The 67,636-nt window shown below is 33.5% G+C and overlaps 6 protein-coding genes and 8 long non-coding RNA genes across 20 annotated transcripts; 8 read left to right on the plus strand and 6 right to left on the minus strand.

Annotated features, from left to right (window-relative positions):
- Positions 1–11,007: 11,007 nt before the first annotated feature.
- Positions 11,008–14,172, plus strand: LOC141702082 (transmembrane E3 ubiquitin-protein ligase FLY2-like). The gene is made up of 6 exons (XM_074505781.1): positions 11,008–11,243; positions 11,389–11,437; positions 11,953–12,071; positions 13,666–13,781; positions 13,865–13,925; positions 14,115–14,172. The coding sequence occupies exons 1-6, from the start codon at positions 11,100–11,102 to the stop codon at positions 14,136–14,138; spliced, it is 513 nt and encodes a 170-aa protein (XP_074361882.1). The 5' UTR covers positions 11,008–11,099; the 3' UTR covers positions 14,139–14,172.
- A 588-nt stretch (positions 14,173–14,760) lies between these two features.
- Positions 14,761–15,993, plus strand: LOC141702083 (uncharacterized). The gene is made up of 3 exons (XR_012567004.1): positions 14,761–15,152; positions 15,659–15,787; positions 15,916–15,993. It is a non-coding gene; the product is annotated as an uncharacterized LOC141702083 (long non-coding RNA).
- A 3-nt stretch (positions 15,994–15,996) lies between these two features.
- LOC141702084 (uncharacterized) lies at positions 15,997–17,079 on the plus strand. 2 transcript variants are annotated; one of them, XR_012567006.1, is made up of 4 exons: positions 15,997–16,118; positions 16,555–16,626; positions 16,706–16,764; positions 16,841–17,079. It is a non-coding gene; the product is annotated as an uncharacterized LOC141702084 (long non-coding RNA). The 2 variants fall into 2 exon arrangements; XR_012567005.1 differs by lacking the exon at positions 15,997–16,118 and having other exon boundaries at positions 16,463–16,626.
- A 264-nt stretch (positions 17,080–17,343) lies between these two features.
- LOC141702077 (uncharacterized) lies at positions 17,344–17,785 on the plus strand. Its single transcript, XR_012567003.1, has 3 exons — positions 17,344–17,463; positions 17,567–17,652; positions 17,731–17,785. It is a non-coding gene; the product is annotated as an uncharacterized LOC141702077 (long non-coding RNA).
- A 4,019-nt stretch (positions 17,786–21,804) lies between these two features.
- On the minus strand, positions 21,805–22,980 carry LOC141702087 (uncharacterized). The gene is made up of 5 exons (XM_074505783.1): positions 22,917–22,980; positions 22,768–22,849; positions 22,581–22,689; positions 22,337–22,491; positions 21,805–22,250 (listed from the first exon to the last, which is right to left on the minus strand). The coding sequence occupies exons 1-5, from the start codon at positions 22,951–22,953 to the stop codon at positions 22,127–22,129; spliced, it is 507 nt and encodes a 168-aa protein (XP_074361884.1). The 5' UTR covers positions 22,954–22,980; the 3' UTR covers positions 21,805–22,126.
- Positions 22,981–24,508: 1,528 nt separating this feature from the next.
- On the minus strand, positions 24,509–24,899 carry LOC141702074 (uncharacterized). The gene is made up of 2 exons (XR_012567000.1): positions 24,739–24,899; positions 24,509–24,645 (listed from the first exon to the last, which is right to left on the minus strand). It is a non-coding gene; the product is annotated as an uncharacterized LOC141702074 (long non-coding RNA).
- A 2,471-nt stretch (positions 24,900–27,370) lies between these two features.
- Positions 27,371–31,563, minus strand: LOC141702078 (uncharacterized). Its single transcript, XM_074505778.1, has 8 exons — positions 31,428–31,563; positions 31,195–31,340; positions 30,620–30,910; positions 30,174–30,379; positions 29,580–29,730; positions 28,420–28,710; positions 27,974–28,179; positions 27,371–27,530 (listed from the first exon to the last, which is right to left on the minus strand). Exons 1-8 carry the CDS (start codon positions 31,561–31,563, stop codon positions 27,371–27,373), a joined length of 1,587 nt encoding a protein of 528 aa, XP_074361879.1.
- Positions 30,891–33,512, minus strand: LOC141702073 (uncharacterized). Of its 6 annotated transcripts, none has more exons than XM_074505774.1 (7): positions 33,231–33,512; positions 33,109–33,157; positions 32,583–32,790; positions 32,407–32,484; positions 32,074–32,102; positions 31,428–31,884; positions 30,891–31,340 (listed from the first exon to the last, which is right to left on the minus strand). In XM_074505774.1, the coding sequence occupies exons 3-6, from the start codon at positions 32,613–32,615 to the stop codon at positions 31,671–31,673; spliced, it is 354 nt and encodes a 117-aa protein (XP_074361875.1). In that variant the 5' UTR covers positions 32,616–32,790; positions 33,109–33,157; positions 33,231–33,512; the 3' UTR covers positions 30,891–31,340; positions 31,428–31,670. The 6 variants fall into 6 exon arrangements, with proteins under 6 accessions (XP_074361875.1, XP_074361877.1, XP_074361874.1 ...); XM_074505776.1 differs by having other exon boundaries at positions 33,222–33,512; XM_074505773.1 differs by having other exon boundaries at positions 32,583–32,732; positions 33,222–33,511.
- Positions 33,513–52,765: 19,253 nt separating this feature from the next.
- On the plus strand, positions 52,766–55,931 carry LOC141702081 (transmembrane E3 ubiquitin-protein ligase FLY2-like). The gene is made up of 6 exons (XM_074505780.1): positions 52,766–53,001; positions 53,147–53,195; positions 53,710–53,828; positions 55,424–55,539; positions 55,623–55,683; positions 55,873–55,931. Exons 1-6 carry the CDS (start codon positions 52,858–52,860, stop codon positions 55,894–55,896), a joined length of 513 nt encoding a protein of 170 aa, XP_074361881.1. The 5' UTR covers positions 52,766–52,857; the 3' UTR covers positions 55,897–55,931.
- A 587-nt stretch (positions 55,932–56,518) lies between these two features.
- Positions 56,519–57,751, plus strand: LOC141702085 (uncharacterized). Its single transcript, XR_012567007.1, has 3 exons — positions 56,519–56,910; positions 57,417–57,545; positions 57,674–57,751. It is a non-coding gene; the product is annotated as an uncharacterized LOC141702085 (long non-coding RNA).
- A 3-nt stretch (positions 57,752–57,754) lies between these two features.
- On the plus strand, positions 57,755–58,523 carry LOC141702086 (uncharacterized). The gene is made up of 3 exons (XR_012567008.1): positions 57,755–57,876; positions 58,313–58,384; positions 58,464–58,523. It is a non-coding gene; the product is annotated as an uncharacterized LOC141702086 (long non-coding RNA).
- A 578-nt stretch (positions 58,524–59,101) lies between these two features.
- Positions 59,102–59,559, plus strand: LOC141702076 (uncharacterized). The gene is made up of 3 exons (XR_012567002.1): positions 59,102–59,221; positions 59,325–59,410; positions 59,490–59,559. It is a non-coding gene; the product is annotated as an uncharacterized LOC141702076 (long non-coding RNA).
- Positions 59,560–63,486: 3,927 nt separating this feature from the next.
- On the minus strand, positions 63,487–64,737 carry LOC141702079 (uncharacterized). Its single transcript, XM_074505779.1, has 6 exons — positions 64,665–64,737; positions 64,516–64,597; positions 64,329–64,437; positions 64,085–64,239; positions 63,887–63,998; positions 63,487–63,798 (listed from the first exon to the last, which is right to left on the minus strand). Exons 1-6 carry the CDS (start codon positions 64,735–64,737, stop codon positions 63,487–63,489), a joined length of 843 nt encoding a protein of 280 aa, XP_074361880.1.
- Positions 64,738–66,252: 1,515 nt separating this feature from the next.
- LOC141702075 (uncharacterized) lies at positions 66,253–66,642 on the minus strand. Its single transcript, XR_012567001.1, has 2 exons — positions 66,482–66,642; positions 66,253–66,388 (listed from the first exon to the last, which is right to left on the minus strand). It is a non-coding gene; the product is annotated as an uncharacterized LOC141702075 (long non-coding RNA).
- Between the last annotated feature and the right edge of the window lie 994 nt (positions 66,643–67,636).

The following is a 67,636-nucleotide window of genomic DNA, read 5'->3' on the forward strand; positions in this document are numbered from 1 at the left end:
TTCATGGAGTTTCCAGGATTACAGTATGAAGAACAATGAAGAACTGAAAGTGATTCTTGGTGAGAACTTTATCGGTACCTCTCTTAAGCCCATGGTACATGATCTTACTCCACTTGCTTTATTGCTTTTTAAATTGTTTCATACAAATCTTTTGCCTCGTAAGAGCGTTCGTGACCGTGTCACTTATCAAGATGTTGTTTTAATTTCGGTTTTCATGACTAAAACTCCTTGTGATATTGCTTCGTTGATTATCAAATACATGAGTCATTGTGCGTCTCATGAGTCTATGAACTTGTCCTTTCCTGCTTTGTTGACAAAGATCTTTAGACATTTTTCTATTATTTCTGATGATGATAGCACTGAGCCAGTGTCTACTATGTTTGATCTGTCTGTCCTGTCTGCTAATAATATTGAGATTATTGAGTCTGGTGTTCTTATTTTTGGTGAGGGTCATAAGTCGTTTGGTTCGTTTCCAGAGTCTCCTCACTATATGTCTGATCCTGATCAAGAGGACTCTGTTTTATTGAAATCGTTGTTGTCAAAAGTTTCTGAAAACAACCATCTTTTGGAGTCTCTTAAAACTCAGTTTGCTTCTATCGAGTCCTTGGCATCCCTGACTTCACAAGTCAGTATGATGCGTGCCTCCTATGAGATGTTTAATAAATCTGTTACTGCTTCTCTTGAATCAATAAATGCTAAGTTGGAGATTTTACATGTCCATGATAAGAAGGTGAGTAGGGCTATAGATTTTGAATTTGGTGTGCTTCATGAGGGGATGGTTACCACTGCCAAGGCGTGGGAGGAAGAATTTGTCAAGCTCTTCTATAAACTTGGTACAGAAACCAAGTACATATCTCAGCAGGTCTCTACCCGTAGCATGCCATGGCACCAGAAAAAGGACTGACTTGGTGATATGACTCTGGCCGAGATTACTTCCCCTTTGCCCCTGCCTGCAGTTCCTCCACCTGAAGCTTTTGGAATGACTCGTGCTGAATATCGTTCGTATATTCTAGAATGGCTTCGCAAGATGGGAAAGCTCCAGATGAAGGCAAGTTAGACAAACTGTTCTCCGAGTATGGTGCTTCTCCAGTTTACCACAACAAGGGAAAGCGAAAGACTCGAGAATCTGCTCCTGTCGATGTTGATGATTCTGACTAGTTTCTTTACGCGCCTTTTATGATGTTGAGGGGGAGAATTTTTAATGTGTTGTTTTTTAATTTAAGACGATTGCTTCTTGGTTTATTTATCTGGATGATTGGATGATTTTGGTTGGATAGCACTGGTTTATGTGCTGGATTAAATATTTAAGGTTTTATAACTTTAAGTACTGTTGAGTGCTTGGTTTTTAATCTTGGTTTTTAATCTTATTTGCTGTCCCAATTGTTTACCTGTCTCATTTGATAAGTCTTATGTTTCATTTGCATATTCTCATGATTATCAACTGATTGTTGCATATATACACTGTTACTATCTAACATATTGCAACAGGAGATTAAAGTGTTTTTGATAGGGGGAGCATAACACTTCTTTACCCTTGGCATCATCATAAAAGGGGGAGAATGTTAATCCGTGATTTCTGATGATGCATTGAAGAAGTCTACAGCAAATCAGATTGTTAGTTAGTTAGATAAGTATTAGAGTTTTGTTTAATATTAACTTAGTTAACTGGATAACCTTTGACTTATCTTTTCAAAACAAACTCTTTCTTAGATAAACCTAACATATTTCAAATTCATTATCTCTCTCAGGTTTATCTCTTTCAAGAAACATACTAACGGATTACTTGTTTTATACATTCAAATATTTCAAACCTAATCTTATCTTTTATTATCTTTAAAAGAGTTTGAAATACATTATATCCGTTACATGTTTTCTATTTAAACCGACTTGATGTTTTTCAGAAACATACAACTCTCTGCACTTTCCATCTTATATCTTTCTGAGAAAAACATCCTCTTAATTACATTCATTGATTATCCAGTTAATTAAGTTTATAGTCGAGTTGTAATCTTTCACATTATTATCTTTGTATTTGAAAGAAAGGTGTATTGTATCACTTGTCCCGGGTTGTGGGAATATTGATTACAAGATCAAGGCCAAGTAGCTGTGTGCTAGGTAGCTGTGTGCTAGGGAAATGGTTCTTTCATTCAGGGCCAAGATTGTAATCAAGAAAAGTTTGTAAGTACTTTATTTAAGTGGATATAATACATTCTCTATGCTAGTTGGCATGGGGACTTGGATGTAGGCCATAGACTAGGTATAGGGGCCGAACCAAGTGAAAAGATTTGGTGTTCTTGCATTAACATATTTCCAGCATTGCATGTTTATATTTCTGCAACTTACATTCTACTGAATATATAGTATCTGTCTCATTCAGTTACAGCCTGTCTCATTTGCTAAGATAAAAGAGACTGTCTCATTTGTAACAGTTGCACTTTAACTAATTCTGTTGAGCCTACGAATTTAAAAAAGCAGTTGCAAACACTTGTATCCATAATTATTTTGTTGTTTCTGTACATTTTTAGCTGTTCAATTTAGCATACTAAATCAGCAGTACCTAAATTTCTCCTATTAAATCAGCATACTAACTAAATCAGCATTCTCCTTGCTGAAGTGAATTCTTATAAAACAATCCACATTTCCACGTTTCAGATCCAACATAGAGTGTATGTAGGAAGTAAAGTTTGTCAACCACTTTAAAATTTAAAGGCCATGGCAGCCAAGGATCTTCAAGATTAACTTTGACATCGTTTCCATCTCCAATCCTCCACGGATAATCCCTAATAATATTTCTCCTGTCCCACTGAATTCTTTACATACTTTTTCGTCATGCTAAGCATTTTAAGGCTACTATAAAATATAGTTCTATATTTTATTTTTAGAATTTTCTTTTTCTGTATAAAAGTTTAAACATTATATTTTTATTTAAAAAAAAAATATTTAAAATTATTTAGAAAATCATGTTATACGGGAATCTAAAAATACATACCGATTCCTGGTTTTCCCAATATAAAAACCCACCGGAAATGGGAAATGAGGGAGTAATTTCTCTTCCCCATCGAATGCTTCTCTAACTAAGAGAAGATTTGGAAACTTTTTTAGCTTCAGTATACACTACATCAATATTAAAATAAATTATGAATTCATGTTGTACTTGGGGACATTTTTTTCTTGCGTAAAAAAAGGCTTCATAATTTTTTTGTCCTTGGCATAATTAAATTAAAATGACATGAAAGACATTATACGCGATAAATGGTTGTAATATCATTAGAAGAATATATATGAATGAAATGAAATGACAGCGATGACATTCTCAAACAAATTAAAAATTTTCTCAACACATTTGACATTAAACTATTCAATATTGGTGAATGAAATCAAACTACAATAGTTGACTAAAGTAGAAAGATCTATACAAAATTGTGGCGAGTGGAACAGGATATCACCGAGAAGCTACAAAAACTCAAGGTACATTTGCTATCCGTTAAGCAACCGGTCGCTCTAAAATTTCAATGTATTAGAAGAAGACCCTTTCTAGCATCTTAATTAATTATTTTCTTAATTTTGGTTTAGTAGTTGAAGTAGTATGCACAAAGTTTGTCATGCATCATGCGTGATTGTCTTTCAAGACTCAGCTAATTGTATGATTATATACAAACAAATTACTAGATGAATGTTAAAATTTACAAGTACAGATTGGTTGGAGCCCGGAGGTGATGAATATTGAAAAAAAATTATTCTTTCATACACTCTTTAAATTTAAATTTCAAATTCGTCCAACTGCAATTGAATTTGTAACTAAAAGCATAACCAACATTTAGATTGAATGCTTCGGAGATGGTATGATGAATGCTGAAATACAGACAGGCTTGTCTAATTGTGAATATAAAGACGAAAAACCTGTCAGAATGTATTATCAAGCAATAGAAAAGAAGAGTAATAATTTCAAGATTCCGGAAAGTCCAGAGGCATTTAGAAAACTGTGGCAGGAGGAACTGGAGATCATCCAGAAGCTACATATGCTGAAGGTACAAGCCTACTTTGAACAAAATTGTAACAGTCTCTCTAAAACCTTAAGGTGGTAGAGGAAGGCCCCAACATGATCTTATACTCTTTAACGACTCTCATAGTATAGATTTTGTTTGATTGGATATATCTTTTTCTGCATTCCTGACAGCTAAATCTAGTCAAGCTAGACCATAAAAAGAAATGCTTCTCCACATATACTGAAGCAGCATATACACGGTTCAACACAAGACAAAAGATTGAGTGGAAAGTGAAGGAAATCGAGGAATTAAAACAATCTCTCTATGAACTATACATTTCCAAACGAGCACGCCAGAGAAAAGATAGTGACTTGATGCATGAACAAGTAATCTCTGTATTACTTCATTGCAATTTGAATTTAAGTTCAATATCTAAAACGCTATTCGTCTCATGTATGTAAAATTAGGTTTTGAGTTGCACAAAGGAAGACAACATGGATGTAAGAACTTGGTAAAGGAAAACAGCTTCATAAGAAAATCAACCAAGCCAGGGAAGAAGTAAAAAGATCAGTGGCAATAGTCCTTCAGAACCAGTGACTCGAATCTGTTACCTTGGGAGGGCATATTCTCGACACAAAAGAAGCTATAACGGATTATATAAAGGTTGTTGCATCTAACATAAATGGGAAGCCATAATATTCTTGGTATATTACTACTTACTACTATTTCAAATCACCACTACAAATTCTAGGTTGCAACCAAGGAAGTTAAAGACTTGAGGATGAAACAAATCACATACAGGGCTTATGATGGTCGTGCAGCACTTGAGAAAGCGGTTACAGAGGAGATCAGAATTTTTAGAGAGAAGAGCTGGAGAATATCAAGCAAAAAAAGGTCCAAGTTTCGAAACAACAGCTTATATGTGGCAGAGCTGCAAACGGGTTAAAGTGATCTATAGCCAGCACTAGAAACTACCGGAAGGAGATAAATGTGGAGGGTTGTAGCCATTTGTTGCATCTTCTTATTTTCTTACGTGTGAAGCTACTAGTACTTTCTTCCAGGCTCAAGGCTCATCAACTAGACGGAGAGATCTAATTAAAAAAAGTTAAATGAAATAAATAAATACTCCCTTCGTCCCTCTCAAATGTTTACATTTGGGTTGAGCGCGGAGTTTAAGAACATGATAAAGTAGTGGAGAAAAGTTGAAAAAAATGAGTAAAGTAGTGGGACCGATATATATTATTATAAGTGGATAAGTGGAGAGAAGTAGTGGATGTAGTTATTTTAAAATTATAAAAACTTTACTATTTTTCGAAAATTTTGAAATTAAACAATTGGAAAGGGACATCCAAAACAAGAAAGTGTAAACAAATGGGAGGGACAGAGGGATTATTTATATATGTTGGTTTTGCGGGGTCTATTAATTAAATCCATGAAAATAGATTATTCAGATTCAGATTAGTTTATAAATTAGTCTACTTTTCAGATTTGGACTAGAATTTTGATTTAGGCCTAATTTCTTTTCTTATAAATACTCATGTAATTATAAAATCATAATACAACAAATTGTGATAGATCAATACAAAATTAGTGCAGCTTGTGGAGTAGGAATTTCCGAACCACGTAAATTTTTGTCTTGTGTGATTGTCGTTTATTTTCTCGTTCTTATTCATTCGCTTTGGGTTTTGCTTTCGTTGTTGAATACTCAACAACTGGTATAAGAGCCTAGGTTTTCAGGCGAGTGGGAGCGATGACAGAAGACGAGAAGGTAAAGATTGACAAATTTGATGGCAAAGATTATGGGTTTTGGAAGATGCAAATTTAGGATTGTATCAGAAAAACTACACGAACCGCTGCAAGAGAAGAAACCAACTTCAATGAAGGATGAAGACTGGAAGCTTTTGGACATGCAGACTCTGGGGTTGTCAGGCTGACTTGGCGAAGAACGTTGCTTACAATATCGTCAAGAAAACGACAACTTATGGTTTGATCAAGGTTTTTTCCAACATGTATGAGAAGCCGTCTGCTTCAAATAAGGTGTATTTGATTCGCTTGTTAGTTGCCACTAGATTGAATGAAGGCGATTGTGTTGCTGATCGTGTGAATGAATTTAATTCTATCCTAGCAAGATTGACATCGATGGATATTAAATTCGATGTTGAAGTACAGGCCTTGCTGTTGGCATCCTCATTATCAGACAGTTGGTCGGGATTTGTCACTACTATAAATAATTCATCTGGGAGCGGTAAGATGACTTTTGATGGAGTTTCGAGATTCAATTATTGGAAAATATATTCGTAGGAGAAACTCAGGAGAGTCGTTAGGTTCCTTATTGAGTGCTGAGAGTAGAGGCAGAAAGTTCAAAAAGGGGCAGAATAAGTGGCGTAGCAGATCGAAGTCACAGAAGAGAGGACAATCCAAAGATCGCAAGGATATTGTTCGTTGAAATTGTCAGAAGAAGGGCCACTTCAGGAATCAGTGCACGGCTCCCGTGGCCCCTAAAGGAAAAAGTAAAAAGGATAATTCAGCTAACGTAGTTGAAGAAGTGGTGGATGACGATACTTTGATTTGTTGTGTTGATTGTTCGGTTGAATCATGGGTTATGGATTCTGGTGCATCATTCCATGCTACCTTTGCAAGGATTTAACGTTAATTTCAGAGTTGAAAATTTTGGTAAAGTTCGTCTTGCTGATGATGAGACTTTGGATATTGCGGGCATGGGAGATATTAATCTCAGAACCTCTTTGGGAACTAGATGGATGTTGAAAGATGTAAGGTACATTCCTGGACTGAAGAAGATGTTGTTATTTGTGGGTTAGTTAGATAACGAAGGGTATCGAGTTACTTTCGGAAACGAACAGTGGGAGGTATAAGGGGAATCTAGTTATTGCTCGTGGAGAGAAAACGGGGACTTTATACATTGTTGAACAATTTAGCTATGAAGCAAATGCAGTTGCTGATGAGATTGAGGTCTTCAACTTTGTGGCATCAAAGGCTTGGTCATATGAGTGAAAATGTATGAAGTTGTTAACTTCGAAGGGGAAGATTCCAGAGTTGAAGAATGTGGAAGTTGGATTCTGTGAGCCATGTGTTCTTGGAAAGCAGAAACATGTTACTTTTGCAAAATCAGGGAGGACCCCCAAGGCTAAGAAGTTAGAGTTAGTTCATACAGATGTATATGGTCCAACAGATGTGTCATTGGGCGGATCTCGATACTATGTCATTTTCATTGATGATTCCACTAGAAAGGTATGAGTTTATTTTTGAAGAATAAATCAGAAGCGTTTCTACTTTCAAGAAATGGAAGACTGAAGTTGAAAATCAGACCGGTTTTGAAGGTGAAGAGTTTGATGTCAGATAATGGTGGTGAATACAGTAGTGATGCGTTTAAAAGTTATTGCGCGAAATTTGGGATTAGAATGATTACAACTATTGCATAGACACCACATCAGAATGGTGGTTGCAGAGCCATGAATAGAACTTGAATGAGAGTGCCAAGAGTATGAGATTACATGCAGGGTTGCCAAAGATGTTTTGGGCAGATGCAGTTAGCACAAAAACGTATCTCATAAATAGAGGACTTTCAAGTCCTTTGGGGTTCAAGATTCCTAAAGAAGAGTGGCAGGAAAAAGAGGTAAATCTTTCACACTTGCGAATTTTGGTTTGTGTTTTTTATGTGCGTGTTAAATATTCTGACATGGACAAGCTTGATCCGAAAGCAAAGAAGTGTATCTTCATTGGTTATCCAGATGATATGGGTTACCGTTTCTAGGATGAACTGACTAAGAAGGTCGTTAGAAGTAGAGATGTTACTTATATTGAGAATACAATGTATAAGGATAAGCTTGTAGTCGATTCCGAGTGTACAAAGGAAACAATCTGAGAAGAGGAAGCACTGCTTGAAGATATTACAGAAACAGATCTTGCAGGAAATAATGGGAGTTCAGAGAATATTGATGACAGGGTTCCAGTAACTCCATATGCTGTGGTAAGTAAATCTAGCAGAAGTGTGAGGCCACCACAAAGATATTCTCCTTCAGCATATTATATGTTATTGACCGAGGACGGGAGCCTCAGTATTATTCAGAGGCAGTGCAAGTGGATGATTCAGTTCAGTAGAAACCAGCCTTGGATGAGGAGATGAGTTCTCTTGAGAAGAATGAGAACTTGATCTTTAACATAGTTACAGCAGGAAAGAAGGCTTTATAGAATAAGTGGGTGTTCAGGATCAAAGAAGAACATGATGGCAGTAAGAGATACAAGGCAAGGTTAGTAGTCAAAGGTTATCAACAAAAAAGGGTATTGACTATACCGATATATTTTCTCCCGTTGTTAAGATGTTTACAGTTAGAATTGTGCTAAGTATTATGGCTGCATAGGAGTTACATCTAGAGCAACTAGATGTTAAGACTGCATTCTTACATGGTAATTTTGAGGGAAGATATCTACATGGTTCAGCTAGAGGGATTTCAGGTAGCTGGGAAAGAAAACCTTATCTGCAAGCTTATAGAAAGCTTGTATGGTTTAAAGCAAGCACCAAGACAATGATACTTGAAGTTTGACAGCTTTATGATGAAGAATGGATACAGCTATGGATCATTGTTGTTACTTTAAACAGTTTAATTTATCTTATATCATATTATTGTTTATGTTGATGACATGTTGATAGCATGATCAAACATGAAGGAAATCAATACGTTAAAGAGACAGATGTCTGAGGAGTTTGAGATAAATGATATGGGTGCAGCAAAATAGATACTTTATGAGTATTATAAGGGATAGAGCTGAAGGTACTTTAAAATTATCTCAAGAAAAGTATGTTGAGAAACTATTGCAGAAATTCAGTGTCCAGGATGCGAAAGACCAGAAGTACACCATTGGCGAGTCACTTTAATCTCACAAGAAGCAATCACCTAAAACGGATGAAGGCAAGAAATATATGGCTAAAGTTCCTTATGCATCTGCAATTGGCAGTTTAATGTATGCTAGGACGTGTACAAGGCTAAACATTGCTCATTCAGTGGGATTTGTTAGCTGATTTATGTCTAATCCAGGAAGAGAGCATTGGGAAGCAGTCAAGTGGTTGTTACGCTACTTGAAAGGCACATCCAAGGTTGTACTATGTTTCAGTAATAAAGATGTTATCTTGGAAGGGTTCTCTGATGCAGATTTGGGTGGATGTTTGGATACAAGAAAAAGTACAAGGGGTTATATGTTCATTTTGGGTTACACCGCAGTTAGTTGGATGTCTCGACTTCAAAGAGTGTTGCTCTTTCAACCACATAAGCAGAATATATGGATATCTCTGAAGCTAGCAAGGAGATGATTTGGTTGAAGAATTTTCTTGAGGAGTTGGGCAAGAAACAGGCGGACAGTGCTTTGTATAGCGATAGTCAGAGTGCTATTCATCTTGCGAAGAATCCCGCGTTTCATGCTAGGACGAGGCATATTCAACTGAAATATCACTTTACAAGAGAGTTGATAAGCAATGATACATTTTTCTTGATGAAAATTCTTTGTTCAAAGAATCCTGCAGATATGTTGACTAAGGTGGTTATGAATGAAAAGTTGAAGCTTTGCGTAACTTTAACTGACCTTCAGAATTGATTGATGAGAAGGCGCTGCACTAGTTAGAGTTATTGATTGAATAATTAATTTTACTAGACTTTACAAGAGTGAAGTGAAGATTGGCCAGACTCCAAGTGGGAGATTGTTGGGTTTGTGGAGACTATTAATTAAACCCATGAAAATAAAACTATTCAGATTAGTTTATGGATTAGTCTACTTTCAGATTTGGACTATAATTTTGATTTAGAACTAATTTCTTCTCTTATAAATACTCATGTTATTGTAAAATCATAACACAACAAATTGTGAGAGATCAATACATAATTAGTGCGGCTTGTGAACTATGAATTTGTGAACCACGTAAATCTTTGTCTTGTGTTATGTCGTTTATTTTTCTTATTCTTGTTTATTCGCTTTGAATTTTGCTTTCGTTGTTGGATACTCAACAATATAATGTGTCTGCAGCCAATCTAATACTATTGCAATTAAGTAAGGTGAGTCAATATCAAATGTTACCGTTTGTATGTTGTATTATTGTGTTCCATCAAAGTGTTTTTAGATTTTAAAATATAAAAAATTTGACAAATATACCAACTTTTGGATATTTATTTGCAACTTTACTACCTTACTTAAAATCTTGCAAATTTACTATCTTTTTAAACACACAAACAATTAAATTGCAAAATATCATTTTCATCTTCCCATTCCATTTTTTTTAACTTCTCTCCCTCTCACCGCCTCTCTGTCCTTCCCCCTATCTTTCTCGTTCTCCCTCGATCTATAACTATTTTCAAACATTTATAAATAGAGAGAGTATTTTAAATATATTTATACTAACTTATTATAACTTTGATTAAATTTTAGAGATACTTTAAAAGATAACAATTTAGAATTTATTTATGAAGGGAAAAAAATCAAATTAATAAAAAAGTTCAATTTTTTCAGTTACATTATTTTAAACCTCTAATCTAATATTCAAAAAATATGTGAAAATATAAAAGAAAGGCTATATAATTTACATATCAATATTATATAATATTTGATTTGTAAATGATTACAAATTTATTTAACAATATTTTCAAAACTATAATTTTGAATAAAATAAAAATGAAACAAGTTAAAGAAATTATTAATATATATGTAGGAGCAAAAATAACCAAACCTTTTATGTACACATTAAGATTTAAAAAATTAAGATTTAAAAAATTTTACTTTGGTGGGGTGGCTTATTTTTTTGATTTTTTCCCTTTCATAAGTATAAAATCTAAACAAAACATTCTCCAACAAAGAACACACAAATTTTAAGTCGGTAACTCCATAAACCGTAGAACAACTACCACTATTTCTTAAAGATAGACATGCACCTCTGTATGCGTAAGCTTTTTTAGCTATGTCTATACGTGTCAAGAAACTGCATGCTTATAATGTTACACTAGCTAGTAAAGGGGTTATGTTGTTGAAACATTTCTTACTCTTTATCTACTGCTACTACAATCTAGCACACACCTGATAAGAACCACATTTCATTTCAATTCACTTTACAAAATGGACTCTGTGATCACAAATTTACATTTCACAACTGTCTTGATTAGAGTTTTCCTAAGTTTATCTGTTGTTTTAGTTCTCTTTGCCCCTCTTGCCACTGCGGTGCAATCAATAAGAAATACTACTCATTCAACCGACGATCAGGTTAGTTTATGTTTTAATTTGTTAGTAAAGATTGTGTTTTTGATGATCTTTGATGTTGCTTGACAATTTAAGTTTTATTTGATGAGGCTTGATTAGGGGCCGTATGTTGTGGTTTAGTAATTATTGGCTTGATGTTTTTTTGCAGTGGCAACCAACATCACCTTTTGATTGGAACATTACCGGAAAGTATGCAGGTTGGCTGGTTTTTTGCACTTGTTTTTTTTTGGATTATGTAGTTATCGTTTTCTGACTATATATTGATCAGCTGCTGTTTAAAATGAATGTTCAGTTGAAGGTTTATTACAGCTACTTCATGATATTTTTTGTCAATTTTGTGTGTTTGAGTGCTTATTTTTGAATAATTTCTTTGTAGTTGTATTGCATTTGTGGAGGACTGTGGTAATAGTGGAGATTGTAGGACTTAATAACAAAAAAAAATGGTGGTTTTTTGTTAGGTCAATTAGGCGTTAAGCAGAGAATTGGAGTGCACAAATTTGAGGATGTTCCCCAAGTCTTTAGCATTTCAGTTCTTTCTGTGTTGTATTAAGTGCTATACTACTATAGTCTATACGTTGTATGCATGTCTGCACACAGTAATTGCACGTCATCACACAAGGTCTCGAGTTACCGTATGTTCATATTAACTCTTTTGGAAACTTTGGTTTTAGATCTCAATGTATAGTTGTTTTTAATGGCATCTTATATGCAGGATCTTGGCGCTTAATGAATCCCACAGAAAGCAATCCTATAATAAGAAAGTCCAGCAGTGACTCTGTCCTCGAATTGATCAGTACCCCAACAACAAGTAAAGGGGTATATCATGTTAAGGTAATATGTTTGATTCGTCTGAATCTTTATGATTCTTAAAATGGATGCATGTTGTCTGATGCAATAATGTCATGCGAAATCCAATGTGAAAGTAAACGGAACCCTGACAACGTCATCAGTGACGTTCTGAAAAGGAATTGTTGCGATAATAGAAGTCCAAAAGTTTGTGCATGAATTTAAATTTATTATGCATCCACGTGTTTTACCCCGCGTGGGGGCTTTGAACATAAACAACTACGGCTGAATTAACTAGGAAATTAGTCCAATTTAAGTTTCAGTAGTATCCTATAAGGGGTATTTTGGAGTTGTGTATGACGTCTTTATTCTTTCTTTGAACTAATTTCAGCGCGAACCGTGCTGAATTTTGGAACCTTTTTTAAACTGAATGAAGGGGGTGAAAAAATCTGAAATTTGATTTTAAGCTCATGATTATGAATTTATGATATTCCTTTTGCTTGCCAAATATTTGCGTTGTGAATGCAGCCCACCTAGAGAAAGAGCTTGCATTCCACTTCCTCTGTTCCAGTTCAAAACTTGGTATCTTGTATGGTGGCTAAAAGAAGACTAGTTACTGTTGCAATTTAAACAAACCCGGCTTGTGGTCTGTAGATTCATTTTTCCACTTTCAATCCTAAGTTAACGTTGTTTTCAGATTTGTCATTCTTAGTTGCTGCAAAAAACCCTGTTGGTCCCTGTATGGAAGTATATTAATAGGCTGCTGTTTCTCTTTACAAGATCAAGCCAGGTTCATGGTGTTACAAGATAGAGATGGTTTTGCAATAGAGGAGCAGACTTATTGACCTTTGCAAACCAAGCTACCACTTTCAACAAGGATTGTTACTTCTGAAAATCTTCAACAGATCTACGTTGCTTTGAATTGGCTAGATCGCCTAGTGGATTGGTTTCTGCTGATTGGAAGGCAGAACCGAGGACTACTATGATTTGAATATATTGCACAAAACTTTAGGTTCTTTAAGTTAGAATATTTAGATCCTTACTTGGGCCTCACCTGTTAAGTGGAAATATAAGAGCCTCTCCTTTTTTCTTCTTGTTTTCTGATCACTATTAATTACTGCTCCGCTGTTTGCCTCTTTATGTTGAGTTTCCGTAAAAGCCTGCATCAACTCCTATACCTTGTGATTCAGTTTGTCAAACTTTGTGTGTTTTGTTTACTGGATTAGATGTCAAGCTTTTCTTGTTATGATTTTATGGCTCTTCCATGTTGAAAGGCTTTGGTACAAAATATTATGGGCCCAAGTCCATGATCTTATCAATGGACGACCAATCGGAAGTAATTCTATTATTCGTTCTCCCCTCTCTCTGTGATAAAACCTTTTCATTTAATTAGGGGATACCAACTGACTGAGGAGTAACAACTGTCTGATTGATTTGGTTAAAAATGAGATCCTAGCTTGATTTCTGTGGCTGAAGTTTTTGCCTAGTGATTTCATCTGTAACTGTTTAATTTTTTATAGTTTTCTTCTATTGGGTAGGCACCATACTTGTTTACTTCAGTTTACATTATCATCTTGCATGTTTAGCCTAACTAGGATGTTTGCATTACGCTATTGTTGATTTAATCTTGATGTAGCAGGGGATGGTTATATTCTATAAGGTGTTTGAAGATGAACATAAAGTCTGGGGTGCAACAATCAAAATAGAAGGGGATTATATATGGCCCTTACGACTACTTCGAGCAGTAGCCTACACGTACTGATATGATTTGCACCCGTGACTCCAGTTATAAATCTTATAGCATGCTCAGTACTGATATATGTATAATTATATTGCAGAGAAAAAGCAGGAGAATCTGGATACAAAGATGATTACAATATCTCCAATCCACATTACTCGGTAATTATCATAACAATTTGAATTGAATGTTGTTTTTGGCCATATGATACTTGATAGTAAATTGTTGATTAAAGTATCTCACATCACTAATTGTTATCACAAATTAATAGTAATGTTATTTGCCATTGTATAGTTCCTTATCACCTAATTTACCCTGTTACTTGTGGCACACTGGCATATCATATGCAGCAGCAGGACCGTGATAAGCTGTAGAACTTGGGACTATATCAATGAGATTTAGCAACTACGGGACTTCAGTTACTCATTGTTAACCTTTCTTTTAGTTAAACTAGTCATCTAATAATTGTTAAATTTCTCTAAAAACTAACTTTAATGCATGTGTTTGACTGGAGTTTTGAAATTCATAACTTGAGATTCACATTGAACATTTATCACTATGAATGCACTTATACCTGAATCTCGGGCCACTCTGCATAGGAAGATACCTTTTTCAATTTTAAATTTTGAATTGCTTCACCAATCTAACATGTATCTCTGTTACTTGGATTACGTGTTCTGATATTCGTACATGCAATGCTAAGATTATGATCATTTTATTGAATGAGCTTGTGCAACGTTGTGCTGTTGTAGTGTTTGGCAGTATATGTAAGGTTCATTCTAGTAACAGAAGATATTATTATACCAGAAAACATAATCATGATTCTTTTGAGAGGATATATACGGTTGCCAGTTCTGCTCCAGAACAGTTGCAATCCTAAGCTATACTCTTCTTCTGCATTTGAAAGAAAAGCATTTGTGTACTTGTAAAATAAGATTTCTGATAAAAACATTTGATGGCGTATAACTTTTTTGTGGAATAAAAGTTATGGATATTTATTCTTAGTAGGGAAGTAGTGCTACTTCACACTCACACATCTTTATGGTTTACGTTTTGCAGGTGGTATCCTTTTGGGAGTTATTCTGTGCACGTATGAGTTCCCTAAATTCCTTCCAGTTATTACTCTGGTTGTGCACTCCTACTGGATACCTCAGATCGCCACAAATGTTTTTCGTGACCCAAGAAAGCCACTACAGCCTAGTTACATTATTGGAATGAGTGTAACTCGGCTTGCAATTCCTTTATATATCTTTGGATGTCCCCGCAACTTCATGCACATTAAGCCTGACAGGAGTTGGTGCATCTATTTGGTGGGTTTTGCTGGGTTGCAAGCAAACATTCTTCTTCTGCAGCACTATCTTGGATGTCGATTCTTCATTTTTTGGCAGGTTTGATGTAACTTTTCACCATATATTAGTTCGTGCAACCCTTCTCTATTTTGTTAATTAGTTTATGTAACTCTTCCCTGTTATTTTTATATAAAATCAAGGTAGAGAATGCCTAATCCCTGTATATTGTTGTAAAGAGAGTGCCAACCAATATTCTGAGGAGCTGCAATAACTATAATGCTTAAGGATTCTTAAATAAATGAGGAACCACAATCAATTTCATACTTAGGATTTCTCATATCGATGTGATAAGACATCACTCTAAATCGCTTGTGTTTTTCAAAAAACCTTGATGTAAATTATAATATGTTGTTTAACATTTAGGCAGGGAATCGTGATATGTTTTTTAGAGTGTAGTATTGTGTCAATTTATTCATGAGTCCTGTCTGTATAATGTTCTTTTTCATTGTTGCTTGCAACTTTTGTCTTCTGTAAACCATGGCTTCGTAATTTTTTTCATCAAATTATGAAAATCATATCCTAACTTTGATCTTTTTCTTTCATAGATCCTCATGCAGATGTTTCCACTAAAATATAATTACCATAAACGGCCGGATCAGGATGTAAATCATGCCAGTGACTGTGTCATTTGCATGACGCCCATTGATTTCACTCAACATCCAGATTTTTGCATGGTACTTTTGGACAGCTTTCAGCTTGAAGTTTAAGGCTATGTAAAATTTAGCGAATTAAAAATGTTTAAGGCTAAAAGGTAGCTAGGCACTCCCTGTGTAACTAACGTTGTCCGAACCTATATGTGCAGGTAACGCCATGTGAACATGTCTTCCATTCACATTGCTTACTTAAGTGGATGGATATAAAGATGGATTGCCCAACCTGCACGCGGCGACTTCCACCAGTGTAGTTATAGGGGAACCAGAAATTTTTTTTGGAAGGCCAAAATATAGAACATTAGGATTTTTGCCCGCATTGCTGCGGCGTTTATAACATTAATACTATCCAGGAGTAAATATATTCTTTGAACCTTTATTTTGTTTCGAATTGTTTATTTGACATTAAATTATATATTATATTTTTAACTTTAAATTCATTACCTTAATGTTGTTAATTAACTCGGTTTTGTAACCCCAACTAATTCATTTATGTAAATTAAAGATGTTACTTATTTTGCATTTTTTAATTCCTCAACCACCTAATTAATTACTCAAAATTTCAACTGAGATATAATCTAAACTCACGGTTTATTACTCTCATTCAACCTTCATACTCCAATCTTCTTATACACAGATCTTAAATTATTGTGTCTTAATCGAATTTGTGTTCCTTTTTCTCGATTCCTTTTCTCATATTATAGTTACAATGCTTGTAGCACAATTGTTTCAACTTATAACATATCTAGGGTTTCAGGCACAGACTTATTGTTCCAATTTGTTCTTTGCAGATGGAAAGTCAAGATAGGGAAATAAACTTCATATGTCTCAATTATCCATCACACTTCGAGCAAGGCAAACTTGTAAGTAAAATTATTGCAAAAAAATGTCTGCATGTGTTGTACACTGAGGTATTATGATTTTTTGTAATTTATTATGTAGGAACTTCCTCTACCATTTTATTGATAAAGCAACTTTAGGTGCAACAGGATCAAGTTTAGGTATATTGACCTTAATTGCATTTAACTTTCTTCCAATTACCAAAATATTTGAGTTCTGAAATTTCGTATACAACAGATGTGTCTTTACAGAACTCAAGATCAAATTTTTTCAAATTTATCAGCCATTATGTCCTTGAAGAAGCTGAATTGGTAATACCTTGTACATTTACCAATGAGATATATGAATGATTATATGTTAATTGCATTTTTTACTCATTCAGGAACTTCCGAAAATGTTCTCAGATGTTCACGGTGATACCATTAGTGATGTTATAAACATTGAACTTGGAGGTGGATATCGTTCAAAATTCAAGTACTGTCCTAGAACGTGTAAAATTTATGGGCTTCGTCGATTCTTTGGGAAGTATGATATCGATGAGAACTTTGTAATTTTCTTTAAGTACTTGGGAAACTCTACATTTGCCATCACAGTATTTGATTACCAGTGCATGAACCACTTCCGCGATATAGAAAAATATTTCCGCTTTGAGGATTTCATGTATCCTCCTGTAAATGATGTTGTTATTATCATATCAGATGATGAAAATATTCTTCAAGGTATATATACTTTTACTTTGGAACATATAGCATAATCTATGTTTCCTGATTCATTTAATTTTACATAGTGCATCTGTTCTTCAGAAAATAATGAAATGGAAATGATGATTCAAGCGGAAGGAGATGATGATGTAGAAGAAGGTTAGTATAAAAGTTGTACCATCAGTTCTGCAGTTTCTCAATAAAATGATACTCTGTCTTCTTCAAATTATTTTAACAATTACCTAACAATCTTAAATTTCAGACCATGATGCCTTAGTTCCTGATCAAGACAATACTTTCAGAGTTCGATTGTTACTTTCTCTTGTTGATCAGCGTGGTCATGGAGTGGTATACTTTATATCATATAAAATTTTTAAATACCAAATCTTATCTATTTACTCAAATCGAATTTTTCCATTTATGCAGTATATTCCAAGGTGGATGAGAACTTTTTATGCAAAATGGGGTAGACGTACTACAGTTTCTTATCCGTAGGTGAAACACTTTGGAATGTTGATGTTCGGAAAATGAAGAAATGTTGCAGGTTTGCAAAGGGCTGGGATAAATTCACAAGGGATAACAATCTCACTGTTGGTCAGATTCTAACCTTTCAGTATATTGGCAATTTCACCTTCGTAGTATTTGTTTAGAGTAATTTCAAAGCATGCATTTGATTACATGTCTAGTTTCTATCTGAATGCAACGAAGAGACATCTTTCGATTTCTTCATATTTTCCAGTAAAATTGATATATTTCTAAGAATTTGAAATTGTAACGGATGTTGATTATTATTTTAAGTCACCTGTTTGAAGTTATCATTCTACTTACAGTTTTATGTTTGTGGTAATCAAATTCTCAACTTTGATAAAATAATATTGGTCTAAGTAACTATAAATTCATAAAAACATATTAGTAGACTGATTAAACATGTTTCACAAAGCATGATTTTGATAAATTTCTCATTACATCATTTGTAAACCATGATAGTAGAGCGATTAAACAAAATGTTCCACTTATGGGATAAGTATTACATAATTATACCTATTTCTTCATTACATGCCAACAAAATACAGGAGTAGCCTGCCAACAAATATTGGCATCTCCAACATTATTTGATTGCTCATCCTCCATGCAATTCCCAAAATCTTGTACAAAACAAACAGTACTTGTTTAATATTGCAATACTGCTTATTGAAGAACTAAAGAATTACTATCTTAAGAAAGTAAAATACATTCTCCTTAGTGTAGCTGCAATTTCTGTATTTGGATTTGTGTTAATCCTTGTAGCTTGAGTGTTGCACATAAATATTTCGTTCAATTGTTTGGCAAACATAATTTTGCAGCTAGTCATTGCAAGTACAACGGGTTGTTCTATTGCTTCAATTAGTGCAACATCAAGTAATGGAGCCAATTTACCCTTGAATGTAACATTTACTTTTGTGCTGCCAAGAAGCATAATCCAGTTCTATAATGAAATATAAGCATATGTGTCAATGTTAGGAGGATAAATGAGAAATAGTAGAGCAAATTATGCTTACATTGAATCAGTTATACAGAAGTTTATTCGCGAAACATTAGTTTTTCCTGGAATTGCTATTTTCTCTACGGGTTCAACCGAGTAAACAATTCCAACAACATCTACAAATTATTTACGTAACATTCTTAATTAACTAAATTAAATTTTTAATCTTAAAAAATTATTTAAAGAGATACGTGTAATAGTTATACCAATGCAATGAAGAACATTTTCCTGGAATTCACTAATCGCCGCGAGTTCCGTAAATTACCAGACATTAGTTGGAATATTTGCATGTACATTGTGCAACGCTGTAGCTTTTGTTAAGTTAGACAGTAGTATAAACTTGTCATCCTTGAAACATCTTGCTGCCTCTGTTGGTTCATAATATTTGACAACAAAATTTCTAATCTCATACGCATGACCTTCAATGAATTTTTTATCAAAATAATGCAACACTGTCTCACCAACGAATGCACGAATTCGATTATGCTGCTAAAAAAAACGAATGTAGATGCATTAAAATGAACAATATGGAAAATTATCAAAGTAAAGATTTATAATTTTTTTAAATAATTGAACTTACTTCTTCATCCACCAGGATCAGGTTTAATGCATTGCGATGTCCGGTGGAAAAATTCCTATCACACCACTTACTTGAAACTCGTACTCTGATTCTCCAATTGGATGTTCGCTTTGGCCTTAGATCCCCTATAACATGGGTTGCCATTTTGTACAATTAAGTAGTTTACTTTTACAAATAACAATCAGTTAGAAGTATTGAAAGTTGAGCTTATATAGGCATATTAAAATTAATATTGTACAATAAATGAAGTCAACTGAAGAACCATACATGCATCAACCACTTTACATTATTTAATGTCAAAGTTAACTTCTACTGTCAAGTTTTGAGTTGATGTATAACTGTCTATCATAAAACGGCTGGTAAATAGTAATGTTATTGCTGGTAAGAAGAAATGATATTTTGAAGATTTGTTAAAAGTATTCTTCTTCCAACTTTATTCAACAATCAACTTGACGTTTGCTTCTCTTCTGAGGCTAACGTGTGTGATGTAGTTCTTAATATGAGAATGACATAGCTTTTTCCATAAAGTAATCATAGTTTTGCCGCAGGTCTTACCTACTACTATGTATTTTATATGCTTAACTACTGCAGATATTTGAAATTTCTTTAAGTTCTTTACTTGTATAATGATATTACAGTTTTCCGGAACTAATTAGTTGATGCATATTTCGACAACTACTGGTGCAGTTCAAATTATTGCACTAAATTTAACTTTATATTTTTTTTTAAATTTTTTATGTATTCAAACTCTTTGGAAGTTTATTATCTTTTCTTTTTCAACAAAATTACTTAAAAAATGGTTTGCTTTATTATAAATATTTTACCCACAATATACTACATATTTTCTACCACTTCATTTTCCCTAATTAGAATGACTACTGAGAAAATATAAGTAAAGCAACATTACTATCGACAATACTATATACATATATATACAATACGCTCAATGTCAAGACTTCGAGCTATATCCGGTATAATTTTTTTAATAATTTAATATTTATTAGCGGTGTCACAAAAATTCAATACTGGGATAGAATTTGGCCAATTCTTCATATATCCGGTATACCTAGACTCCTAATTATTACAAGGTTAATCTGATTATCCTTTATTGGAAATTATATATTAATGTGATTATTTTAACAACATTATTTAGAGAAAACAGTTCTAAATAAATACTGATACTTTACACTTTATTTATTTATTTTTTCCAGTAAACGATGCTAATCACTTTTTCGTCGTTGCAACTATTCTGATAATTAGAGATTTTCTCGTCCCTAAAGTTATAAATTTTCAACTTTAATTTGTAGTAAGTACTGTCTTTATTTAAAGACAAAATTTTACTTCTACCATTTTTTCTAAAGATTATGACTGTCCAAAAAAATATTGTAAGAAGCCATAATTTATCTCGCAAGTCAACGTCTTATCAATATGTGTTCATAACATACTATAATATAATATAGAAATATTGTAAAATTGATACAAAAAATTATTACTTTATTATTTCCTTCGAGGAAGTAGAAAAGCAATTGTAATTTTACATTAATTTGGTACTTTAGATCTGTTGATGGAGTTACAACTTTAAATTGCGCCAAACTCTAGATGACAGTTAAACTAATAAATAATTTATAATTATTTTAAAAATTCTTCAAGATTTATAATTATTTTAATCATGTATTGTAGAAAGGGTCAATTATAATTGGAAATGGTGTAACATTCTAAACAATACATTTTCGTCATCCAGAGAACATAAAATTCTTATTTAATATTCTACTTATATGTGTAACAATGTGAGTTTTTAAATTTTTACAACCTATAACATTTGAAGAATTACAAATATCATTTAGCATTAGGTCATGCCAAGAAATTGAAGAAAACATAACTCTCTCATTGACGAATTGTGAAAACTACACTGCAAAGTTCAACTGTTCAAAAAATTCAATTTCTGGGCTGATATTATATTTTCCATAGCTTAATATTCTTCCATCGCAACAATTTTTTTTCCAATATATTGGACTATCACACTTTTCAACATCATTGAATTACCTAGTTCATTCATATTTTTTTATATAAAAAATATATCAAAATACATTAATAACATAAGTCCAACATGAAGCATATAAATTAGCAGTCCAATGTAGAACACACCTACGTAGAAGATTCTACAATTTAAGGTAATAATAATTTGAACTCTGGATGTTCATTCACCATCCCAAATACATAGCATAAAAAAAGAAAATTAATTAATATACTTCTTAGTCTTTGAAATTTTTTCCGAAGTCCTTTTGCTCTTTGTTGACGTTTCGGGGGTCTTGAACTTGAGTTGCGACAAACTATCCAAATGATACTTTCATGTAGATGGCTACAATAAGGATAATTATAATCTTTGTAACAATAAGAAATAAAATTAAATCAAACAGATACATGTTAAAAATTACCTCAAGTGGAGAGTCTTGATATTTGTCAATTTCACAACTAAGATTGATCTCTTCAGATTCACATAATAGGGTCATTTCATAAATATCTGTAGCTAGGTAAGACTTGCATGATTTTTCAATGTTAGCCTGTTTAATCAATAGCTTCACACTATATTCCTTGTCTGCAATTTGTTTTAACATCTCCGGAAATATCTTCTCATTACATTCCTATATTATCAAGTATTTGGCATTCAATCGGATTTAATACATGATTAAATTTAAAGGAATAAAAGGTCTACTTTTAAATTAGAATGACACCTCATCAATAAAGTCATAAACAGTTTTTCCTATCAATGAACGAACTTCCCGATCTTCCAGTATTATGCCAATTTCACCAGTGGAATCCAATGTCTCCGCATATATCCTGAATCTGCATTAACAACTTCAATTAGAAAGAGTCTAGGGTGCAAATAAAATGTTTAAAATATAATTAAAATTAATAATTATTGAAGTTACTTTTTCAGGGGATGTGGAATGTCAGAGTTACACATAACACATTTGAACAACTCATCCACATTTTCATTTTCACGGTAGTATGATGTACACGTACGAAAGAACCATCCCATTCCTGTTGCTACTTTCCAGATTTTGACATTACAGATAACCTCTTTCTACAAATGTTGTCATATTTTATAACACATCAGTTACTGAGCATCATATATCAACATAATTCTGCAACTTTCTATAGTATGAATCTTGCCTTTGTAAATTCAGGACCAAGATTCAATATTTCTTCCAAGTTAAATTGTCGGACTTTCTCTACCTTAACACTTGAAAAATCTTCTTCAGAAAAATCACCACTATTGTACCTGATGATCATTTCTATTAATCATATGTTTTGAACATAAAAAATTAAGATGAAACTAATGCAAGTACTATTGAAGTACCTTTGACGAAGTTGAGCAACACTGTGGTGATGATAATTGAGGAAAAACTTTGTAGACCATACATGTCCAACCTGGACTTTTTCTAAAATAGATCGAATGTTTGTTAATCAAAAGTCAAGGATTAAAATATATGCTATGTTCACATGTACCTTCATAAAGATATATCTTTGCGCTAGCAATTATCATGATTATAGGTTCCTCTAGATCATCCTGTAAGATCATCCTGTAAGTTCTCATCTAACTCCTCAGCAAACTTGTCCCAAAATATAACATCAATAGTGGATCTACATAATAAATCAAATATTTATCAACCATTTTTTAGTGTTCATACAATACCATTTATTACCTAATTTCAGTTTTCATTTGAAAGTTTATTAATCAACATGTTTTCAACCTTCCATCGGTTAATCGAAACTTTTGTTGAACCTGGGCTTCTCCATTGCAGTTAATAAGGTGTTTCAAAGGGAGATCATTTTTAACCAATCCAACAATGTCTGATGAATACAATTTACAATAAAATCAGTTGAATCGTCATACATGGAAAATAGGCTGCAATAGAATTTGTGTAATAGATTGTACCTGTAAGATAAACATTTTGCTTTGCCACCTGTCCTAAATCGCCAAGATCAAAGAATCAAATACGTTCTCCTATATTAAAGTCTGATTCTCAGCAATTTCTTCAATTTTGGTATAAGCAGTAAAAATGATTTGTTTATCCGCACGGATGCATCTAAACTTATCAGCAGGTCTATATTCTTTGACAGTGAAGTTAGATATGATATAAATTCTTCCTATGACAATTTCTTCCAGTTTTTCATCAGAAATACTTCCGAGAACAAAAGCATGCATCCTATAATTCTGCATAAAAAAAGTTGATTACGTATGATTCACAATATCCATTACATGTAATTGATAGATGACTACATGCTCGATAAATAACAAACCTTATCATCAAGTAACAGCAAGTTGAAGCCTTTAAAAATTTCTCCTTTCAAAGATACTCCACGCCAAAATCTTATAACTCGGACTTTAATTTTCCATTTGTAACTTCCAGGAGAAACAATTCTCAAATCATGAAATATAGTAGACATTGTTGGCGCAAAATATGTATTACAGCTGATGAGTATGGATAGGCTAGTACTACTTTGACATTTATAGTAGAATGGAACATAAGTATTTCATATTTAAGAATTGAACAACTGGTTGTTGGACAAAGTTAATGTTCATGCAGTGTCTTTTTATAATACACTTGATTCCATTTAACATTTTTATTAAAAAACTAAAACCTGTAAAGTACGATATACTCTATAGAATTACAGGAAATATTTTAATAAAGCGATTTCAACGATCATAAATATAATAAACTTTACTTTCTATGAATTAACTATGAAACTGCAATAGAGATTTAAAAAACACAACAATTTCGACACGATGATTAAATCAAAGTTTTCGGAGATAGCAAAATAGCAAAATAAAAATTTCTCATAGTACCGAAAATAAACATATTACATATTACAAAATATGGCCTTCAATATTTCAAAAGCGTCCTTCATCGAGAATGATTTTAACAAAAATATAAAAATATATCTCCATAACATCGATTTCACCAAAACGCAACAACATCATCACTGCAAAATTAAACACATGAGCCTAATTCAGAATACAAAAAAATTTGTCTTCATTTATGAAAAAGAATTTTTGTACCATAGTATATACCTTCTCCAGCTTAATGCTCCTATACTTTGTCAAAGGAACATTTTCATCATCAATAAGAGATAATGTATGAGGCTTCTTGCGCGCTTTAGATTTCTTTCCCGGTTCATGTACATTTTTCTTCTGATTCTTAGGAACATGTTCCACCACAAAACAATCCATTTCCTGAAAAACAATCTATGTTATTTTAAATAAAGATTCCTGCAATTTAACATTAGTTGGGCACAATATATGGTCATATTCTGTAAAGTTTCTTACACTTGAATTCACATTCTCTTCAGTATAAGCCTTTGGATCAACATTATTATTGTTCTCATCAACCATTTCAAAACCTTCAAAAATAGAACATGCCTCATACAGTTTGCTAGCACCTTTCAGATTTTCTTCCTTAATGCATAACGTGACAGTGTAGTCTTTTCCCTCAAGCAGTTTTATACATGGAGGTAACTTTGATATAGAACAATCATCCTTAAAAGGTAAAGCAAAACATGTTCGTCATTTAATTAAAAAAATTATAAAAATTGTGGAACTCCCAAATAATAAACACAGTGGATTCCAATGTTAAAAATAAGAAATGCTCATGCAAATAACAAATAGCTGGAAATTGAACGTACTTCTGCTTCATCCAACATTACTTCGAAGACAGTTTTGCCGGTCAACTTCTTCAACTCAGCATCTTTGAGTACAACAGGAAGTACTCCAGTTGAATCGGAGAATAACCCACAAATTCTAAACCTGATTTAATATTAAATGTTCACGATTAGTTCAGTAAATTTTAAGTTTCAAATAAAATGAAAAGTCAATTGCTTCAGAGTATACTCAGCAGATACCTTTTCTCAGGGTATGGGTAATATCTCATGCATGCAACATTAGGACATGTATATCTTTTATCTTCCAAGACCAAATCAAGATCACATTTCCAACATACGTAAACAAACCAGTTTGATTCATATTCTACCTTTTTTAAGGTAAGGTGGCAATTGACAATACACTACAAAACATAATTTGTTATAGGATGGAAATTTGATAGTGCGCTTCTAATAACAATATTTCAGTAATGCTTCATGAAATAATATATTTAAACAAATTACCCCTTTGAAATTTTCGTCAAGCTTACAAATCTGTTCTACATTCTTTAAGAGAACAATGTCATTTTCATCAACATCATCTGGAGTTCTTCGGAAAGTAGGATCCATCATTCTGTTTTTAATATCAGAACTAATATTAGAAGTACTAAATTAACATATTCATAATATGGTATAAATGAAGCAATCCTAATGTATAAGCAAATATTATTATACTACAATTGTAATTACTTTTTCTGCAAATCCTTTACACTATAGTTGTTGATGTTAATATAAAATCTCGTTGCCGGGTAGTTCGTGAGATAAAGTTCACCTAAATATCAAAGTACAAAATGAAATTAGAAGTTCATTCTCAGGTACAACTATGAATTATAATTTTAAGATTAAGGTTTGATAGAGTTCCCAGAATGTACCTTCGTACTTATTAACTTTAGCACTTGCTATAATAACTACAAAAGAATCATCAGATTGAGCATTCAATTCAGCATCCACCCGTTCAACAAACTTGTCAAAAAATGTCACTTTCCTCACATAGCTTGTAACGCCCCCAAATCCGGGGTCAGAGGATTTGGTCGTCACTATGAAACCTCAATCCAAATTAACCTGTTTAATCAATAAACAAATGGCAGCGGAAGATATTTATCATCTATGACCCCAAACTAATCCAAGATCTTTTAAGGTTACAGTTCTAGAAACAAGATATCCAAATTCCACAAATAAATTTTTTTCACTTCCTTTTAAAACTCTTTTCAATAATTCTCAATCTCCAAACTTAACCCTCTAGTATAACTTCGAAATGAAGTATACTAGGCCCAAATAAAATACACAACTATAATATAATATAATATAAATAACTTTATACAATAAAACTTACACTAGTCCGCAAACCCTGGACCAACCACCTTCCCAAGAGCTTCTTCTTTGCTTCCTCGAATTACGCAGCTAAACAACGCAAGCTAATCCTCACTGGAGGTTAGATTTGAAAACAGGCAAGTATGAGCGAAAGAAATGCTCAGCAAGATCATTATAACATATATAGGGTCATTTTGATATAAAACCGACATCTGCATTAGAGCAGAACATTTAGAATCATAGTTGCTGAATCATAAAATTTTAGTTGAGGAATCCTAGATTTAATTCCTTAATTATATTGAAAACCATTTTGATATTTTTGAGCGAAATGCTTCATCAATACTTTGAATCTTGACGAGAATAAAACTCGTAAAACAGTGTTTACAGAAATATTGTAAACCACAATAACATGAAACAATGATCATGGAATGAATCATAAACTTTACTCAACCGAACTCTTGAAATTAATACTTACTTTATTGTCATATCAAATTAGATATCAATACAAACTTTGATGCTCACAACACCCATACTGAAGTCAACATCAATCATCTATACTATACCACCTTTGATATTTAACAACAACGTAAGTATCAGCATAAATCAAAATCTAAATCAAAACTGCATTTCACCATTATTCCAAAACAGAAACAGTTGATAAATCATTTATGCTATGATTATCAAAACAATAAAGAATTTTAGATATCTATTTAGATTGGAACCAATTATGCACTATGTTGTTCCTGATGATCAGTCACGAAACAGCACCGGTATCCCGCAGCCATACCGTAAATATAGGTACTACCCGTATCCCGAAGACATACGGTACCTATAGGGCGCCATAAAAGGCATAACTAGCCTTGAATGATATTACAGCTGGACCAATATCTCGATCACCTACGCTGTAACCAATAACCAGTAACTATCTACTTACAATTACATTCCTAACCTATCTAGCTCACTAAAGGCGCATTCCCCAAGCAATTCTCCCCAGATGGAAATGCTGCGAAACCATAAATAGTATCAACTGAAGCAAAGTTCGTAGCATCACGTACAACTTCCACAAAAGCTCTAGCTTTGTCAATGACTTCATAGATCTTGCCTTTGTGTTCTCTAGTCGCAGAGCAATATGAGTTAATAATCAGTCTAAAAGCAATACAACCGAATATTTAGCACAAAGCTGAAATTAAAAAGTTATCTCTAGCCGCTATTGCTTTAAAACTTTTACAGTTGAATAAATTCTCTCTCATAATTTGCTCAACAGCTCGGATAATGACTAAAGTAGGGTGTCCTGGACCTTGATTAGGAACCATTGCTCTCAGCTCAACTAAATCAATAATTCGAAATAGGGTAATTCAAAGAGCTTTCAAGATAAGAAAAAAATCACTGATTAAGGCTTGGTTGTAGCTGCTAGAGTGAGAAGAAGAGAATCTATCTAAAACAACTTTACCAAATTAGCCAGGGTCGTGTCACATCAGAATATGTTTGTAGAGCCTTTCATCTCAATTACAAAAATATATAAATAATAGTGTAGCGAAGCAATATATGAAACTTACCTTATTATGAACACTAAAAAATCCGGTAATTTGGAATGTGGCTCCTGACAAAACAAATAATCAATAACACTTCTGGATAGTCCTGCTAGAGTAGAAAGGGGTATCACCAGTAGCCGATTCAGGAATTTATCAAACATACAATTTGTTGTGAAAAATCCCATCCGAACAAAAGTCATCCCAATGGATGCTTCCTGCTGTAGTAGCAGCTATAAGTAAGAAATTTGGTGACACTCTTGACCAGAAAAAATACACTTATAAGCTTAAATTTGGACAAAAAAAATGATTAGAGCAGCTCCTAATTTATTCTACATCATCTGGATTCAAAGAGATGCAAAAAAGAGTAACCGTGAGAAAGATGAATTAAATATGTACATATCCACACACATGAGATAAGAAATCAGACCAGCCAAGTATGAAATAATTTCTAACAGTAACCACCTACTCACCTCTTCCAGTATAATACGATCCCATTTCACGGAGTGTAAAGTAGATTTGCCGTTACAGGATCCATATTCAACTCCTTCCGACTTGTTGGTAGAAGAACCAGCTCCAAAAGTCTTATCCTTGTTGTAATGCTTCCCTTTCTTTGAAGACTCCTCCTTTCCTTCATCCACCGACTCAACACCCTTGCCTTTCTCTGATCTGTTTAGTTCAGGATTCTTACCCTTCTTCTGTTTCGACTGCTTATTAGTTCTAATAGCATTTAGACCCCCAAAATATTTCAGGTGAATAGATATCTTATGTTCATAAAATAATAACTTTCCACACCAAATGCACTTATGTTTAGCTGGCATAACATTTTTCCTCTACTCAGCTTCAACAATAGAATATGTAGTAATAACAAAATCATAATCTGAGAATTCATGAAGGGTTTTGCCTCTGTTGCCTCCATGACACACTAGCACCTTGTTGCTACCTCTTAAGTTAAATCGATCAATCTCATTTAACTTAAAACTCTTAAGTATTGATGAAATGCTTCATCAATACTTTGAATCTTGACGAGAATAAAACTCGTAAAACAGTGTTTACAGAAATATTGTAAACCACAATAACATGAAACAATGATCATGGAATGAATCATAAACTTTACTCAACCGAACTCTTGAAATTAATACTTACTTTATTGTCATATCAAATTAGATATCAATACAAACTTTGATGCTCACAACACCCATACTGAAGTCAACATCAATCATCTATACTATACCACCTTTGATATTTAACAACAACGTAAGTATCAGCATAAATCAAAATCTAAATCAAAACTGCATTTCACCATTATTCCAAAACAGAAACAGTTGATAAATCATTTATGCTATGATTATCAAAACAATAAAGAATTTTAGATATCTATTTAGATTGGAACCAATTATGCACTATGTTGTTCCTGATGATCAGTCACGAAACAGCACCGGTATCCCGCAGCCATATCGTAAATATAGGTACTACCCGTATCCCGAAGACATACGGTACCTATAGGGCGCCATAAAAGGCATAACTAGCCTTGAATGATATTACAGCTGGACCAATATCTCGATCACCTACGCTGTAACCAATAACCAGTAACTATCTACTTACAATTACATTCCTAACCTATCTAGCTCACTAAAGGCGCATTCCCCAAGCAATTCTCCCCAGATGGAAATGCTGCGAAACCATAAATAGTATCAACTGAAGCAAAGTTCGTAGCATCACGTACAACTTCCACAAAAGCTCTAGCTTTGTCAATGACTTCATAGATCTTGCCTTTGTGTTCTCTAGTCGCAGAGCAATATGAGTTAATAATCAGTCTAAAAGCAATACAACCGAATATTTAGCACAAAGCTGAAATTAAAAAGTTATCTCTAGCCGCTATTGCTTTAAAACTTTTACAGTTGAATAAATTCTCTCTCATAATTTGCTCAACAGCTCGGATAATGACTAAAGTAGGGTGTCCTGGACCTTGATTAGGAACCATTGCTCTCAGCTCAACTAAATCAATAATTCGAAATAGGGTAATTCAAAGAGCTTTCAAGATAAGAAAAAAATCACTGATTAAGGCTTGGTTGTAGCTGCTAGAGTGAGAAGAAGAGAATCTATCTAAAACAACTTTACCAAATTAGCCAGGGTCGTGTCACATCAGAATATGTTTGTAGAGCCTTTCATCTCAATTACAAAAATATATAAATAATAGTGTAGCGAAGCAATATATGAAACTTACCTTATTATGAACACTAAAAAATCCGGTAATTTGGAATGTGGCTCCTGACAAAACAAATAATCAATAACACTTCTGGATAGTCCTGCTAGAGTAGAAAGGGGTATCACCAGTAGCCGATTCAGGAATTTATCAAACATACAATTTGTTGTGAAAAATCCCATCCGAACAAAAGTCATCCCAATGGATGCTTCCTGCTGTAGTAGCAGCTATAAGTAAGAAATTTGGTGACACTCTTGACCAGAAAAAATACACTTATAAGCTTAAATTTGGACAAAAAAAATGATTAGAGCAGCTCCTAATTTATTCTACATCATCTGGATTCAAAGAGATGCAAAAAAGAGTAACCGTGAGAAAGATGAATTAAATATGTACATATCCACACACATGAGATAAGAAATCAGACCAGCCAAGTATGAAATAATTTCTAACAGTAACCACCTACTCACCTCTTCCAGTATAATACGATCCCATTTCACGGAGTGTAAAGTAGATTTGCCGTTACAGGATCCATATTCAACTCCTTCCGACTTGTTGGTAGAAGAACCAGCTCCAAAAGTCTTATCCTTGTTGTAATGCTTCCCTTTCTTTGAAGACTCCTCCTTTCCTTCATCCACCGACTCAACACCCTTGCCTTTCTCTGATCTGTTTAGTTCAGGATTCTTACCCTTCTTCTGTTTCGACTGCTTATTAGTTCTAATAGCATTTAGACCCCCAAAATATTTCAGGTGAATAGATATCTTATGTTCATAAAATAATAACTTTCCACACCAAATGCACTTATGTTTAGCTGGCATAACATTTTTCCTCTACTCAGCTTCAACAATAGAATATGTAGTAATAACAAAATCATAATCTGAGAATTCATGAAGGGTTTTGCCTCTGTTGCCTCCATGACACACTAGCACCTTGTTGCTACCTCTTAAGTTAAATCGATCAATCTCATTTACCCATTAAATCACAACAACAAGAGGACATATCACAAGGGTAGCTTTAACTTCTGGCAACCCTGATCAAAATTTACAAGTATGTCTGCCATAATGGAATCCCCAAACAACAGGTATCCGAAGATCCCAATGGTAAAGTAGATTCCTGAGCAAAGTACTAGAGAAATTCGAACAACTGAGGTCATATCTGATGCTTCCCTAAGCGCCCCTCCAATAATATGAACTGAAATTAAAAACATTTTCATAAGTAATTTCCTCAGAAAATTAGTGTCATTTATAAGAGTACTTGTTTCTATTAGTTGTAACTAACCATTGAAGTGAAAAGTGAATGTAGTGACGGTGACTGGAGATGAAGCGAAGAGGTTAAAGAAGGAGGCTCGATTGTCCAACTGAGGTATGAGCTTTGGTGTATTTGTTTTGCCTTCTAAGAGTGCTGAGATTGCCATTCCTGAGCATATCCCCACAAACACCAATGCTAACAGAACTGATACTGCTGAACAAAACCTTAATGATTCTTTAAAACAAAAAACAAAGAACACGGATACAGGGATCACTAAACTGGAACATAGCTAATGTATGTACGAGAGAGGTCTACATTGATTATTTGTATTGACCTACTCGACCGAACAAAACTAGTGGTAGTGAAATGAATATTAGAGTAAACAAAAGAGCGAAAGCTCGAGTGTTCCACCAGTGGATGCCAAACCATTCTTGCAGTACTCCCAAGTGAACTGGTCTGTCCGGCTGGTTTCCTGATAATACATCCCCTGTAAACAACACATTAAAATGTTATTAGACATTTATACACACACTCAGGTGCCATAAATAGGTAATGTAAACTCTAATGAACGGTAGGAATTTCCAGATACATGATTCTTGATGAGTAAATAGACTCTGTGAATATAACACGTGCAAGGTTAGCTTAAAGTAAGTTGATTCCTACAAAATGTTCAAACCTTTGCCTTGCCATTTTAGCACTTCTTCCCTGATAAGATGTCGAACCAACATATCGTCAGAACCATCCAATACCTGGACAAGCATTATTTCTCTTGTCCAGTCTTATATACATATATTATGGGCATGCTCCGCAATCCAGACCAGCATCAATCAACTTTTTAGTTGTAACATTCTTATACATTTAATTAGTTGGAACATGCAAGATATCCTGTGGCACTAATTAACCGCGACTAATAACATATAGCTTTGCAGTGATGCATTTAGAGCTCAGGAATGTAAAAGGCATCTGTCGATGTCATAACCGTCAAGTATTATCATGAACGGGCATGTACCTCTGGCATAAAAATTACAACATGATCTAGTGTCCGAGCATCAAATTTTGAACTGTTTGGCTTTTCTAGACCCAACACCTACAAGATGCATGAAGCAATGCAGTTAATCTTAAGTGTATATTATCTTTCAGTGAACGTTCTACATAAATAAATCTATAAATTAAACTCTAACTTACAGATCGAGCAAAATCAATAACAGAAATCTGCATTCCTAAGAAGATCCCAAGATATGGAACTTTATTTTCTCTGGCATAATTAGCAGCCAGTATGATTCCTTTAATCCCATGATCCCCAAATTCAGCAGGAACCAACACACGTGCTGCACTCTGAAGACATGGATAAAATAACAGTTCAAATCATTAAGAAAATATAATATTTGGGACCCTGCACAGCCACCGAAAAACACAGCATTCCCCCACTAATGTTAGAACATCAATGTAATCTTCAGCTATAAGCTACACAAATAAAATCATTTATGCGAGTACGAAATGACAACAGTAAATTCTAATTTGAATAGGCTTTCCTCCAAAAATTCCGATTCAACATGAAATTCTAAAAAATTAATATCAATACAACACGTGTCTAGCAGTAACAATAACAAGGCCACCAGTATAGCTTATAAAGATCTGTAAACCCAACTTCTTTCAAGATTAACAATACATACACCAACTTTTAATCGAGTAGATTAGAAGTTAATCTTACCTAATCAAGCAAACCCAATTTCTTTTAACACTAACAAAGCTCCAAAGACCTGTAAACAAAGCTTTATTAAAATAAAAACATAAAATTTGAAAATAAATTCGAAATAAACTTACTTTTCTCACATAAATTGAGTAGACCCAACTTCTTTCAAGATTATTTAGCACCAATCGAGCTCGATTTAGGAATTAATCACGTTTAATTAAAGGTTAGTACAAATAGGGGTATAATTAGGTTTAGAGAGAGTGATTGAGAAGAGAGGCAGTGAGAGATGAGGGAGAAGAGAGACTGAGAGAAGAGAGATGAGACAGTGAGAGAGAGGAGAGAAAAGAGAAGAGAGAATGAGAGAGGGAGGGGGCACCGGAAAAACTGAGAATAAAATTTTTGGTTAAGCCGGGAATTTTTTGGTGTATTAATGGGGGAAAGAAACAAGCGGACCTTTTTTTTTTAAAAAAAACGATTATAAACATCGGTTAGTTAAGATACCGATGTCTGACAATACCTTTAACATCGGTTTTGAAGCGACCGATGTTAAAACTGCTTTTAACATCAGTGAAATTTCTAACCGATGTTAAAAGGGTGATGTCGTAGACACTATTTCTAGTAGTGGTGGGTCCCTACTAACGTGGAGGGCTAAATTTTAAAATTAGGAAAGTTATTGTGTGAACTAGTAAAATGTTAGTGTTAAAAATAAAGAAAGCTTAATACAAATTTTAAAAGTTATTTTCTAGTTTTCATTTTAAGGATTATTTCAATTTGAAAAAATGCATATATATATATATGAGTCACCACATTTTTGTTGTAGACCACGGAGACCACCTATGTTCTGCAATCAAAACCCTATGAAATATATTATTTTCTGAAGTATGCTTATGAATATCACTAATTTATTAAAATTATTGAATATCATTTAAGTTTAATAAGTATAATGTGTATATTCTGCAATCTAAACAATTTTTTTTGCAAACTAAACATGTTTCGTAGGATAACACATTTTGTAATGTTCTACATGCAAGTACATGTATGATATTCAATATTTTGAATAAAATAATGATCTTTGTAGAACATAATTCGTAAAATATTACATTTTATAATGTTTATGCAAGATTTTAGTTATCAAAACATAAGTGGTCTCCGTGGTCTCCAAGAAAAACATGGTCTTCATAGAATTTTACTCATATAATACATACATATAAATTGTAGGAATTTCAAAAGAAATCCCTGCTTAGTGAGAGAACTAGAGAGTCCTACTGATTACGGTTGATTTGATTTTGATCTTGTGGTTCGGATTTTGTGTAAACATATCTTTATTTTGTTTGTTTAGAGTAGCAGGGTAGTATTTTGAATATTTTTAGAAGATTTTTTGGGTGCCTGCTTCTTAGTAGTAAATAGAAATATATATGCTTAAAGAGCCTCAACAATAGGACATTCTCGTTAACAGAGTACCTTGATGATCAATCTACACCCATGCCCTTGATGAACATGAAATACCAATAACATCTTCATAAACGAACAACAAAATACTTTAATAGATCTACACACCTAATTCTAACATAATAGAACACATTAATAAATTTACACCCATGAGTGAACAACTTAACATGGGAGGAACACAATAGTTGTTAGAAATTTAGGATAAAAAACAAGTCTTGTCGATACTCTTTCAAACTAAATAAGGAAAATTTAAAATCATTATTCTTTACCTTTGACCATTTTTTTCTTCACCAAGAGACAACTTCACCTCTCAAATATATGTGATTTGAACCTAACAATTGAACATGAAATCCTATGTTCTGTAGACTTTTCTTTAAATCATGATTCCACAAAGTTCCTGCAAGTTTATAAAATTGTAGTTATCGTTCTTACAATTTAAAAGAATATTAGAAAGTTTGGAAAAAGTAAAAGAACGTCGTATATTAATATGAGTACTATGTAGAATACCTATGTTCTTGATCTTCCATTGAAGATAGTGATATAACTCTAGGATATTCGATATTCTTGAATATAATCTAAGTAAAAAAGTCTAATGTCTTAGAGAATCGAATTTGGTAAATTTCATATATTAGACCATTTTACTTGTTACACCGAACTATACTTTTTTTGTAATGGTATATACACTCGGTCCATTTTAGTCTTGTTGTCCATTTCTACTATTTTTTTCTTATCCCAAATGATTTGTCCGATCCAATAATTATGATAAATAGAGCGTGAATATCATTGTCTCAATTTTATATTAGCACAATTATCACCCTTTTTTGTTTGATTGAATAAAATATGAATTCTGATTAATGAAAAGGAAAAACTGGATGAAGGGAGTTCTTCTCATTACTCATCGTAATTTTTTTAATATGTATATTAATATACCGTGTTTAAGTTAATGTCAAAAAATTAGTTACAAGGTTATTATCCAAAAAAGAGTAGAAAGTAAATATTTCCTTTTTTAAATTTCTTCATGCCTTTCAAGTTGGTTAAATATATTGTACTAAATGGTTTGTAAAAATACTAGTTACGAATATAACATTATTTCATATTTAACTAGATAAAATTATATAAATTAATTACAAAATTGTAAATATGATATAGAGGGTTGGAATAGTAATTTTATTGAACACTTTAGGGAAATATGATTTTCCTCTTGCCTTTATATACACACAAAATGTATTTCCTTCTCAAAATAATATTACTCATATCATATACTGTGAAATACTTAGCCGCCCACAAGTGAGAGAAACACTGAGAGAGCACACGTTTGTATAATCGTTCTTGTTCCAGATCGTTGGACAATTCACGGTCAATCGTTCTTGTTGTAGATTGTTGGACGATTCTCAACCAATTGCTTGGATATAGAAAGAAACATAAATTGTGCAAATGGAATATGTTCAGATCTGTAGATCTTTCGGTATCTACTTCAATCAACTCGTAAGATTCTGAGCCTCTGAATTAACAATTTTTTCATGAATCCTTAAAGATAAGATTTTAGGTTTTTTAACATTTTGTTTGTGTTTATATGCTCAAATCCCACATCTTCCTCATCAAACCATTTTTCATCATTCATTGGTACCTTAATTGGACATAGCAATAGAGAAAAATTGTGCGAGTGGATTGTATTGGGATTCATGCATCTTTCATTACCCACTCCAATCAATTATTAAGATTAATATGAGCGTCTGAATTAAGTATTTTTCATGAATTTTAGAATTTTTGTGTTAATTTTTTTTCGATTATGTTTATGTACTGAAAGTCGCTCCCACGTCCTCGTGTGACCACTTTGCATCATCCATCCATCCTTTAACTAATAAATTTTTTAAAAATTAAATCACCATTCTAATACTCTAACTATTTTTGAACTGTAACTCAATAAAATCATTGAACAATATAATCTCAAAATTTTAAAATATATTTGCTATCCTATCATTCCTATTATACCAAAATTGACTTAATTGTTCTAATCGTATACTATTTTTGAGTTATAACTCAATAAAATCATCAAAAACAGGAATAATACAATTAAAAAATTTCCTATATTGGTAAATTTTTCCAACTTTTCCCAATTATAACTAGTTATAATTATAAAATGCTAACCATCTTGATTTTAATATGAATCGACTTACCCCGTCATCTGAATCAATTTTTAATATATATCTGTGTGTATTTGTGCTCAGAAATGGGTCATTTTACAAAGTAATGAATGTATACTTTATTATGATTACATTTTAAATCATCTTGATTTTTTGTGTTCAGATTTTCTTAAACAAAAAAAAATTATTTTATGTTTAGTGTAATCATACCAGAAGAAGAACTTGATTCAAACCATGATTAAGTGTTACATGCTTATATGTACACATCTATGTTTATTTATTATATTACGGTAAATCAAATTACATTAAGTTCGATTTTAGATTTTTTTATTAAGATATAGCCTAAAATTGTTAACATGAATTTTTTTCCTTAAGAAAAAAATTGATCCATATACAAGGTTTAACAGAAGTCATGAATCATTTTCATTTTTTAATTTTAAAATATTAAATATTTATATTACAGGAAACAATGAAGAAAGTGCTCCCAAAAGAAGTGAGGTCTACATTTATTTGGAGGTAAAATTTTAATTTTTTTATTTGAATTAAAATTATTTATAAAAAGGTCAGCATTGTATATGAACTTCCATCACATCTATTAGTTAGCTACCTACCTACAATTTAATGTGTAAAATGTCCTCTAATGTATCCATACAACAAATTTGCAGTTTACAAGTAAGGCTACACACTATTCATATTTTTAATCCAAGTAGTTATCAAAAAATTATATACTAAAAATACAAATCACATAGCACAAATGAGGAAAGAAAATCTAAAATTTGTAATCAATTTCATACTTAGGATTTCTCACATAGATGTGATCAAACATCACTCTAAATTGCTTGTGTTTTTCAAAAAACCTTAATGTAAATTGTAATATGTTGTCCAACATTTAGGTCGGGAATCGTGATATGTTTTTTAGAGTGTAGTATTGTGTCAATTTAGTTGCTGGTTCACTTGATCATTATAAACAGCAGTTTCCACGAAAGATCAGTTGCTTTATTCATGAGTCTTGTCTGTATAATGCTTTTTTTCTTTGTTGGTTGCAACTTTTGTCCTCTGTAACCCTTGGCTTCGTAATTTTTTTCATCAAATTATGAAAATCATATCCTAACTTTGATCTTTTTCTTTCATAGATCCTCATGCAGATGTTTCCAATAAAGTATAATTACGATAAAAGTTGGATCAAGATATAAACCAAGCTAGTGAATCTGTCATCTGCATGACAGCCATTGATTTCACTTAACATCCAGATTTTTGCATGGTACTTTTGGACAGTGTTGGGCCAAGGAAAGGAAGAGGACTTCGAATAGGAAATTAGAACCTTAGAATAGATGTTTGTAATAAAAATCCCAATAGAAGCCCAATTATAAGGGGAAAAGCCCATTAAAGGCTCCATATAAATATAGGCTAATTGCCCTACTTGTAAAAGGTTGGAAAAATAAGTATCAATAAAGAGTATAGTTCCTCATAAAAACATGGCTCAAACTTAGGGTCATCATTTGATGCTAGAAGGAGCTCTTAAATTTGATACTCCAACATGATCATTGAAGAAACAGATCCAGATAAATATGGGAACACGACAGAGATCCAAACTATTCAAAAATCAGAACATGTTGCTCCTGCAGAAAATGATAAAATATCGTCGACCCTTAAACCAAGACGGTTGTTTCCGGTGGAGGAAAACCCCCCACCTGAAGGATCTCAGGCGCAGAGACAACCAATCAAACGCAAGAGGAAAATGATTAAGGATACTCGCTCTCGTATTTTAACAGAAAAGAGGAAGCAGGTGCTCTCCAGTGATGCTAGGTTGTATTTACAAAAGTTGCAGTAGAAGAAACTCTTACGAGAACAAGAGTAGAAGGCTCAGATGAAGAGCTCAAGGTGTAAGAAGCTGAAACTCAAAGACTAGAGGCAAAATTGGAAAAAATAAGAGAGATTCAATGTTTACAGCAAGAGTTGAAACAAACATTGATTAAGGAAGGTGGTGATGAGGAACTTGATTATGTAAAGCTTTCGGAGGATGATGATGATTACTATTATGATGAAGATGGGGTTTCTACTGAGTCTATATATTCAAGACCCCGACATCCTAAGACAATATCTTCAGGGGGAACTTTGCAAGGGTCGATGTCAATAGACTCAATCTTACTGGAGGAGTTCTTAAAAATACAGGAAGATATGGACCAGTTGCGAGATCTAGTTCGTACTCAATCGAGGTTCGAAGCCCCGGTGGAAAGCCCTCTCTCTCGAAGCATTAAGAAAGCAAAAATAGACATGACTTTAAAAACTCTGGCACTTGATCAATTTGATGGATCCTCTGACCCATCAGGTTTCCATAACATATTTGACAGTCGAATGGTGTTTTACGAACACTCAAAAGTCGCCCGTTGCAAATTCTTCTCTACATGCTTATAAGGAACAACCCTACGTTGGTACAACAATCTCCCATCTAGGTCAATCGACTCTTGGACTATGTTGAAGATTAAATTTCAAACAATATTTTCAAGCAACTACAAAGGGGGAAAATTACGGAATCTTTGATTACGATGAGACAACGGCTTAGCGAATCTCTGAAAAGCTATTTAGGTCACTTTCGTCAAGCTATATCTGAGATAACAGACCTAGAGGAGCCTTTGGCGGTGAATTATTTAGCAGCAGGCATTGATGGAAACCGACATGGCATTTTACTAGAAGAACTCATAGAAAAACATCCTCAACACCTTCATGCAACATTCCAAATTGTTGAACACCGTATGACACTCGAAGAGGCAGTGGGTAGTATAAGATCTTTGAGATGCTCTAGTTACAAATATGACAGGTCAAAAGCTCACAATCCCTGGACTCCGAGATCGCGAGGATATAATTCCAAATACCCTCGACGTTCAGCAGCAAGAAGAGATAATAGGATGGAAGAACATCGAACCGCGAGGGGTCATGAATATCAATGACGGTCTTTCTCAGACCAAAAATGGCAGGTCCGGGACAGAAAAGATAAAGAGTTTACCAAACTCACAGTTTGCGACTATCATGAAGATACTGGACACACTATAGAACAGTGCTACCAATTAAGCAATCACATTGAATCCAAAATCAGAATAGGCCATTTCATCCATTATATCTAAGGACAAGGCCAAACTCATCAGAGACAAGATGACAGAATAGTCGACGTAATTTTCGGGGGTTACGCCGCTGGAGGCATGTCAAACAACTCTCGTAAGTCGTACGCTCGAGAAGTGTATAATGTTAATCCTCAGTATCCCAAAAGATACAAGCCTTCTCCATCTCTCGTCATATCCTTCTGGATTAGAGCAATGCCCCAAATATCATACGAGGCCATCAAGATGCGCTGGTTATCACCGCCAAAATCTGCACTAACATAGTAAAACAGATCCTTGTCGATAACGGTAGTTCTGTCGACATCCTTTATCATCATGCTTTAGCGTGAATGGATACAGGAGATAGAAAGCTAGAAAATACCCATTCACCTCTTTATGGCTTCACAGGTAATGAGGTGAAAGTGGTCGGGATAATTGACTTGCCGGTGCTTTTTGGCACGATGCCTTGCCAAGTATGGAAGATAGCTAAGTTCCACGTAATAAGTGCAACCTCAAGTCACAATGCCATACTAGGGAGAACGACAATCTCGGCATTAGAAGCCATTACGTCGATCCCTCACTTAAAAATGAAATTCCCGACTGAGTTTGGAGTGGGAGAGATGTGTGGCGACCCAGCCGTGTCAAGACAATGCTACTTCACTACTGTTGTGCATAAGAAGCAAGATAATGACACTCAATCTATTAATGAAGTCGTTTAGATAGATGCCGGTAGAATTTTCGACATTCCAAGGGATCCCTCGTTCTCACCTGTCGGTGAAACGATCGAGATTGCGATTGATGAAAATTCCCCCAGCAAATCGGTTAAAATTGGAAAAGATTTAAATCCTCAAATAAAAGATGAATTAACGAGGTTGCTTCGGGAGTTCTCGGACATATTTGCATGGTCACCATCTGACATGTCTAGAATTCCAACTGACGTTGCAAGACACTCTCTGCATGTCAACCGTCAAAAGAATCCTGTCAGACAAAAGAGGCGGACTTTCTCAGATGAAAAGCATCGAGCTATCGACGAAGAGCTTGATCGACTTTTAGAGGCTCGATTTATCAAACCGGTGAAATTTCCTACATGAATTGCTAATGCTATCCTGGTTAAGAAAAGTAATGGAAAATGGAGAATGTGTGTTGATTACTCTGACCTCAACAGAGCATGCCCTAAGGATTATTATCCTTTGCCAAATATAGATCAACTTATCAACGCAATGGCGGGTCATGAAATGCTATCTTTCATGGACGCTTTCTCAGGCTATAATCAAATCAGGATGGATGATCAAGATTGGGAACAAACGGCGTTTATCACACATCGAGCTATCTTCGCATATCGAAACATGCGTTTTGGGTTGATCAATGCTGGTGCGATATTTCAGCGTATGATGGATGAAATTTTTAAAAATCAGTTGGGTCAAAACCTCGAGGTGTATGTCGACGATATGATAACAAAGTCAAAATTTTCAAGCGGTCATACCCTAGACCTTCGAGAAACCTTTGAGAATGTTCGTCGTAATAATGTGATTAAATCCGTTAAAATGTTCTTTTGATCTAAAATCTGGAAAATTGTTGGGATTTCTTTTCTCCCAATGAGGGATTGAGGCTGACCCCTCCCAAATAATAGCTATATTTGAAATGAAGGACCCTTCTACCATAAAAGAGGTTCAACGCCTCACTAGATGGATAGCGGCCCTTCGTCGTTTCATACCACAAGCCTCTAAAAAATGCTGTCCTTTTTTTCAAGGTTGTGAACCTCTTTTATCCCCACCAGATGTTATTTACCCTTCTTTGGTTTGGGAATTTTATTCTAATTTCTCAATGATGAAGGAGGATATGGTTTATTCTGAGGTTCAAGGTTTTCCGATTGTGTTCAATGCTAATCTGTTGTCTCGAGTTTGTGGTATCTCGTGCTCTGGTGTCTGTCCGTATACCACGCATGCAGCATTCATGGAGTTTCCAGGATTACAGTATGAAGAACAACTGAAAGTGATTCTTGGTGAGAACTTTATCGGTACCTCTCTTAAGCCCATGGTACATGATCTTACTCCACTTGCTTTATTGCTTTTTAAATTGTTTCATACAAATCTTTTGCCTCGTAAGAGCGTTCGTGACCGTGTCACTTATCAAGATGTTGTTTTAATTTCGGTTTTCATGACTAAAACTCCTTGTGATATTGCTTCGTTGATTATCAAATACATGAGTCATTGTGCGTCTCATGAGTCTATGAACTTGTCCTTTCCTGCTTTGTTGACAAAGATCTTTAGACATTTTTCTATTATTTCTGATGATGATAGCACTGAGCCAGTGTCTACTATGTTTGATCTGTCTGTCCTGTCTGCTAATAATATTGAGATTATTGAGTCTGGTGTTCTTATTTTTGGTGAGGGTCATAAGTCGTTTGGTTCGTTTCCAGAGTCTCCTCACTATATGTCTGATCCTGATCAAGAGGACTCTGTTTTATTGAAATCGTTGTTGTCAAAAGTTTCTGAAAACAACCATCTTTTGGAGTCTCTTAAAACTCAGTTTGCTTCTATCGAGTCCTTGGCATCCCTGACTTCACAAGTCAGTATGATGCGTGCCTCCTATGAGATGTTTAATAAATCTGTTACTGCTTCTCTTGAATCAATAAATGCTAAGTTGGAGATTTTACATGTCCATGATAAGAAGGTGAGTAGGGCTATAGATTTTGAATTTGGTGTGCTTCATGAGGGGATGGTTACCACTGCCAAGGCGTGGGAGGAAGAATTTGTCAAGCTCTTCTATAAACTTGGTACAGAAACCAAGTACATATCTCAGCAGGTCTCTACCCGTAGCATGCCATGGCACCAGAAAAAGGACTGACTTGGTGATATGACTCTGGCCGAGATTACTTCCCCTTTGCCCCTGCCTGCAGTTCCTCCACCTGAAGCTTTTGGAATGACTCGTGCTGAATATCGTTCGTATATTCTAGAATGGCTTCGCAAGAGGGATGGGAAAGCTCCAGATGAAGGCAAGTTAGACAAACTGTTCTCCGAGTATGGTGCTTCTCCAGTTTACCACAACAAGGGAAAGCGAAAGACTCGAGAATCTGCTCCTGTCGATGTTGATGATTCTGACTAGTTTCTTTACGCGCCTTTTATGATGTTGAGGGGGAGAATTTTTAATGTGTTTGTTTGTTTAATTTAAGACGATTGCTTCTTGGTTTATTTATCTGGATGATTGGATGATTTTGGTTGGATAGCACTGGTTTATGTGCTGGATTAAATATTTAAGGTTTTATAACTTTAAGTACTGTTGAGTGCTTGGTTTTTAATCTTGGTTTTTAATCTTATTTGCTGTCCCAATTGTTTACCTGTCTCATTTGATAAGTCTTATGTTTCATTTGCATATTCTCATGATTATCAACTGATTGTTGCATATATACACTGTTACTATCTAACATATTGCAACAGGAGATTAAAGTGTTTTTGATAGGGGGAGCATAACACTTCTTTACCCTTGGCATCATCATAAAAGGGGGAGAATGTTAATCCGTGATTTCTGATGATGCATTGAAGAAGTCTACAGCAAATCAGATTGTTAGTTAGTTAGATAAGTATTAGAGTTTTGTTTAATGTTAACTTAGTTAACTGGATAACCTTTGACTTATCTTTTCAAAACAAACTCTTTCTTAGATAAACCTAACATATTTCAAATTCATTATCTCTCTCAGGTTTATCTCTTTCAAGAAACATACTAACGGATTACTTGTTTTATACATTCAAATATTTCAAACCTAATCTTATCTTTTATTATCTTTAAAAGAGTTTGAAATACATTATATCCGTTACATGTTTTCTATTTAAACCGACTTGATGTTTTTCAGAAACATACAACTCTCTGCACTTTCCATCTTATATCTTTCTGAGAAAAACATCCTCTTAATTACATTCATTGATTATCCAGTTAATTAAGAGTTTATAGTCGAGTTGTAATCTTTCACATTATTATCTTTGTATTTGAAAGAAAGGTGTATTGTATCACTTGTCCCGGGTTGTGGGAATATTGATTACAAGATCAAGGCCAAGTAGCTGTGTGCTAGGTAGCTGTGTGCTAGGGAAATGGTTCTTTCATTCAGGGCCAAGATTGTAATCAAGAAAAGTTTGTAAGTACTTTATTTAAGTGGATATAATACATTCTCTATGCTAGTTGGCATGGGGACTTGGATGTAGGCCATAGACTAGGTATAGGGGCCGAACCAAGTGAAAAGATTTGGTGTTCTTGCATTAACATATTTCCAGCATTGCATGTTTATATTTCTGCAACTTACATTCTACTGAATATATAGTATCTGTCTCATTCAGTTACAGCCTGTCTCATTTGCTAAGATAAAAGAGACTGTCTCATTTGTAAACAGTTGCACTTTAACTAATTCTGTAGAGCCTACGAATTTAAAAAAGCAGTTGCAAACACTTGTATCCATAATTATTTTTGTTGTTTCTGTACATTTTTAGCTGTTCAATTTAGCATACTAAATCAGCAGTACCTAAATTTCTCCTATTAAATCAGCATACTAACTAAATCAGCATGCTCCTTGCTGAAGTGAATTCTTATAAAACAATCCACATTTCCACGTTTCAGATCCACTACATAGAGTGTATGTAGGAAGTAAAGTTTGTCAACCACTTTAAAATTTAAAGGCCATGGCAGCCAAGGATCTTCAAGATTAACTTTGACATCGTTTCCATCTCCAATCCTCCACGGATAATCCCTAATAATATTTCTCCTGTCCCACTGAATTCTTTACATACTTTTTCGTCATGCTAAGCATTTTAAGGCTACTATAAAATATAGTTCTATATTTTATTTTTAGAATTTTCTTTTTCTGTATAAAAGTTTAAACATTATATTTTTATTTAAAAAAAAAATATTTAAAATTATTTAGAAAATCATGTTATACGGGAATCTAAAAATACATACCGATTCCTGGTTTTCCCAATATAAACAACCCACCGGAAATGGGAAATGAGGGAGTAATTTCTCTTCCCCATCGAATGCTTCTCTAACTAAGAGAAGATTTGGAAACTTTTTTAGCTTCAGTATACACTACATCAATATTAAAATAAATTATGAATTCATGTTGTACTTGGGGACATTTTTTTCTTGCGTAAAAAAAGGCTTCATAATTTTTTTGTCCTTGGCATAATTAAATTAAAATGACATGAAAGACATTATACGCGATAAATGGTTGTAATATCATTAGAAGAATATATATGAATGAAATGAAATGACAGCGATGACATTCTCAAACAAATTAAAAATTTTCTCAACACATTTGACATTAAACTATTCAATATTGGTGAATGAAATCAAACTACAATAGTTGACTAAAGTAGAAAGATCTATACAAAATTGTGGCGAGTGGAACAGGATATCACCGAGAAGCTACAAAAACTCAAGGTACATTTGCTATCCGTTAAGCAACCGGTCGCTCTAAAATTTCAATGTATTAGAAGAAGACCCTTTCTAGCATCTTATATTAATTATTTTCTTAATTTTGGTTTAGTAGTTGAAGTAGTATGCACAAAGTTTGTCATGCATCATGCGTGATTGTCTTTCAAGACTCAGCTAATTGTATGATTATATACAAACAAATTACTAGATGAATGTTAAAATTTACAAGTACAGATTGGTTGGAGCCCGGAGGTGATGAATATTGAAAAAAAATTATTCTTTCATACTCACTCTTTAAATTTAAATTTCAAATTCGTCCAACTGCAATTGAATTTGTAACTAAAAGCATAACCAACATTTAGATTGAATGCTTCGGAGATGGTATGATGAATGCTGAAATACAGACAGGCTTGTCTAATTGTGAATATAAAGACGAAAAACCTGTCAGAATGTATTATCAAGCAATAGAAAAGAAGAGTAATAATTTCAAGATTCCGGAAAGTCCAGAGGCATTTAGAAAACTGTGGCAGGAGGAACTGGAGATCATCCAGAAGCTACATATGCTGAAGGTACAAGCCTACTTTTGAACAAAATTGTAACTAGTCTCTCTAAAACCTTAATGTGGTAGAGGAAGGCCCCAACATGATCTTATACTCTTTAACGACTCTCATAGTATAGATTTTGTTTGATTGGATATATCTTTTTCTGCATTCCTGACAGCTAAATCTAGTCAAGCTAGACCATAAAAAGAAATGCTTCTCCACATATACTGAAGCAGCATATACACGGTTCAACACAAGACAAAAGATTGAGTGGAAAGTGAAGGAAATCGAGGAATTAAAACAATCTCTCTATGAACTATACATTTCCAAACGAGCACGCCAGAGAAAAGATAGTGACTTGATGCATGAACAAGTAATCTCTGTCATTACTTCATTGCAATTTGAATTTAAGTTCAATATCTAAAACGCTATTCGTCTTCATGTTATGTAAAATTAGGTTGTGAAGTTGCACAAAGGAAGACAACATGGATGTAAGAACTTGGTAAAGGAAAGACAGCTTCATAAGAAAATCAACCAAGCCAGGGAAGAAGTAAAAAAGATCAGTGGCAATAGTCCTTCAGAACCAGTGACTCGAATCTGTACCTTGGGAGGGCATATTCTCGACACAAAAGAAGCTATAACGGATTATATAAAGGTTGTTGCATCATAACATAAATGGAAGCCATAATATTCTTGGTATATTACTACTTACTACTATTTCAAATCACCACTACAAATTCTAGGTTGCAACCAAGGAAGTTAAAGAATTGAGGATGAAACAAATCACATACAGGGCTTATGATGGTCGTGCAGCACTTGAGAAAGCGGTTACAGAGGAGATCAGAATTTTTAGAGAGAAAGCTGGAGAATATCAAGCAAAAAAAGGTCCAAGTTTCGAAACAACAGCTTATATGTGGCAGAGCTGCAAACGGGTTAAAGTGATCTATAGCCAGCACTAGAAACTACCGGAAGGAGATAAATGTGGAGGGTTGTAGCCATTTGTTGCATTCTTCTTATTTTCTTACTTGTGAAGCTACTAGTACTTTCTTTCCAGGCTCAAGGCTCATCAATAGACGGAGAATCTAATTAAAAAAAAGTTAAATGAAATAAATAAATACTCCCTTCGTCCCTCTCAAATGTTTACATTTGGGTTGAGCGCGGAGTTTAAGAAAAATGATAAAGTAGTGGAGAAAAGTTGAAAAAATGAGTAAAGTAGTGGGACCGATTAATATTATTTATAAAGTGGATAAGTGGAGGGAAGTAGTGGATGTAGTTATTTTTAAAATTATAAAAACTTTACTATTTTTCGAAAATTTTGAAATGTAAACAATTGGAAGGGACATCCAAAAAAAGAAAGTGTAAACAAATGGGAGGGACAGAGGGAGTATTTATATATGTTGGTTTTGCGGGGTCTATTAATTAAATCCATGAAAATAGATTATTCAGATTCAGATTAGTTTATAAATTAGTCTACTTTTCAGATTTGGACTAGAATTTTGATTTAGGCCTAATTTCTTTTCTTATAAATACTCATGTAATTATAAAATCATAATACAACAAATTGTGAGAGATCAATACAAAATTAGTGCAGCTTGTGGAGTAGGAATTTCCGAACCACGTAAATTTTTGTCTTGTGTGATTGTCGTTTATTTTCTCGTTCTTATTCATTCGCTTTGGGTTTTGCTTTCGTTGTTGAATACTCAACAACTGGTATAAGAGCCTAGGTTTTCAGGCGAGTGGGAGCGATGACAGAAGACGAGAAGGTAAAGATTGACAAATTTGATGGCAAAGATTATGGGTTTTGGAAGATGCAAATTTAGGATTGTATCAGAAAAAACTACACGAACCGCTGCAAGAGAAGAAACCAACTTCAATGAAGGATGAAGACTGGAAGCTTTTGGACATGCAGACTCTGGGGTTGTCAGGCTGACTTTGGCGAAGAACGTTGCTTACAATATCGTCAAGAAAACGACAACTTATGGTTTGATCAAGGTTTTTTCCAACATGTATGAGAAGCCGTCTGCTTCAAATAAGGTGTATTTGATTCGCTTGTTAGTTGCCACTAGATTGAATGAAGGCGATTGTGTTGCTGATCGTGTGAATGAATTTAATTCTATCCTAGCAAGATTGACATCGATGGATATTAAATTCGATGTTGAAGTACAGGCCTTGCTGTTGGCATCCTCATTATCAGACAGTTGGTCGGGATTTGTCACTACTATAAATAATTCATCTGGGAGCGGTAAGATGACTTTTGATGGAGTTCGAGATTCAATTATTGGAAAATATATTCGTAGGAGAAACTCAGGAGAGTCGTTAGGTTCCTTATTGAGTGCTGAGAGTAGAGGCAGAAAGTTCAAAAAGGGGCAGAATAAGTGGCGTAGCAGATCGAAGTCACAGAAGAGAGGACAATCCAAAGATCGCAAGGATATTGTTCGTTGAAATTGTCAGAAGAAGGGCCACTTCAGGAATCAGTGCACGGCTCCCGTGGCCCCTAAAGGAAAAAGTAAAAAGGATAATTCAGCTAACGTAGTTGAAGAAGTGGTGGATGACGATACTTTGATTTGTTGTGTTGATTGTTCGGTTGAATCATGGGTTATGGATTCTGGTGCATCATTCCATGCTACCTTTGCAAGGATTTAACGTTAAATTTCAGAGTTGAAAATTTTGGTAAAGTTCGTCTTGCTGATGATGAGACTTTGGATATTGCGGGCATGGGAGATATTAATCTCAGAACCTCTTTGGGAACTAGATGGATGTTGAAAGATGTAAGGTACATTCCTGGACTGAAGAAGATGTTGTTATTTGTGGGTTAGTTAGATAACGAAGGGTATCGAGTTACTTTCGGAAACGAACAGTGGGAGGTATAAAGGGGAATCTAGTTATTGCTCGTGGAGAGAAAACGGGGACTTTATACATTGTTGAACAATTTAGCTATGAAGCAAATGCAGTTGCTGATGAGATTGAGTCTTCAACTTTGTGGCATCAAAGGCTTGGTCATATGAGTGAAAAATGTATGAAGTTGTTAACTTCGAAGGGGAAGATTCCAGAGTTGAAGAATGTGGAAGTTGGATTCTGTGAGCCATGTGTTCTTGGAAAGCAGAAACATGTTACTTTTGCAAAATCAGGGAGGACCCCCAAGGCTAAGAAGTTAGAGTTAGTTCATACAGATGTATATGGTCCAACAGATGTGTCATTGGGCGGATCTCGATACTATGTCATTTTCATTGATGATTCCACTAGAAAGGTATGAGTTTATTTTTTGAAGAATAAATCAGAAGCGTTTTCTACTTTCAAGAAATGGAAGACTGAAGTTGAAAATCAGACCGGTTTGAAGGTGAAGAGTTTGATGTCAGATAATGGTGGTGAATACAGTAGTGATGCGTTTAAAAGTTATTGCGCGAAATTTGGGATTAGAATGATTACAACTATTGCATAGACACCACATCAGAATGGTGTTGCAGAGCCATGAATAGAACCTTGAATGAGAGTGCCAAGAGTATGAGATTACATGCAGGGTTGCCAAAGATGTTTTGGGCAGATGCAGTTAGCACAAAAACGTATCTCATAAATAGAGGACTTTCAAGTCCTTTGGGGTTCAAGATTCCTAAAGAAGAGTGGCAGGAAAAAGAGGTAAATCTTTCACACTTGCGAATTTTTGGTTGTGTTTTTTATGTGCGTGTTAAATATTCTGACATGGACAAGCTTGATCCGAAAGCAAAGAAGTGTATCTTCATTGGTTATCCAGATGATATGGGTTACCGTTTCTAGGATGAACTGACTAAGAAGGTCGTTAGAAGTAGAGATGTTACTTATATTGAGAATACAATGTATAAGGATAAGCTTGTAGTCGATTCCGAGTGTACAAAGGAACAATCTGAGAAAGAGGAAGCACTGCTTGAAGATATTACAGAAACAGATCTTGCAGGAAATAATGGGAGTTCAGAGAATATTGATGACAGGGTTCCAGTAACTCCATATGCTGTGGTAAGTAAATCTAGCAGAAGTGTGAGGCCACCACAAAGATATTCTCCTTCAGCATATTATATGTTATTGACCGAGGACGGGAGCCTCAGTATTATTCAGAGGCAGTACAAGTGGATGATTCAGTTCAGTAGAAACCAGCCTTGGATGAGGAGATGAGTTCTCTTGAGAAGAATGAGACTTGATCTTTAACAGAGTTACCAGCAGGAAAGAAGGCTTTATAGAATAAGTGGGTGTTCAGGATCAAAGAAGAACATGATGGCAGTAAGAGATACAAGGCAAGGTTAGTAGTCAAAGGTTATCAACAAAAAAAGGGTATTGACTATACCGATATATTTTCTCCCGTTGTTAAGATGTTTACAGTTAGAATTGTGCTAAGTATTATGGCTGCATAGGAGTTACATCTAGAGCAACTAGATGTTAAGACTGCATTCTTACATGGTAATTTTGAGGAAGATATCTACATGGTTCAGCTAGAGGGATTTCAGGTAGCTGGGAAAGAAAACCTTATCTGCAAGCTTATAGAAAGCTTGTATGGTTTAAAGCAAGCACCAAGACAATGATACTTGAAGTTTGACAGCTTTATGATGAAGAATGGATACAGCTATGGATCATTGTTGTTACTTTAAACAGTTTAATTTATCTTATATCATATTATTGTTTTATGTTGATGACATGTTGATAGCATGATCAAACATGAAGGAAATCAACACGTTAAAGAGACTAGATGTCTGAGGAGTTTGAGATAAATGATATGGGTGCAGCAAAATAGATACTTTATGAGTATTATAAGGGATAGAGCTGAAGGTACTTTAAAATTATCTCAAGAAAAGTATGTTGAGAAACTATTGCAGAAATTCAGTGTCCAGGATGCGAAGACCAGAAGTACACCATTGGCGAGTCACTTTAATCTCACAAAGAAGCAATCACCTAAAACGGATGAAGGCAAGAAATATATGGCTAAAGTTCCTTATGCATCTGCAATTGGCAGTTTAATGTATGCTAGGACGTGTACAAGGCTAAACATTGCTCATTCAGTGGGATTTGTTAGCTGATTTATGTCTAATCCAGGAAGAGAGCATTGGGAAGCAGTCAAGTGGTTGTTACGCTACTTGAAAGGCACATCCAAGGTTGTACTATGTTTCAGTAATAAAGATGTTATCTTGGAAGGGTTCTCTGATGCAGATTTGGGTGGATGTTTGGATACAAGAAAAAGTACAAGGGGTTATATGTTCATTTTGGGTTACACCGCAGTTAGTTGGATGTCTCGACTTCAAAAGAGTGTTGCTCTTTCAACCACATAAGCAGAATATATGGATATCTCTGAAGCTAGCAAGGAGATGATTTGGTTGAAGAATTTTCTTGAGGAGTTGGGCAAGAAACAGGCGGACAGTGCTTTGTATAGCGATAGTCAGAGTGCTATTCATCTTGCGAAGAATCCCGCGTTTCATGCTAGGACGAGGCATATTCAACTGAAATATCACTTTACAAGAGAGTTGATAAGCAATGATACATTTTTCTTGATGAAAATTCTTTGTTCAAAGAATCCTGCAGATATGTTGACTAAGGTGGTTATGAATGAAAAGTTGAAGCTTTGCGTAACTTTAACTGACCTTCAGAATTGATTGATGAGAAGGCGCTGCACTAGTTAGAGTTATTGATTGAATAATTAATTTTACTAGACTTACAAGAGTGAAGTGAAGATTGGCCAGACTCCAAGTGGGAGATTGTTGGGTTTGTGGAGACTATTAATTAAACCCATGAAAATAAACTATTCAGATTAGTTTATGGATTAGTCTACTTTTCAGATTTGGACTATAATTTTGATTTAGAACTAATTTCTTCTCTTATAAATACTCATGTTATTGTAAAATCATAACACAACAAATTGTGAGAGATCAATACATAATTAGTGCGGCTTGTGAACTATGAATTTGTGAACCACGTAAATCTTTGTCTTGTGTTATTGTCGTTTATTTTCTTGTTCTTGTTTATTCGCTTTGAATTTTGCTTTCGTTGTTGGATACTCAACAATATAATGTGTCTGCAGCCAATCTAATACTATTGCAATTAAGTAAGGTGAGTCAATATCAAATGTTACCGTTTGTATGTTGTATTATTGTGTTCCATCAAAGTGTTTTTAGATTTTAAAATATAAAAAATTTGACAAATATACCAACTTTTGGATATTTATTTGCAACTTTACTACCTTACTTAAAATCTTGCAAATTTACTATCTTTTTAAACACACAAACAATTAAATTGCAAAAATATCATTTTCATCTTCCCATTCCATTTTTTTAACTTCTCTCCCTCTCACCGCCTCTCTGTCCTTCCCCCTATCTTTCTCGTTCTCCCTCGATCTATAACTATTTTCAAACATTTATAAATAGAGAGAGTATTTTAAATATATTTATACTAACTTATTATAACTTTGATTAAATTTTAGAGATACTTTAAAAAGATAAACAATTTAGAATTTATTTATGAAGGGAAAAAAATCAAATTAATAAAAAAGTTCAATTTTTTCAGTTACATTATTTTAAACCTCTAATCTAATATTCAAAAAATATGTGAAAATATAAAAGAAAGGCTATATAATTTACATATCAATATTATATAATATTTGATTTGTAAATGATTACAAATTTATTTAACAATATTTTCAAAACTATAATTTTGAATAAAATAAAAATGAAACAAGTTAAAGAAAATTATTAATATATATGTAGGAGCAAAAATAACCAAACCTTTTATGTACACATTAAGATTTAAAAAATTAAGATTTAAAAAATTTTACTTTGGTGGGGTGGCTTATTTTTTTGATTTTTTCCCTTTCATAAAGTATAAAATCTAAACAAAACATTCTCCAACAAAGAACACACAAATTTTAAGTCGGTAACTCCATAAACGGTAGAACAACTACCACTATTTCTTAAAAGATAGACATGCACCTCTGTATGCGTAAGCTTTTTTAGCTATGTCTATACGTGTCAAGAAACTGCATGCTTATAATGTTACACTAGCTAGTAAAGGGGTTATGTTGTTGAAACATTTCTTACTCTTTATCTACTGCTACTACAATCTAGCACACACCTGATAAGAACCACATTTCATTTCAATTCACTTTACAAAATGGACTCTGTGATCACAAATTTACATTTCACAACTGTCTTGATTAGAGTTTTCCTAAGTTTATCTGTTGTTTTAGTTCTCTTTGCCCCTCTTGCCACTGCGGTGCAATCAATAAGAAATACTACTCATTCAACCGACGATCAGGTTAGTTTATGTTTTAATTTGTTAGTAAAGATTGTGTTTTTGATGATCTTTGATGTTGCTTGACAATTTAAGTTTTATTTGATGAGGCTTGATTAGGGCCGGTATGTTGTGGTTTAGTAATTATTGGCTTGATGTTTTTTTGCAGTGGCAACCAACATCACCTTTTGATTGGAACATTACCGGAAAGTATGCAGGTTGGCTGGTTTTTGCACTTGTTTTTTTTTGGATTATGTAGTTATCGTTTTCTGACTATATATTGATCAGCTGCTGTTTAAAATGAATGTTCAGTTGAAGGTTTATTACAGCTACTTCATGATATTTTTTGTCAATTTTGTGTGTTTGAGTGCTTATTTTTGAATAATTTCTTTGTAGTTGTATTGCATTTGTGGAGGACTGTGGTAATAGTGGAGATTGTAGGACTTAATAACAAAAAAAAATGGTGGTTTTTTGTTAGGTCAATTAGGCGTTAAGCAGAGAATTGGAGTGCACAAATTTGAGGATGTTCCCCAAGTCTTTAGCATTTCAGTTCTTTCTGTGTTGTATTAAGTGCTATACTACTATAGTCTATACGTTGTATGCATGTCTGCACACAGTAATTGCACGTCATCACACAAGGTCTCGAGTTACCGTATGTTCATATTAACTCTTTTGGAAACTTTGGTTTTAGATCTCAATGTATAGTTGTTTTTAATGGCATCTTATATGCAGGATCTTGGCGCTTAATGAATCCCACAGAAAGCAATCCTATAATAAGAAAGTCCAGCAGTGACTCTGTCCTCGAATTGATCAGTACCCCAACAACAAGTAAAGGGGTATATCATGTTAAGGTAATATGTTTGATTCGTCTGAATCTTTATGATTCTTAAAATGGATGCATGTTGTCTGATGCAATAATGTCATGCGAAATCCAATGTGAAAGTAAACGGAACCCTGACAACGTCATCAGTGACGTTCTGAAAAGGAATTGTTGCGATAATAGAAGTCCAAAAGTTTGTGCATGAATTTAAATTTATTATGCATCCACGTGTTTTACCCCGCGTGGGGGCTTTGAACATAAACAACTACGGCTGAATTAACTAGGAAATTAGTCCAATTTAAGTTTCAGTAGTATCCTATAAGGGGTATTTTGGAGTTGTGTATGACGTCTTTATTCTTTCTTTGAACTAATTTCAGCGCGAACCGTGCTGAATTTTGGAACCTTTTTTAAACTGAATGAAGGGGGTGAAAAAATCTGAAATTTGATTTTAAGCTCATGATTATGAATTTATGATATTCCTTTTGCTTGCCAAATATTTGCGTTGTGAATGCAGCCCACCTAGAGAAAGAGCTTGCATTCCACTTCCTCTGTTCCAGTTCAAAACTTGGTATCTTGTATTGGTGGCTAAAAGAAGACTAGTTACTGTTGCAATTTAAACAAACCCGGCTTGTGGTCTGTAGATTCATTTTTCCACTTTCAATCCTAAGTTAACGTTGTTTTCAGATTTGTCATTCTTAGTTGCTGCAAAAAACCCTGTTGGTCCCTGTATGGAAGTATATTAATAGGCTGCTGTTTCTCTTTACAAGATCAAGCCAGGTTCATGGTGTTACAAGATAGAGATGGTTTTGCAATAGAGGAGCAGACTTATTGACCTTTGCAAACCAAGCTACCACTTTCAACAAGGATTGTTACTTCTGAAAATCTTCAACAGATCTACGTTGCTTTGAATTGGCTAGATCGCCTAGTGGATTGGTTTCTGCTGATTGGAAGGCAGAACCGAGGACTACTATGATTTGAATATATTGCACAAAACTTTAGGTTCTTTAAGTTAGAATATTTAGATCCTTACTTGGGCCTCACCTGTTAAGTGGAAATATAAGAGCCTCTCCTTTTTTCTTCTTGTTTTCTGATCACTATTAATTACTGCTCCGCTGTTTGCCTCTTTATGTTGAGTTTCCGTAAAAGCCTGCATCAACTCCTATACCTTGTGATTCAGTTTGTCAAACTTTGTGTGTTTTGTTTACTGGATTAGATGTCAAGCTTTTCTTGTTATGATTTTATGGCTCTTCCATGTTGAAAGGCTTTGGTACAAAATATTATGGGCCCAAGTCCATGATCTTATCAATGGACGACCAATCGGAAGTAATTCTATTATTCGTTCTCCCCTCTCTCTGTGATAAAACCTTTTCATTTAATTAGGGGATACCAACTGACTGAGGAGTAACAACTGTCTGATTGATTTGGTTAAAAATGAGATCCTAGCTTGATTTCTGTGGCTGAAGTTTTTGCCTAGTGATTTCATCTGTAACTGTTTAATTTTTTATAGTTTTCTTCTATTGGGTAGGCACCATACTTGTTTACTTCAGTTTACATTATCATCTTGCATGTTTAGCCTAACTAGGATGTTTGCATTACGCTATTGTTGATTTAATCTTGATGTAGCAGGGGATGGTTATATTCTATAAGGTGTTTGAAGATGAACATAAAGTCTGGGGTGCAACAATCAAAATAGAAGGGGATTATATATGGCCCTTACGACTACTTCGAGCAGTAGCCTACACGTACTGATATGATTTGCACCCGTGACTCCAGTTATAAATCTTATAGCATGCTCAGTACTGATATATGTATAATTATATTGCAGAGAAAAAGCAGGAGAATCTGGATACAAAGATGATTACAATATCTCCAATCCACATTACTCGGTAATTATCATAACAATTTGAATTGAATGTTGTTTTTGGCCATATGATACTTGATAGTAAATTGTTGATTAAAGTATCTCACATCACTAATTGTTATCACAAATTAATAGTAATGTTATTTGCCATTGTATAGTTCCTTATCACGTAATTTACCCTGTTACTTGTGGCACACTGGCATATCATATGCAGCAGCAGGACCGTGATAAGCTGTAGAACTTGGGACTATATCAATGAGATTTAGCAACTACGGGACTTCAGTTACTCATTGTTAACCTTTCTTTTAGTTAAACTAGTCATCTAATAATTGTTAAATTTCTCTAAAAACTAACTTTAATGCATGTGTTTGACTGGAGTTTTGAAATTCATAACTTGAGATTCACATTGAACATTTATCACTATGAATGCACTTATACCTGAATCTCGGGCCACTCTGCATAGGAAGATACCTTTTTCAATTTTAAATTTTGAATTGCTTCACCAATCTAACATGTATCTCTGTTACTTGGATTACGTGTTCTGATATTCGTACATGCAATGCTAAGATTATGATCATTTTATTGAATGAGCTTGTGCAACGTTGTGCTGTTGTAGTGTTTGGCAGTATATGTAAGGTTCATTCTAGTAACAGAAGATATTATTATACCAGAAAACATAATCATGATTCTTTTGAGAGGATATATACGGTTGCCAGTTCTGCTCCAGAACAGTTGCAATCCTAAGCTATACTCTTCTTCTGCATTTGAAAGAAAAGCATTTGTGTACTTGTAAAATAAGATTTCTGATAAAAACATTTGATGGCGTATAACTTTTTTGTGGAATAAAAGTTATGGATATTTATTCTTAGTAGGGAAGTAGTGCTACTTCACACTCACACATCTTTATGGTTTACGTTTTGCAGGTGGTATCCTTTTGGGAGTTATTCTGTGCACGTATGAGTTCCCTAAATTCCTTCCAGTTATTACTCTGGTTGTGCACTCCTACTGGATACCTCAGATCGCCACAAATGTTTTTCGTGACCCAAGAAAGCCACTACAGCCTAGTTACATTATTGGAATGAGTGTAACTCGGCTTGCAATTCCTTTATATATCTTTGGATGTCCCCGCAACTTCATGCACATTAAGCCTGACAGGAGTTGGTGCATCTATTTGGTGGGTTTTGCTGGGTTGCAAGCAAACATTCTTCTTCTGCAGCACTATCTTGGATGTCGATTCTTCATTTTTTGGCAGGTTTGATGTAACTTTTCACCATATATTAGTTCGTGCAACCCTTCTCTATTTTGTTAATTAGTTTATGTAACTCTTCCCTGTTATTTTTATATAAAATCAAGGTAGAGAATGCCTAATCCCTGTATATTGTTGTAAAGAGAGTGCCAACCAATATTCTGAGGAGCTGCAATAACTATAATGCTTAAGGATTCTTAAATAAATGAGGAACCACAATCAATTTCATACTTAGGATTTCTCATATCGATGTGATAAGACATCACTCTAAATCGCTTGTGTTTTTCAAAAAACCTTGATGTAAATTATAATATGTTGTTTAACATTTAGGCAGGGAATCGTGATATGTTTTTTAGAGTGTAGTATTGTGTCAATTTATTCATGAGTCCTGTCTGTATAATGCTCTTTTTCATTGTTGCTTGCAACTTTTGTCTTCTGTAAACCATGGCTTCGTAATTTTTTTCATCAAATTATGAAAATCATATCCTAACTTTGATCTTTTTCTTTCATAGATCCTCATGCAGATGTTTCCACTAAAATATAATTACCATAAACGGCCGGATCAGGATGTAAATCATGCCAGTGACTGTGTCATTTGCATGACGCCCATTGATTTCACTCAACATCCAGATTTTTGCATGGTACTTTTGGACAGCTTTCAGCTTGAAGTTTAAGGCTATGTAAAATTTAGCGAATTAAAAATGTTTAAGGCTAAAAGGTAGCTAGGCACTCCCTGTGTAACTAACGTTGTCCGAACCTATATGTGCAGGTAACGCCATGTGAACATGTCTTCCATTCACATTGCTTACTTAAGTGGATGGATATAAAGATGGATTGCCCAACCTGCACGCGGCGACTTCCACCAGTGTAGTTATAGGGGAACCAGAAATTTTTTTTGGAAGGCCAAAATATAGAACATTAGGATTTTTGCCCGCATTGCTGCGGCGTTTATAACATTAATACTATCCAGGAGTAAATATATTCTTTGAACCTTTATTTTGTTTCGAATTGTTTATTTGACATTAAATTATATATTATATTTTTAACTTTAAATTCATTACCTTAATGTTGTTAATTAACTCGGTTTTGTAACCCCAACTAATTCATTTATGTAAATTAAAGATGTTACTTATTTTGCATTTTTTAATTCCTCAACCACCTAATTAATTACTCAAAATTTCAACTGAGATATAATCTAAACTCACGGTTTATTACTCTCATTCAACCTTCATACTCCAATCTTCTTATACACAGATCTTAAATTATTGTGTCTTAATCGAATTTGTGTTCCTTTTTCTCGATTCCTTTTCTCATATTATAGTTACAATGCTTGTAGCACAATTGTTTCAACTTATAACATATCTAGGGTTTCAGGCACAGACTTATTGTTCCAATTTGTTCTTTGCAGATGGAAAGTCAAGATAGGGAAATAAACTTCATATGTCTCAATTATCCATCACACTTCGAGCAAGGCAAACTTGTAAGTAAAATTATTGCAAAAAAATGTCTGCATGTGTTGTACACTGAGGTATTATGATTTTTTGTAATTTATTATGTAGGAACTTCCTCTACCATTTTATTGATAAAGCAACTTTAGGTGCAACAGGATCAAGTTTAGGTATATTGACCTTAATTGCATTTAACTTTCTTCCAATTACCAAAATATTTGAGTTCTGAAATTTCGTATACAACAGATGTGTCTTTACAGAACTCAAGATCAAATTTTTTTCAAATTTATCAGCCATTATGTCCTTGAAGAAGCTGAATTGGTAATACCTTGTACATTTACCAATGAGATATATGAATGATTATATGTTAATTGCATTTTTACTCATTCAGGAACTTCCGAAAATGTTCTCAGATGTTCACGGTGATACCATTAGTGATGTTATAAACATTGAACTTGGAGGTGGATATCGTTCAAAATTCAAGTACTGTCCTAGAACCTGTAAAATTTATGGGCTTCGTCGATTCTTTGGGAAGTATGATATCGATGAGAACTTTGTAATTTTCTTTAAGTACTTGGGAAACTCTACATTTGCCATCACAGTATTTGATTACCAGTGCATGAACCACTTCCGCGATATAGAAAAATATTTCCGCTTTGAGGATTTCATGTATCCTCCTGTAAATGATGTTGTTATTATCATATCAGATGATGAAAATATTCTTCAAGGTATATATACTTTTACTTTGGAACATATAGCATAATCTATGTTTCCTGATTCATTTAATTTTACATAGTGCATCTGTTCTTCAGAAAATAATGAAATGGAAATGATGATTCAAGCGGAAGGAGATGATGATGTAGAAGAAGGTTAGTATAAAAGTTGTACCATCAGTTCTGCAGTTTCTCAATAAAATGATACTCTGTCTTCTTCAAATTATTTTAACAATTACCTAACAATCTTAAATTTCAGACCATGATGCCTTAGTTCCTGATCAAGACAATACTTTCAGAGTTCGATTGTTACTTTCTCTTGTTGATCAGCGTGGTCATGGAGTGGTATACTTTATATCATATAAAATTTTTAAATACCAAATCTTATCTATTTACTCAAATCGAATTTTTTCCATTTATGCAGTATATTCCAAGGTGGATGAGAACTTTTTATGCAAAATGGGGTAGACGTACTACAGTTTTCTTATCCGTAGGTGAAACACTTTGGAATGTTGATGTTCGGAAATGAAGAAATGTTGCAGGTTTGCAAAGGGCTGGGATAAATTCACAAGGGATAACAATCTCACTGTTGGTCAGATTCTAACCTTTCAGTATATTGGCAATTTCACCTTCGTAGTATTTGTTTAGAGTAATTTCAAAGCATGCATTTGATTACATGTCTAGTTTCTATCTGAATGCAACGAAGAGACATCTTTCGATTTCTTCATATTTTCCAGTAAAATTGATATATTTCTAAGAATTTGAAATTGTAACGGATGTTGATTATTATTTTTAAGTCACCTGTTTGAAGTTATCATTCTACTTACAGTTTTATGTTTGTGGTAATCAAATTCTCAACTTTGATAAAATAATATTGGTCTAAGTAACTATAAATTCATAAAAACATATTAGTAGACTGATTAAACATGTTTCACAAAGCATGATTTTGATAAATTTCTCATTACATCATTTGTAAACCATGATAGTAGAGCGATTAAACAAAATGTTCCACTTATGGGATAAGTATTACATAATTATACCTATTTCTTCATTACATGCCAACAAAATACAGGAGTAGCCTGCCAACAAATATTGGCATCTCCAACATTATTTGATTGCTCATCCTCCATGCAATTCCCAAAATCTTGTACAAAACAAACAGTACTTGTTTAATATTGCAATACTGCTTATTGAAGAACTAAAGAATTACTATCTTAAGAAAGTAAATACATTCTCCTTAGTGTAGCTGCAATTTCTGTATTTGGATTTGTGTTAATCCTTGTAGCTTGAGTGTTGCACATAAATATTTCGTTCAATTGTTTGGCAAACATAATTTTGCAGCTAGTCATTGCAAGTACAACGGGTTGTTCTATTGCTTCAATTAGTGCAACATCAAGTAATGGAGCCAATTTACCCTTGAATGTAACATTTACTTTTGTGCTGCCAAGAAGCATAATCCAGTTCTATAATGAAATATAAGCATATGTGTCAATGTAGGAGGATAAATGAGAATAGTAGAGCAAATTATGCTTACATTGAATCAGTTATACAGAAGTTTATTCGCGAAACATTAGTTTTTCCTGGAATTGCTATTTTCTCTACGGGTTCAACCGAGTAAACAATTCCAACAACATCTACAAATTATTTACGTAACATTCTTAATTAACTAAATTAAATTTTTAATCTTAAAAAATTATTTAAAGAGATACGTGTAATAGTTATACCAATGCAATGAAGAACATTTTCCTGGAATTCACTAATCGCCGCGAGTTCCGTAAATTACCAGAATTAGTTGGAATATTTGCATGTACATTGTGCAACGCTGTAGCTTTTGTTAAGTTAGACAGTAGTATAAACTTGTCATCCTTGAAACATCTTGCTGCCTCTGTTGGTTCATAATATTTGACAACAAAATTTCTAATCTCATACGCATGACCTTCAATGAATTTTTTATCAAAATAATGCAACACTGTCTCACCAACGAATGCACGAATTCGATTATGCTGCTAAAAAAAACGAATGTAGATGCATTAAAATGAACAATATGGAAAATTATCAAAGTAAAGATTTATAATTTTTTTAAATAATTGAACTTACTTCTTCATCCACCAGGATCAGGTTTAATGCATTGCGATGTCCGGTGGAAAAATTTCTATCACACCACTTACTTGAAACTCGTACTCTGATTCTCCAATTGGATGTTCGCTTTGGCCTTAGATCCCCTATAACATGGGTTGCCATTTTGTACAATTAAGTAGTTTACTTTTACAAATAACAATCAGTTAGAAGTATTGAAAGTTGAGCTTATATAGGCATATTAAAATTAATATTGTACAATAAATGAAGTCAACTGAAGAACCATACATGCATCAACCACTTTACATTATTTAATGTCAAAGTTAACTTCTACTGTCAAGTTTTGAGTTGATGTATAACTGTCTATCATAAAACGGCTGGTAAATAGTAATGTTATTGCTGGTAAGAAGAAATGATATTTTGAAGATTTGTTAAAAGTATTCTTCTTCCAACTTTATTCAACAATCAACTTGACGTTTGCTTCTCTTCTGAGGCTAACGTGTGTGATGTAGTTCTTAATATGAGAATGACATAGCTTTTTCCATAAAGTAATCATAGTTTTGCCGCAGGTCTTACCTACTACTATGTATTTATATGCTTAACTACTGCAGATATTTGAAATTTCTTTAAGTTCTTTACTTGTATAATGATATTACAGTTTTCCGGAACTAATTAGTTGATGCATATTTCGACAACTACTGGTGCAGTTCAAATTATGCACTAAATTTAACTTTATATTTTTTTTTAAATTTTTTATGTATTCAAACTCTTTGGAAGTTTATTATCTTTTCTTTTTCAACAAAATTACTTAAAAAATGGTTTGCTTTATTATAAATATTTTACCCACAATATACTACATATTTTCTACCACTTCATTTTCCCTAATTAGAATGACTATGAGAAATATAAGTAAAGCAACATTACTATCGACAATACTATATAATATATATACAATACGCTCAATGTCAAGACTTCGAGCTAATCCGGTATAATTTTTTTTAATAATTTAATATTTATTAGCGGTGTCACAAAAATTCAATACTGGGATAGAATTTGGCCAATTCTTCATATATCCGGTATACCTAGACTCCTAATTATTACAAGGTTAATCTGATTATCCTTTATTGGAAATTATATATTAATGTGATTATTTTAACAACATTATTTAGAGAAAACAGTTCTAAATAAATACTGATACTTTACACTTTATTTATTTATTTTTTCCAGTAAACGATGCTAATCACTTTTTCGTCGTTGCAACTATTCTGATAATTAGAGATTTTCTCGTCCCTAAAGTTATAAATTTTCAACTTTAATTTGTAGTAAGTACTGTCTTTATTTAAAGACAAAATTTTACTTCTACCATTTTTTCTAAAGATTATGACTGTCCAAAAAAATATTGTAAGAAGCCATAATTTATCTCGCAAGTCAACGTCTTATCAATATGTGTTCATAACATACTATAATATAATATAGAAATATTGTAAAATTGATACAAAAAATTATTACTTATTATTTCCTTCGAGGAAGTAGAAAAGCAATTGTAATTTTACATTAATTTGGTACTTTAGATCTGTTGATGGAGTTACAACTTTAAATTGCGCCAAACTCTAGATGACAGTTAAACTAATAAATAATTTATAATTATTTTAAAAATTCTTCAAGATTTATAATTATTTTAATCATGTATTGTAGAAAGGGTCAATTATAATTGGAAATGGTGTAACATTCTAAACAATACATTTTCGTCATCCAGAGAACAGAAAATTCTTATTTAATATTCTACTTATATGTGTAACAATGTGAGTTTTTAAATTTTTACAACCTATAACATTTGAAGAATTACAAATATCATTTAGCATTAGGTCATGCCAAGAAATTGAAGAAAACATAACTCTCTCATTGACGAATTGTGAAAACTACACTGCAAAGTTCAACTGTTCAAAAAATTCAATTTCTGGGCTGATATTATATTTTCCATAGCTTAATATTCTTCCATCGCAACAATTTTTTTTCCAATATATTGGACTATCACACTTTTCAACATCATTGAATTACCTAGTTCATTCATATTTTTTTATATAAAAAATATATCAAAATACATTAATAACATAAGTCCAACATGAAGCATATAAATTAGCAGTCCAATGTAGAACACACCTACGTAGAAGATTCTACAATTTAAGGTAATAATAATTTGAACTCTGGATGTTCATTCACCATCCCAAATACATAGCATAAAAAAAGAAAATTAATTAATATACTTCTTAGTCTTTGAAATTTTTTCCGAAGTCCTTTTGCTCTTTGTTGACGTTTCGGGGGTCTTGAACTTGAGTTGCGACAAACTATCCAAATGATACTTTCATGTAGATGGCTACAATAAGGATAATTATAATCTTTGTAACAATAAGAAATAAAATTAAATCAAACAGATACATGTTAAAAATTACCTCAAGTGGAGAGTCTTGATATTTGTCAATTTCACAACTAAGATTGATCTCTTCAGATTCACATAATAGGGTCATTTCATAAATATCTGTAGCTAGGTAAGACTTGCATGATTTTTCAATGTTAGCCTGTTTAATCAATAGCTTCACACTATATTCCTTGTCTGCAATTTGTTTTAACATCTCCGGAAATATCTTCTCATTACATTCCTATATTATCAAGTATTTGGCATTCAATCGGATTTAATACATGATTAAATTTAAAGGAATAAAAGGTCTACTTTTAAATTAGAATGACCTCATCAATAAAGTCATAAACAGTTTTTCCTATCAATGAACGAACTTCCCGATCTTCCAGTATTATGCCAATTTCACCAGTGGAATCCAATGTCTCCGCATATATCCTGAATCTGCATTAACAACTTCAATTAGAAAGAGTCTAGGGTGCAAATAAAATGTTTAAAATATAATTAAAATTAATAATTATTGAAGTTACTTTTTCAGGGGATGTGGAATGTCAGAGTTACACATAACACATTTGAACAACTCATCCACATTTTCATTTTCACGGTAGTATGATGTACACGTACGAAAGAACCATCCCATTCCTGTTGCTACTTTCCAGATTTTGACATTACAGATAACCTCTTTCTACAAATGTTGTCATATTTTATAACACATCAGTTACTGAGCATCATATATCAACATAATTCTGCAACTTTCTATAGTATGAATCTTGCCTTTGTAAATTCAGGACCAAGATTCAATATTTCTTCCAAGTTAAATTGTCGGACTTTCTCTACCTTAACACTTGAAAAATCTTCTTCAGAAAAATCACCACTATTGTACCTGATGATCATTTCTATTAATCATATGTTTTGAACATAAAAAATTAAGATGAAACTAATGCAAGTACTATTGAAGTACCTTTGACGAAGTTGAGCAACACTGTGGTGATGATAATTGAGGAAAAACTTTGTAGACCATACATGTCCAACCTGGACTTTTTCTAAAATAGATCGAATGTTTGTTAATCAAAAGTCAAGGATTAAAATATATGCTATGTTCACATGTACCTTCATAAAGATATATCTTTGCGCTAGCAATTATCATGATTATAGGTTCCTCTAGATCATCCTGTAAGATCATCCTGTAAGTTCTCATCTAACTCCTCAGCAAACTTGTCCCAAAATATAACATCAATAGTGGATCTACATAATAAATCAATATTTATCAACCATTTTTTAGTGTTCATACAATACCATTTATTACCTAATTTCAGTTTTCATTTGAAAGTTTATTAATCAACATGTTTTCAACCTTCCATCGGTTAATCGAAACTTTTGTTGAACCTGGGCTTCTCCATTGCAGTTAATAAGGTGTTTCAAAGGGAGATCATTTTTAACCAATCCAACAATGTCTGATGAATACAATTTACAATAAAATCAGTTGAATCGTCATACATGGAAAATAGGCTGCAATAGAATTTGTGTAATAGATTGTACCTGTAAGATAAACATTTTGCTTTGCCACCTGTCCTAAATCGCCAAGATCAAAGAATCAAATACGTTCTCCTATATTAAAGTCTGATTCTCAGCAATTTCTTCAATTTTGGTATAAGCAGTAAAAATGATTTGTTTATCCGCACGGATGCATCTAAACTTATCAGCAGGTCTATATTCTTTGACAGTGAAGTTAGATATGATATAAATTCTTCCTATGACAATTTCTTCCAGTTTTTCATCAGAAATACTTCCGAGAACAAAAGCATGCATCCTATAATTCTGCATAACAAAAGTTATTACGTATGATTCACAATATCCATTACATGTAATTGATAGATGACTACATGCTCGATAAATAACAAACCTTATCATCAAGTAACAGCAAGTTGAAGCCTTTAAAAATTTCTCCTTTCAAAGATACTCCACGCCAAAATCTTATAACTCGGACTTTAATTTTCCATTTGTAACTTCCAGGAGAAACAATTCTCAAATCATGAAATATAGTAGACATTGTTGGCGCAAAATATGTATTACAGCTGATGAGTATGGATAGGCTAGTACTACTTTGACATTTATAGTAGAATGGAACATAAGTATTTCATATTTAAGAATTGAACAACTGGTTGTTGGACAAAGTTAATGTTCATGCAGTGTCTTTTTATAATACACTTGATTCCATTTAACATTTTTATTAAAAAACTAAAACCTGTAAAGTACGATATACTCTATAGAATTACAGGAAATATTTTAATAAAGCGATTTCAACGATCATAAATATAATAAACTTTACTTTCTATGAATTAACTATGAAACTGCAATAAAGATTTAAAAAACACAACAATTTCGACACGATGATTAAATCAAAGTTTTCGAGATAGCAAAATAGCAAAATAAAAATTTCTCATAGTACCGAAAATAAACATATTACATATTACAAAATATGGCCTTCAATATTTCAAAAGCGTCCTTCATCGAGAATGATTTTAACAAAAATATAAAAATATATCTCCATAACATCGATTTCACCAAAACGCAACAACATCATCACTGCAAAATTAAACACATGAGCCTAATTCAGAATACAAAAAAATTTGTCTTCATTTATGAAAAAGAATTTTTGTACCATGTATATACCTTCTCCAGCTTAATGCTCCTATACTTTGTCAAAGGAACATTTTCATCATCAATAAGAGATAATGTATGAGGCTTCTTGCGCGCTTTAGATTTCTTTCCCGGTTCATGTACATTTTTCTTCTGATTCTTAGGAACATGTTCCACCACAAACAATCCATTTCCTGAAAAACAATCTATGTTATTTTAAATAAAGATTCCTGCAATTTAACATTAGTTGGGCACAATATATGGTCATATTCTGTAAAGTTTCTTACACTTGAATTCACATTCTCTTCAGTATAAGCCTTTGGATCAACATTATTATTGTTCTCATCAACCATTTCAAAACCTTCAAAAATAGAACATGCCTCATACAGTTTGCTAGCACCTTTCAGATTTTCTTCCTTAATGCATAACGTGACAGTGTAGTCTTTTCCCTCAAGCAGTTTTATACATGGAGGTAACTTTGATATAGAACAATCATCCTTAAAAGGTAAAGCAAAACATGTTCGTCATTTAATTAAAAAATTATAAAATTGTGGAACTCCCAAATAATAAACACAGTGGATTCCAATGTTAAAAATAAGAAATGCTCATGCAAATAACAAATAGCTGGAAATTGAACGTACTTCTGCTTCATCCAACATTACTTCGAAGACAGTTTTGCCGGTCAACTTCTTCAACTCAGCATCTTTGAGTACAACAGGAAGTACTCCAGTTGAATCGGAGAATAACCCACAAATTCTAAACCTGATTTAATATTAAATGTTCACGATTAGTTCAGTAAATTTTAAGTTTCAAATAAAATGAAAAGTCAATTGCTTCAGAGTATACTCAGCAGATACCTTTTCTCAGGGTATGGGTAATATCTCATGCATGCAACATTAGGACATGTATATCTTTTATCTTCCAAGACCAAATCAAGATCACATTTCCAACATACGTAAACAAACCAGTTTGATTCATATTCTACCTTTTTTAAGGTAAGGTGGCAATTGACAATACACTACAAAACATAATTTGTTATAGGATGGAAATTTGATAGTGCGCTTCTAATAACAATATTTCAGTAATGCTTCATGAAATAATATATTTAAACAAATTACCCCTTTGAAATTTTCGTCAAGCTTACAAATCTGTTCTACATTCTTTAAGAACAATGTCATTTTCATCAACATCATCTGGAGTTCTTCGGAAAGTAGGATCCATCATTCTGTTTTTAATATCAGAACTAATATTAGAAGTACTAAATTAACATATTCATAATATGGTATAAATGAAGCAATCCTAATGTATAAGCAAATATTATTATACTACAATTGTAATTACTTTTTCTGCAAATCCTTTACACTATAGTTGTTGATGTTAATATAGAATCTCGTTGCCGGGTAGTTCGTGAGATAAAGTTCACCTAAATATCAAAGTACAAA

The sequence above is a fragment of the Apium graveolens genome, unplaced genomic scaffold, assembly GCF_009905375.1.
Source record: "Apium graveolens cultivar Ventura unplaced genomic scaffold, ASM990537v1 ctg4600, whole genome shotgun sequence".
In the NCBI taxonomy this organism is placed as follows: Eukaryota; Viridiplantae; Streptophyta; class Magnoliopsida; order Apiales; family Apiaceae; genus Apium; species Apium graveolens.

What these genes read in the sequence shown, in the direction of transcription:
- LOC141702082 (XM_074505781.1), top strand. Translation starts at nt 11,100, where the DNA reads ATGGACTCTGTGATCACAAATTTACATTTCACAACTGTCTTGATTAGA. An exon ending in AAGGGGTATATCATGTTAAG is followed by an intron (nt 12,072 to 13,665) that starts GTAATATGTTTG and finishes TTGATGTAGCAG; the next exon opens with GGGATGGTTATATTCTATAA. An exon ending in CTTCGAGCAGTAGCCTACAC is followed by an intron (nt 13,782 to 13,864) that starts GTACTGATATGA and finishes ATTATATTGCAG; the next exon opens with AGAAAAAGCAGGAGAATCTG.
- LOC141702087 (XM_074505783.1), bottom strand. Translation starts at nt 22,953, where the DNA reads ATGATAATTGCTAGCGCAAAGATATATCTTTATGAAG. An exon ending in GTTGCTCAACTTCGTCAAAG is followed by an intron (nt 22,690 to 22,767) that starts GTACTTCAATAG and finishes AATGATCATCAG; the next exon opens with GTACAATAGTGGTGATTTTT. An exon ending in ATTCCACATCCCCTGAAAAA is followed by an intron (nt 22,251 to 22,336) that starts GTAACTTCAATA and finishes TTGTTAATGCAG; the next exon opens with ATTCAGGATATATGCGGAGA.
- LOC141702078 (XM_074505778.1), bottom strand. Translation starts at nt 31,563, where the DNA reads ATGGCAATCTCAGCACTCTTAGAAGGCAAAACAAATACACCAAAGCTC. An exon ending in ATTCACTTTTCACTTCAATG is followed by an intron (nt 31,341 to 31,427) that starts GTTAGTTACAAC and finishes TTTTAATTTCAG; the next exon opens with TTCATATTATTGGAGGGGCG. An exon ending in ATCGTATTATACTGGAAGAG is followed by an intron (nt 28,180 to 28,419) that starts GTGAGTAGGTGG and finishes TCTTACTTATAG; the next exon opens with CTGCTACTACAGCAGGAAGC.
- LOC141702073 (XM_074505774.1), bottom strand. Translation starts at nt 32,615, where the DNA reads ATGCAGATTTCTGTTATTGATTTTGCTCGATCT. An exon ending in TTATTGATTTTGCTCGATCT is followed by an intron (nt 32,485 to 32,582) that starts GTAAGTTAGAGT and finishes TGCATCTTGTAG; the next exon opens with GTGTTGGGTCTAGAAAAGCC. An exon ending in GCTAAAATGGCAAGGCAAAG is followed by an intron (nt 31,885 to 32,073) that starts GTTTGAACATTT and finishes TGTTGTTTACAG; the next exon opens with GGGATGTATTATCAGGAAAC.
- LOC141702081 (XM_074505780.1), top strand. Translation starts at nt 52,858, where the DNA reads ATGGACTCTGTGATCACAAATTTACATTTCACAACTGTCTTGATTAGA. An exon ending in CATTACCGGAAAGTATGCAG is followed by an intron (nt 53,196 to 53,709) that starts GTTGGCTGGTTT and finishes TCTTATATGCAG; the next exon opens with GATCTTGGCGCTTAATGAAT. An exon ending in AAGGGGTATATCATGTTAAG is followed by an intron (nt 53,829 to 55,423) that starts GTAATATGTTTG and finishes TTGATGTAGCAG; the next exon opens with GGGATGGTTATATTCTATAA.
- LOC141702079 (XM_074505779.1), bottom strand. Translation starts at nt 64,737, where the DNA reads ATGATCTTACAGGATGATCTAGAGGAACCTATAATCATGATAATTGCT. An exon ending in GTTGCTCAACTTCGTCAAAG is followed by an intron (nt 64,438 to 64,515) that starts GTACTTCAATAG and finishes AATGATCATCAG; the next exon opens with GTACAATAGTGGTGATTTTT. An exon ending in TTTATGACTTTATTGATGAG is followed by an intron (nt 63,799 to 63,886) that starts GTCATTCTAATT and finishes TTGATAATATAG; the next exon opens with GAATGTAATGAGAAGATATT.